The sequence below is a fragment of the Harpia harpyja genome, chromosome W (genome assembly GCF_026419915.1).
Source record: "Harpia harpyja isolate bHarHar1 chromosome W, bHarHar1 primary haplotype, whole genome shotgun sequence".
In the NCBI taxonomy this organism is placed as follows: domain Eukaryota; kingdom Metazoa; phylum Chordata; class Aves; order Accipitriformes; family Accipitridae; genus Harpia; species Harpia harpyja.
In genome coordinates, this window is record NC_068968.1 from 15,957,080 (window position 1) to 16,029,168 (window position 72,089).

Here is a 72,089-nt window from a genome sequence, read left to right on the forward strand (position 1 = left end):
GAGGATCACTCACCAATTACCATCACGGGCAAAACAGACTCAACTCGGGGAAGATTAACTCAATTTATTACCAATCAAACCAGAGCAGGGTAATGAGAAATAAAACCAAATTTTAAAACATCTTCCCCCCACCCCTCCCTTCTTCCCAGGCTCAACTTTACTCCTGAATTCTCTACCTCCTCCCCACAAGTGGCACAAGGGGACAGGGAATGGGGGTTACGGTCAGTTCATCACACGTTGTCTCTGCTGCTCCTTCCTCCTCAGGGGGAGGACTCATCACACTCTTCCCCTGCTCCAGTGTGGGGTCCCTCCCACGGGAGACAGTTCTCCACGTACTTCAATGTGAGTCCTTCCCACGGGCTGCAGTTCTTCACGAACTGCTCCAGCATGGGTCCCTTCCACGGCGTGCAGTCCTTCAGGAGCACACTGCTCCAGCGTGGGTCCCCCACGGGGTCACAAGTCCTGCCAGAAAACCTGCTCCAGCGTGGGCTCCTCTCTCCACGGGTCCTGCCAGGAGCCTGCTCCAGCGCGGGCTTCCCACGGGGTCACAGCCTCCTTCAGGTCACATCCACCTGCTCCGGCGTGGGGTCCTCCACAGGCTGCAGGTGGATATCTTCTCCCCCATGGACCTCCATGGGCTGCAGGGGGACAGCCTGCCTCACCATGGTCTTCACCACAGGCTGCAGGGGAATCTCTGCTCCGGTGCCTGGAGCACCTCCTTCTTCACTGACCTTGGTGTTTCTCTCACATGTTCTCACTCCTCTCTCTGGCTGCAGTTTCTTGTTGCGCAGCAACTTTTTTCCCCTTCTTAAATATGTTATCACAGAGGCACTACCACTGTCGCTGATTGGCTTGGCCTTGGCATTGGCTGTATCGGACATAGGGGAAGCTTCCAGCACCTTCTCACAGAAGCCACCTCTGTAGCCCCCCTGCTACCAAAACCTTGCCATGCAAACCCAATACAACTACTCTTCAGTGGGCTTTGGGTGCCCCCCCCCCCCCCCCCCCCCCCCCAAGTACACACTCGTATGATTGCTCTTTGCAACTCCACATGTTGTTCTCCTACTGGTTAGAGTATGCCATGATATAGATACTTCTGGCTACAGAACTTTTAAATGCATGCAGTTGAACAGTGTTCAGTCCATCTTGAGTAATATTAATAACCTGGAAGGTGATGAAATATCTTCAGGCATACAGTTATGAGAAGCTGTTGGGAAGTTAATGCTGAGTTTAAGGTAACAGTTATGTTGCAAATTAATGTTTCTTTTATACAGGTGAACTGCTGCTTTGCGAGGCAAGCACAGTATACAAGTACATACAAGAAGATGTGTCAAATCGTGGCACCTATGGGAAACTTGTATCCTTGACGATGACTCTGCTTCAGATGATAATGTAGGAAGACAAGTGACCAAACAGGCTCTGAAGATGTATAGTGTCTCTCTGACTAAATAATCATATTTCCCTTATATAAGGATACAGAATGAATATAGATTTATAAAAAGTTTTAATGGCTGCAGACTCATTTTAATCAGTCTGCATCTGCTTGGTCTATACAGATCCTTCCTCAAGCTCTAATGACTATTTAAGTAAAAATGGTGCAAGCCTGTATGTGGACACTTACATTAGACATAGTTTATAACTCTTCATAACTTATGAGTTGGTAATTTTGTGAAGCTTAAGTTAAAAGAATGAATTGGTTTGAAAATGAAATTGACAGTTTGTTTAAACCTGATTTCTGACTGCTTATCTAGTAGCAATTGCAAAACTGTGAATGTCAAATGTACTTCTAATGTTGTGTAACATCTGTCCGACTTTTGACTTTGGGCTACATCTGCAGAACCATTTCAGGGTTGCACAAGAGTAAGCTGTTTTTTGGTGAAAATGCTCTAGATAATTGTTTGTGTGACTCAGTAAAGCTCTGCTCAAAGTCAGGTGTTAACTGCAAAGATTTAAAAACCTGGTACTATTGAGCTGGCAAATATTTAAAAAGCTAAAAAGTCCCCGATTCTTAGAAATGAGCTGAATCTTCTTTCCTTTGTTTTAGGTGCTCAAATTGAGCTATCAAAGGGGAGCGGAAATGCCATACCTTTTTAGATGTGCTTAAGCATCTGAAAGAGTCTGGTCCGTTTAGCTGATTAAAGGAGAGCCTAGTATATGGCTCTCAAGTGCAAGGTGATCTCGACAGTGAAGAAAAATGAGAAGAATATGATTTGACAAACAGTTGTAGTTGCAAGTTTATTGGGGTAAAACTTCAAGGAGTTTAAATGTTAAAAACTAAGGCTTCTGCAGCCAAATATGGATTTTTTTGGACCTTCTGGAATTAATTGGGACAAAGCTGCAGAGCTCTTTCCACAGATCATGTGAGATTTATGCTAAAATCAGTAGTGACCTTGCTAATTTCTGTTCCATTGTTGTCCCAAAGACTTGGGTCCGTTACCTGGTATGTGTTGCCCAATTTATACAGAGTCGAGGTATTTTCTTTTATTATGTAAATGCACAGATACAAGTGCATGGCACAAACCAGCACACCATTGGTACAAACTGACAGTTGTTTATACACAAAATTTCGTCAGCTAATACATATTCATTGTTGTTCTATTAAATGATTGGTTAAAATTCTTCACCTATCATGTAAATAACTATGCATGCCCACTACGATTTTTTGAGACCTTTACTTCCTTAACCTTTTGGGTCGGTGGGTTTCTTGAGTGGGTGGTCATTGAGTCAGTGGTCACGATCTCCCCCCTGCTGGAATTACCTTTCCTCTAGTTTCACTTAAATTTGGCAACACTAAGCAGTCTTTCACAGACCTTTAACAAAGCAGACTATCATTCAATTTGGGGTTTTGTTCTTAGACAGCAATATCCTGGTTTACAATGCCAAAGTATTGTTAGGGTAAAATGAACTAAGTTAATCTTTATCAATAACAATTCCCCCCTTTGAGACTTATTGAAATTCTAATTTTTGACAAGTCTCATCTCCATTTTGCACCATCGATACATATGATCGAGTTGTCTAGTAATAAGGGTTTTTAAACATCCAAACGTGCTAAGGATGATTTTTTTTTATTATTATGATTATGAAGTTTCGCAATAGGCTTTGTAACCATCCTGTCAGTGAGAATCCTAATCCAAGTAAAATTTTATTAAGCCACCCAGTTTCCATTCCTTCTCTCAAGTCACAACTCGATTTAGCTACTTGTTGAATAACATCAAGTTGTTTTTCTAAATTCTCAGTCACATTCAGGATATGGATGCAACATTTGTCATCCTTTAGTTTTAAATATCCACAGACACCATGTTCATGTAAAAGCAAAAGATCTAAAGCTAGATGATTTTGGAGTGTCATTCTTGAAATTAAACCATAATATTCCTGTCCCATTAGCTAACATGGTGTCAAAAATTCTATTATTTAAATCAGCAGTCAAAATTCCCCAATCTAAAGAGGAAGCAGCAGATCTTGGTAATGGCAAACATGTGGTAATCTGACTAACATTGTGGATTCTCCCAAAAGATTGGACAAGTTGCAAAACCAAATTGCCATAGCAAATGTTCACACATTGATAAATCAGTAATACTAATATTATCTTCAATTTTATCATGTTTGTATTTTCCCTTCCAAAACCCAATATGAATTTTCTCAACAATTGGTGAAACTAACACACTGCTATAATTATTATTATAATCAAATTTCTAAATATAATTTGCAAACTTATAACTCAAAAATAGCAGCAATTGTCTGAATATAAAAGGAACCGTTAATTCTTTTTTGAGATCTTTAATTTCAACTCTCCCATAGACTCCAAAGTCCACTGTTTCTGCTCCGGGAGTGGTGCCTTCTTAACTCTTGTATAATGAATCCACTCCTCCTACTTTTACCACGGTGTAAGTTCTTAATAACGCAATGTATGGTCCTTTCCACTTTTCCTTTAATGGTTTGTCCTTCCAAGTCCATATGTAGACTAGGTCTCCTGGCTGAAAGGGGTGAACAGGGGTATCCAATGGTGTGAGAGACTGAAAGAGTTAATGTCTCAAATATTGTGGTGGGGCAAGTTCTGCTTAGCGATGAACTCTGCCTAGCAAGGAGCCACAGGTGAAAAGAAGCTGATCAGCACCGGACATCAGCAACAGGAGGGGGAGGGCGTGCTGGAGGGTGCACAACTCCCTGTTCTGATAATGCTGTTTTGGATATGCTGAGCAGGGCAGCTCACCGTGCATGGCGAAAGATCATGTCTGCAGGGAAGGGGAAGCTACTCCCCGAACGACCCCCAAGCCCAAAGGCTCACAAACTGATCATGACACCTAATTAGCCCAATGAGTTTGAGTGCCCGCCCAAAGGAGGGGCAAAGATGATAAAAGGACACAAACGGAAGCCCCACATGTGCAAGCCCACCGGAACTGGATTTCTCGGCTGACTGAACCAACGCTGGACCCAGGACAGGAAATCTTTCTCTTTCCCTTTTTCTCCTTCTGTCTTGTTCTCTCTTTCTCTTTCCTTTTCCACAATCCCTACACCTCATCCCTTTAGACATAAACTGTTGACCAAGTCTGGGACTAGGAGTGGATCCAGCCGCCCCTGGGCTCCTCTCTGAGAAGGAGTCTAGAAAGCAAGGGGGTCTGCTCTGAACCTCGTGACTCAACGGGAGGGCTCTCCTTATTGTCTTCCCTGAAGTGATGTATATGGTTACCACGGGTTACATGGATTACTGAGGTAGTCTCATGCCAATTCCTGTTGTGAGAAACCACACCACCTACTGTTATGCCTCCCAAATTCAGTTTGCATCTGCCATGAATAAAATGTTTAACTGATTGTTTGGTGGTGTTTCACCTTAATTTAGCCTGAGGGAATTCCAAATTCAACACGACTCCCTGGTCTGTCCAGTCTGGGTCGTGACAAATGGTAACAGTGTCCTCTGGTTTAGATATCTATGTAAAAAAGATAAAATCTGCAAAAGAGAGATTAAATACCCTTTGACTGTCTCTTGTCCTTTAATATGCATTCGATCCTCTTGTGTTGTGATTAAGTTAACAGGATATGGTTTTCCATATAGTATTTCAAAGGGACTCACTTTTTCTCTAATTCTTGGAGTTATCCTAATCCTTAATAAAGCTAGATGTAGGGCCTCTACCCATTTAAGGTGAGCTTCCTGACATAATTTTGAAATCTGTCTTTTAAGAGTCTGATTGTCATGGTTTAACCCCAGCCAGCAACTAAGCACCACGCAGCCACACACTCACTCCCCCCCCACCCAGTGGGATGGGGGAGAAAATTGGGAAAAAAAGTAAAACTTGTGGGTTGAGATAAGAACGGTTTAATAAAACAGAAAAGAAGAAACTAATAATGGTAATGATAACACTAATAAAATGACAACAGCAATAATAAAAGGATTGGAATGTACAAATGATGCACAGTGCAATTGCTCACCACCCGCCGATCGACGCCCAGTTAGTCCCCAAGCAGCAATCCCCCCACCCCCACTCCCCCCAGTTCCTATACTAGATGGGATGTCACATGGTATGGAATACCCCATTGGCCACTTTGGGTCAGGTGCCCTGGCTGTGTCCTGTGCCAACTTCTTGTGCCCCTCCAGCCTTCTTGCTGGCTGGGCATGAGAAGCTGAAAAATCCTTGACTTAGTCTAAACATTACTTAGCAACAACTGAGAACATCAGTGTGTTATCAACATTCTTCGCATACTGAACTCAAAACATAGCACTGTACCAGCTACTAGGAAGACAATTAACTCTATCCCAGCTGAAACCAGGACACTGATTCATTGGTTCTACTTTACCACTGGACTGAGGTCTCCATGGAGTATGGAGATCCCATTTTATCTTTAAAAAATTTAGATATTCCTTGTCCTACTTCTGCTATGAAATGAGATCCATTATCTGAAGGTATTCCCTCTGGAATACCAAATCTTGGAATAATTTCTTTTAGCATTACCTTAACCCCTTCTCTAGCTTTATCGGTGCGACAGGGGAAAGCTTCAGGCCAACCAGAAAAGGTATCTACTAAAACTTGTCGATATTTATATTGATTACACCTAGGCAACACTGAGAAATCCATTTGCCAATACTCTCCAGACGTTATTCCTTGTTTTATATTTCCTCCTGGTGTTGTCTTTTCAATTTTTGGATTATTCGCACAACATACTGGACGTTTCTTTACCACTCTATCTGCAAGGCTTTGCATTTTTGGTCCTATGACATATTTTTTTTGCAGCAAGAACCAACGCATCAGAGCCCATATGTGTTTCCTGGTGTAATTTCTTCAATACAGATCCCATTGTCCTTTCAGGAATTAGGAGTTATTTTAAAGGTGTCATCCACCATCCTTGTTCAATTTTGGTACAGTCTAATTGTTCAGCCAGTTGATCTTCTTTTTCTGTGTACTGTGGAGGAGTTAAATCTAGGCGTCGGTCTGGAATTAGAGCTCCTTCTATCTTTGGTTTTTTTAAAGCTGCCTCTTTGGCAGCTGCATCTGCTCTCCAATTTCCTCTGATTACTTCATTGTTTCCCTTCTGGTGTGCTTTACAATGAATTATTGCAACTTTTTCTGGCTTTAAAACAACTTGTAACAATTTTACAATTTCAGCGCCATATTTAACAGGAGTTCCTTGTGAGTTTAGATGGCCCCTTTCCTTCCAAATTGCCCCATGAGCATTGTTACAGATGCATGCACACTCAAATCCAACAGGTGTTAAAGCTCAGATTTATTCTTCAGTAGAAAAGTTAGTTAGAACTCCGGTAACAGTAGTGAACTACAGGCTCAATGGTGTAAGGGGAATTAGTACTACACAGCCGAGTGAAGAATCCTTGAGATTCAAAAGTGATGACTCAAAATGCGCATATCACTCACCTAAAAGCTGAGGGCTCTCTCCCTTGAGGGGTTACCTCGGGCGGTGCCCCGACCCAAGGGGGAGTCCCCGACTGCAGACCCGCTGCTCCGAGGAGGACTGATTCCAACATGTCCTCCGGCGGGACCCTGTTTATACCCTTGTCGAATCTGATCTGTGGTCATTTTAATCCCTATTGGCCAAGAGGGTCACCTCAGTGTACCTGGCACGTCTCGATTGGCCAGTTCAAATTTCAACCTGCGGCCTCCAGGGTTTAGGTTTTTTTTTTCCTCTTCTCCCTGCCTGGAGAAGTTTCTTTTCTGGCTGGGGGGGGAGTGTACTGCCACAAGCATGGACAACTCCAAAGGCATATTTTGAGTCGGGGTATATATATTAACTTTCTTTCCAGTACTCATTTCTAAAACTTGAATCAGAGCTATCAATTCAGCTTTCTGGGCTGAAGTATTATGAGGTAAAGGCTCAGCTTCCAGAATACGGTCTCTAGTCATTATTGCATATCCAGCACATTGCTTTCCTTCAGACATAAAACTACTCCCATCTGTATATAATTCTAAATCAAAATCTGAAAGAGGAGTATCTTGTAAATCCGGTCTGCTAGAATAAACTTGTTCAATTGTTGTCAAGCAGTCATGCTGTACTGTAACAAAGTTATATGTTCATTGTCACTTTGCCATTGTTCCAGTTCTTTTGCCAATACGTTACCAAATAACATGGGGCTATTCTTAAATCCCTGTGGCAGTAGAGTCCAACATAATTGGGTTTTCTGTCCGGTAGTCGGGTTTTCCCATTCGAAAGCAAAAATGAGTTGACTCTGTTTATCCACTGGGATGCAAAAGCAAGCATCTTTCAAATCTAGAACTGTAAAATACACATTATTTTCAGGGATAGAAGCAAGCAATGTATATGGGTTTGGTACCACAGGGTGGACATTGACTGTCCGAACGTTAGTTTCTCGCAACTCTTGCACTAATCTATATTCTTGAGAATTAGGGTTTCTTACTGGTGAGATGGGGGTATTAAATTCTGATTGGCATTCTCGTAACAATCCATTTTCTAAGAAGGAGTTAATAAGTGGTTCCAGTTTTCTCCTCACCTCCAATTTTATAGGGTATTGTTTTTTTCTTGCCGGTTGAGCTCCAAGTTTCAATTCAATTTTAATTGGAGTTTTATTCTTTGCTCATCCTGATTTTCCCAATGCCCATACCAATGGTATTACTGCATTCAATGTTTTTTTCAGGAATATCTGCATCTTCATCATTCTCACATTGAGTCAGTAAACATATCTGTGCCTTCCAAGCATTTTCTGGGGGGATATGTAACTATACAGAATTTTCAGAGAAAGTAATTTGCGCATTCAATTTACATAATAAATCTTGCCCCAACAGTGGCAGGGGAACCTCTGGCATATGGAGAACGGAATGAGTTACTGTAGTAGTTCCAATTGTGCACTCCATTGGTTGCAAAAATGATTTTAGAGTCCTTTTCCCGGTGGCACCAATTATACTAGTTTTGATTTTACTTAATGGTCCCTTACAGTCTGTAAGTACGGAATGTGTTGCCCCACTATCTATTAAAAAAAAAATCTATTGTTTCATTCCCCAGCTTCACTGGTACGAGAGGATCGGCTGGGGAAACTTTGATAGATTCCACCGGTCCCCTTCAGTCCAACCCAATCTCGGTCATGACCCCAACGACTTCCCCTGTCCCTCTTTCCTGCCTATTTGAAAGGCGTGGACATTCCTTTCTCCAATGGCCTTTTGCTTACAATATACACACTGATTAGGTCCTAAAGGGGTATCCCGCCGATTCCCCCTCAAATTTCCATGGCCACCTCCTCGGCCCCTAAATCCACTTGGTGAATTTCTTCTGCCTCTTCCTCTACCTCTCTCTTGTGTGAGAGACTGAATTGTTATCTCGAGCCGTTTGTCTCACAGGTTGTTAGGTGTGAGGGACTGGACATTCATCTCAAGAATTGTGAACTGTTTATCTCGAGCCCTTGGTCTCTGAGATGGTGTCCTGGTTTCAGCTGGGATAGAGTTAATTGTCTTCCTAGTAGCTGGTACAGTGCTATGTTTTGAGTTCAGAAAGCGAAGAATGTTGATAACACTGATCTTTTCAGTTGTTGATAAGTAGTGTTTAGACTAAAGTCAAGGATTTTTCAGCTTCTCATGCCCAGCCAGCGAGAAAGCTGGAGGGGCACAAGAAGTTGGCACAGGACACAGCCAGGGCACCTGACCCAAAGTGGCCAACGGGGTATTCCATACCATGTGACGTTCCATCTAGTTTAGGAACTGGGGAGTGGAGGCGGGGAATCGCAGCTCAGGGACTAGCTGGGTGTCGGTCGGCGGGTGGTGAGCAATTGCACTGCGCATCATTTGTACATTCCAATCCTTTCATTATTGCTGTTGTCATTTTATTAGTGTTATCATTATCATTATTAGTTTCTTCTTTTCTGTTCTATTAAACCGTTCCTATCTCAACCCACAGGTTTTGCTTCTTTTCCCGATTTTCTCCCGCATCCCACTGGGTGGGTGGGGGAGTGAGCGAGTGGCTGCGCGGTGCTTAGTTGCTGGCTGGGGTTAAACCACGACAGTCCATTTTGGCGCCCAACGTGGGGCACCAAGGGTTGAGATAATGACAAACCTGACCAGAGCTTGTTAAAACAAATTTGTTATAAGCATTCATTATATTGGTCTAATAGTCTGTGGTGGGTTGACCCTAGCTGGACGCCAGGTGCCCACCAGAGCCGTTCTATCACTCCCCCTCCTCAGCTGGACAGGGGAGAGAAAATATAACAAAGGGCTTGTGGGTCACGATAAGGACAGGAGAGATCACTCACCAATTACTGTGACAGGCAAAAGAGACTCAACTTGGGGAAAATTAACTCAATTTATTACAAATCAACCAGAGTAGGGTAATGAGAAATAAAACCAAATATCAGAACACCTTCCCTCCACCCCTCCCTTCTTCCTGGGCACAACTTCACTCCCAGATTCTCTACCAACCCCCCCAGCGGCACAGGGGGACGGGGATGGGGTTTACGGTCAGTTCATCACACGTTATTTTCTGCCGCTTCATCCTCCTCAGGGGGAGGACTCATCACACTCTTCTCCTGCTCCAGCGTGGGGTCCCTCCCACGGGAGACAGTCCTCCACGAACTTCTCCAACGTGGGTCCTTCCCACGGGCTGCAGTTCTTCACGAACTGCTCCAGCATGGGTCCTTTCCACGGCGTGCAGTCCTTCAGGAGCACACTGCTCCAGCGTGGGTCCCCCACAGGGTCACAAGTCCTGCCAGAAAATCTGCTCTGTGGGCTCCTCTCTCCACAGATCCGCAGGTCCTGCCAGGAGCCTGCTCCAGCGCGGGGTTCCCACGAGGTCACAGCCTCCTTCGGGAACCCACCTGCTCCGGCGTGGGGTCCTCCACGGGCTGCAGGTGGATATCTGCTCCACTGTGGACCTCCATGGACTGCAGGGGGACAGCCTGCCTCACCATAGTCTTCACCATGGGCTGCAGGGGAATCTCTGCTCTGGCGCCTGGAGCATCTCCTCCCCCTCCTTCTTCACTGACCTTGGTGTCTGCAGGGTTGTTTCTCTTACATGTTCTCACTCCTCTCTCCGGCTGCCATTTCTGTCCGTCCCAACTTTTTTTCCCTTCTTAAAAATGTTATCACAGAGGCGTTACCACTATCGCTAATTGGCTCGGCCTTGGCCAGCGGCGTGTCCGTCTTAGAGCCGGCTGGTATTGGCTCTCTCTCGAACACAGGGGAAGCTTCCAGCAGCTTCTTACAGAAGCCACCCCTGTAACCCCCCCCGCTACCAAAACCTTGCCACACAAAGCCAATACATAGTCGCTGGTCATTATGTTGATTTATGTGTTCTTAGAGTTGTTGCTCTGGTTTTTAAAGTTCTGTTATGTATCACCTCGCTTGCTGTATGTAGTCCCTCTTCTCCTGCTTATCATCCGTGGGAGGTGGATTAAGGTTTTCGCTTTGATGTATTGTATAACACTGGTTTATGGTATGATAAAGTCGTCGGTTGTGGGATTAATCCGGTATTTGCACTCAGCATTGTCACCTTTATACTCCGGGAGCCATCTGTGGGAAACTATTAATAATTACACCATTTACCTTTCCTCCTTGGAAAACCAGTCTATGGGTGGGGTACCTTTCTTCCCCTCTCCTTCAGTCCAGTTACAATGGTGTTTGACAATTTTGAAAAATTTGAATACTCTTGGGATGTTGAGACCAGCATGGTCCTAGCCCTACTGCTAGGAATTAGCATGCTTCTGAATGTGGTTCAGCTCTCGTTTAAGGTTAAACAACTATTTAAGAAAATCACCCAGAGATCTGCCCCAAGGCTGGATAATTATGAGTGGCAGGGTGTGTGGGGTAGTATGGGCAAGTACCTAGAAAAGTGGGCACCTCCAATGTTTTGGAAATTCACCCCTGAACAAGTGCAGAATCCAGAAGAACTAGTAAAATATTTGGAAAAGGTATGCTGTCACCCCGGCAGCTCCAGACAGATACAAATCACTGCAACGTGCTGGGGCCTGGCCCATGCCTATCGAGCCCTGTTCGACACCACTCAGTACCCTCAAGGGGAAGAGAAGGTCTCTGGACCTAACAACAAAATGATGAGCACTGCGGTCACTCAAACCTCGGCAACGGGCGCTGCGGCCCCTCCAACCCCAGCGACAAGAACTGTGGCTACCCAAACTTCAGCAACAGGCACTGCAGCCCCTCCAGCCCTGGCGACGAGCACTGCTGCTACCCAAACCTTGGTGACAGACACTGCGGTTATCCAAAACCCGGCGAGCGATACTGCAACTGAACCAGCGGACCGACCTGCACCAGTATCAGTTGCCCCTGTACAGAAAAAGAAATATACAAAAAAATCAGTTCGCTTAGCGAAGGATGAAGGTGAACCAGGGTCATCACGGGAACAGGAGGAAGAGGCAGAACCAGAGGTAATAACCCGGTCCCTATCCTTGAGTGAGCTGCGGGATATGCGAAAAGATTTTGGCTGCCATATAGGTGAGCATATTATCACCTGGCTCCTCTGATGCTGGGACAATGGGGCTAATAGCTTGGAATTAGAAGGTAGGGAAGCCAAGCAGCTGGGATCGCTTGCCAGGGAAGGTGGCATTGACAAGGCAATTGGAAAAAAGGGACACAAGCCCTCAGCCTCTGGAGGTGACTCCTGTCAAGTGTGAAGGAAAAGTACCACTTTAAGGAAGATGTCATATGTCAGTCAAGCAAGTGGACCACCATGGAAAAAGGTATCCGATATCTGAGGGAATTAGCTGTGCTAGAGACAATTCATCATGACCTGGACAATGCACAATTACCCAGAGATCCAGACGAAGTCCCATGCACACGACCCATGTGGCAGAAGTTTGTACGGAGCGTACCATCGTCCTATGCCAACTCACTGGCAATAATGACCTGGAAAGGCAAAGAGGCACCGACAGTGGATGAAGTGGCTCGCCAACTCCTGCAGTACGAAGAAAATCTCTCTTCCTCCTTACAAGCCTGCATTTCGGCTGTGGAGGAGCTGTCCGAGGATTTCCAGCAATTCAAAGAGGAGATGTCCTATTCCCCACCTGTAAGGACCAATGTCTCAGCTATTAGGAGTGAGTGCTCCTCTGCCCAAGAGAGAATATAGAAGGTACACACCATGAGGTGTCCTGTAGTTTTACCTATGTGATCATGGAGAGGACATGAGGAAATGGGATGGAAAACCTACCTCGGTCCTAAATGCACGGGTACGTGAGCTGCGAGGAAAAACCACCACAAAAGGGGATTCTACCAGGAAAAATGCCGCTCCGGTTTCCAAACAGAGTAGAAGGGCTGATCTTATTTCTGATCCTCTTGAAGGGACTCCTGAGCCAATTTTACGAGAAGTGAGTACTGGATACTCTGACCAGAATTAGAGGGGCCCTGCCTCCAGCCAGGTGGAGGAAAAGGGATAACTGGGTCTATTGGACTGTGTGGATTCGATGGCCTGGCACGTTAGACCCACAGGAATACAAGGCTCTAGTAGACACTGGTGCACAATGTACCCTAATGCCATCAAGTTATAAAGGGGCAGAACCCATCCGTATTTCTGGTGTGACAGGGGGATCCCAAGAGTTAACCGTATTGGAGGCTGAAGTAAGCCTAACTGGGAATGAATGGCAGAAACACCCCATTGTGACTGGCCCAGAGGCTCCGTGCATCCTTGGCATAGACTATCTCAGGAGAGGGTATTTCAAGGACCCAAAGGGGTATCGATGGGCTTTTGGTATAGCTGCCTTGGAGACGGAGGGCACTGAACAGCTGTCTACCCTGCCTGGTCTCTCTCAAGACCCTTCGATTGTGGGGTTGCTGAGGGTTGAAGAACAACAAGTGCCAATTGCTACCACGACGGTGCACCGGCGGCAATATCGCACCAACCGAGACTCTCTGATTCCCATCCACAAGTTGATTCGCCAACTGGAGAGCCAAGGAGTGATCAGCAAGACTCGCTCACCCTTTAATAGTCCCATATGGCCAGTGCGAAAGTCTAATGGGGAGTGGAGACTAACAGTTGACTATCGCAGCCTGAATGAAGTTACGCCACCGCTGAGTGCGGCCGTTCCAGATATGCTAGAACTTCAATACGAACTGTAGTCAAAGGCAGCCAAGTGGTATGCTACAATTGACATTGCTAATGCGTTTTTCTCAATCCCTCTGGCAGCAGAGTGTCGTCCACAATTTGCCTTTACTTGGAGGGGTGTCCAGTACACTTGGAATCGATTGCCCCAGGGGTGGAAACACAGCCCCACCATTTGCCATGGACTAATCCAGATTGCACTGGAAAAAGGTGAAGCTCCGGAACACCTGCAATACATTGATGACATCATCGTATGGGGCAACACGGCAGAAGAAGTCTTTGCGAAAGGGAAGAAAATAATCCAAATCCTTCTGAAAGCCAGTTTTGCCATAAAAGAAAGTAAGGTCAAGGGACCTGCACAGGAGATCCAGTTTTTAGGAATAAAATGGCAAGATGGACGTCGTCAGATCCCAATGGACGTGATCAACAAAATAGCAGCTGTGTTTCCACCGACTAATAAAAAGGAAACACAGGCCTTCTTAGGTGTCGTGGGGTTTTGGAGAATGCATATTCCAAATTACAGTCTGTTTGTAAGCCCTCTCTATCAAGTGACCCGGAAGAAGAATGATTTTCAATGGGGCCCTGAGCAACAACAAGCCTTTGAACAAATTAAACGGGAAATAATTCATGCAGTAGCCTTTGGACCAGTCCGGGCAGGACAAGATGTTAAAAATGTGCTCTATACTGCAGCTGGGGAGAATGGCCCTACCTGGAGCCTCTGGCAGAAAGCACCTGGGGAGATCCAAGGCCGACCCCTGGGGTTTTGGAGTCGAGGATATCGAGGATCCGAGGCTCGTTATGCTCCAACTGAAAAAGAGATATTGGCAGCATATGAAGGAGTTTGAGCCGCCTCAGAAGTGGCTGGTACTGAAACACAGCTCCTCTTAGCACCCCGACTGCCAGTGCTGGGCTGGATGTTCAAAGGGAAGGTCCCTTCTACACATCACGCGACTGATGCCACGTGGAGTAAGTGGATTGCACTGATCACACAATGGGCTCGCATAGGAAACGCCAGTTGCCCAGGAATTTTAGAAGTGATCACAGACTGGCCAGAAGGCAAAGATTTTGGAATGTCGCCAGAAGAGGCAGTGACACGTGCTGAAGAGGCCCCGCTGTATAATAAAATGTCAGAAAATGAGAGGCAATATGCCCTGTTCACTGATGGGTCCTGTTGCATTGTGGGAAAGCATCGGAGGTGGAAGGCTGCTGTATGGAGTCCTACACGACAAGTCGCAGAAACTGCTGAAGGAGAAGGTGAATCGAGTCACTTTGCAGAGGTGAAAGCCATCCAGCTAGCGTTAGACATTGCTGAAAGAGAGAAGTGGCCAGTGCTCTATCTCTATACTGACTCATGGATGGTGGCAAATGCCCTGTGGGGGTGGCTACAGCAATGGAAGAAGAGCAACTGGTAGCGCAGATGCAAACCCATTTGGGCTGCCGCACTGTGGCAAGATATTGCGTCCCGGCTAGAGAATCGGGTTGTAAAAGTACGTCATGTAGATGCTCACATGCCCAAGAGTTGGGCCACTGAAGAACATCAGAACAACCAGCAGGTGGATCAGGCTGCCAAGAGTGAAGTGTCTCAGGTGGACCTGGACTGGCAACATAAGGGTGAACTATTTGTGGCTCAGTGGGCCCATGACACCTCAGGCCATCAGGGAAGAGATGCAACATATAGATGGGCTCGTGATCGAGGGGTGGACCTGAACATGGACACTATCGCACAGGTTATCCATGAATGTGAAACATGTGCTGCAATTAAGCAAGCCAAGCGGTTAAAGCCCCTGTGGTATGGAGGGCGATGGCTGAAATATAAATATGGGGAGGCCTGGCAGATTGACTATATCACACTCCCACAAACTCGCCAAGGCAAGCGCCATGTGCTTACAATGGTGGAAGCAACTACCGGGTGGCTGGAAACATATTCTGTACCCCATGCCACCACCCGGAACACTATCCTGGGCCTCGAAAAGCAGGTCTTGTGGCGACATGGCACCCCAGAAAGAATTGAGTCAGACATTGGGACTCATTTCCGAAACAACCTCATAGACACCTGGGCCAAAGAGCATGGCATTGAGTGGGTGTATCATATCCCCTATCATGCACCAGCCTCTGGGAAAATTGAACGATACAATGGACTGTTAAAGACTACATTGAGAGCAATGGGGGGGGTGGAACCTTCAAACATTGGGATACACATTTAGCAAAAGCCACTTGGTTAGTCAACACCAGAGGATCTGCCAATCGGGGTGGCCCTGCCCAGTCAGAATTTTTACATACTGTAGAAGGGATTAAAGTCCCTGTAGTGCACATAAAAAATATGCTAGGGAAGACAGTCTGGGTTACTCCTGCCTCAGGCAAAGGTAAACCCATTCATGGGATTGCTTTTGCTCAAGGACCTGGGTGCACTTGGTGGGTGATGCGAAAAGATGGGGAAGTCCGATGTGTGCCTCAAGGGGGTTTGATTTTAGGTGAGAATAGCCAGAATTAAACTGTATGATATTAGTTGCTATATAACCCTGCTACTGTATGTTATCCTTACTATAATTGTTATATGCTATATCCATAGTACTATAGTAAGAATCACTTAGATCAAGCAAGAAAAGAACTGTGATAAAACTGAGCAAAGCGCAGTAGTGATGGAACCAGAACTGACTCCAGCATGCAACAATCCAGCGGTGCACACCATCCTCCTGCTGCGCCCAATGTCACCTGCTCGTCACACCGCACTGAAGCCCAATCCTGCTCTACCGACTGAGAGGACTTTGCACCATCCCTCCTGCCCAGAAAGGCTGGTATGACAGATGGAGCCCAGAGTCGGGAACTAAATGAACTCAACGAACATTTTATGAACGTAACCCATAAACTAAAGGAATGATATCTCTGTGTGTGTATACATATATACATATATACATATATATCTCATTGTTCATTTGTCTCAAAGGGATGGAAAAGGTGATAATGATTGACCAGGATGTAACTAAAGGTATGGGAACTGAGCATGACGTCAATGGTATAGAATAAAGGGTGGATACTGTCCTGGTTTCAGCTGGGATAGAGTTAATTGTCTTCCTAGTAGCTGGTACAGTGCTATGTTTTTGAGTTCAGTATGCGAAGAATGTTGATAACAATGATGTTTTCAGTTGTTGATAAGTAGTGTTTAGACTAAAGTCAAGGATTTTTCAGCTTCTCATGCCCAGCCAGCGAGAAAGCTAGAGGGGCACAAGAAGTTGGCACAGGACACAGCCAGGGCACCTGACCCAAAGTGGCCAACAGGGTATTCCATACCATGTGACGTCCCATCTAGTTTAGGAACTGGGGAGTGGGGGCGGGGAATCGCAGCTCGGGGACTAGCTGGGTGTTGATCGGCGGGTGGTGAGCAATTGCACTGTGCATCATTTGTACATTCCAATCCTTTTATTATTGTTGTTGTCATTTTATTAGTGTTATCATTATCATTATTAGTTTCTTCTTTTCTGTTCTATTAAACCGTTCCTATCTCAACCCACGGGTTTTGCTTCTTTTCCCGATTTTCTCCCCCATCCCACTGGGTGGGGGAGGAGTGAGTGAGTGGCTGCGTGGTGCTTAGTTGCTGGCTGGGGTTAAACCACGACAGATGGCCTGTTTAAGCAGGACACTCCTCTGTCCATAAGGACGATTACCAGGCCATTGAGGCATCCAGGAGAGGAAACAGGGCTGGAGCCGACGAAGCATGCAAGAATGTGGAGACTACCATTCTCATGGAAACTGTAGTCTTTGAGATAAGGTACTGGTTTCTGGTGTTGATCACGCGAAGGTCATGTGATAGACGAAACCTGCAGCATGTGAACAGTGCATGAACAATATGTATGTGCATACCTCATCGAAATATGCCCTATAAAAAACCGTGGAGACAAGCCGTGGTGTGCACCCACCACTGAAGAACTGAAGACTGAGGACCAACGGGACGCCGCTGGATCCATGGTGGTGACTCTCCTTGCAACTCTATCCCGACTGCTTGCTTGATTTCTGCCTTTTCTTCCATTCTATCCTATCGCTACTATTTTCTACTTTTGATACTTTTGATAATAAAAGCTCTTCTGGGTATACGGCATTTGACCTCGTTTGTGTCTTAATCTCGCTCTTGGGATCATATCGAAACCTTCCCCGACATTGGATCGGGATATCTTGTCCTTCTGCCTTTAGCTTTGTGGATTCTTTTTCTTTTTCTTCCACTTCCTCCTGATTATTATAAACTTTATATGCAATTGACATCAATTGTGAAATTGTGTCCTGGTTCCAGCTGGGATGGAGTTAATTTTCTTTCCAGTAGCTGGTATTGATACCGAAAAGCCGGTCGAAGAAACTCTCTAAGACTTGTTTTGGAGTTTTAGAAAGCAGGCATTCTTTATTGCAGCGCTGGATGCACGGGGGATAGTTCCACCTAGCGTGCATACCACAGCTGTAGCACTAACAGGTTATATAGAATAACTAATTGCATATTAATCAGGTTAGTATACATATACATAAAATCATGCGCAATGAAGGATCCATTTGAGTCGAAGGGCTGCTTTTGCGACCACCGACCCATTTGAAGTTCTTGCTGGCTGTCCTTGAAGTCTTTATTCTTGTCCTTGTTCTTTGATCTTGAAGCTTAACGCAGTTTCAATCACATGTGGTCAGTTTCAACATTGTTCTCATCTAGCGTACAGGAACATCTAGTCATAAGAGCCAAGAACTGCAAAACTTATGAATAATTGCTAGTTAATCACTTGACTAGACTTTGTAATTATCTCCCCGGTTACCCTTTGTCTATTGTTTCAACCATAATGTTAATATATGATCATTTATCAAATCTCACTTGCACAGTCACCTAGCAGCAAACCAATTTTCATAGAAGATACAAAATATTAAAACCATAAAAGTCTGAACAAACCACATGAAATGTATGGTGATATGCTATCAGTATAGTGTTATGTTTTGGGTTCAGTATGAGAAGAATGTTGATAACACACTGATGTTCTCAGTTGTTGCTAAGTAATGTTTAGACTAAGTCAAGGATTTTTCAGCTTCTCATGCCCAGCCAGCAAGAAGGCTGGAGGGGCACAAGAAGTTGGGAGGGGACACAGCTAGGACAGCTGACCCAAACTGGCCAACCGGGTATGCCATACCATGTGACGTCACGTCTAGTATATAAACTGGGGGCAATTGCTGCTCGGGAACTAACTGGTGTCGGTTGGCGGGTGGTAAGCAATTGCATTGTGCATCACTGGTTTTGTATATTCCAATTCTTTTATTATTGTTATTGTCATTTTATTATTGTTATTGTTATCATTATTATTTTCTTCCTTTCTGTTCTACTAAACTGTTCTTATCTCAGCCCACAAGTTTTACCTTTTTCCTTCTGATTCTCTCCCCCATCCCACTGGGTGGCGGGGAGTGAGTGAGCGGCTGTGTGGTGCTTAGTTGCTGGCTGGGGTTAAACCATGACAGCTTTTTGCTGTTTTATTGTCAAAGTATTATCCTAGTATAAGCATACAAGAAACCTTAAGTTTTCACAAAAAGAAGTATTGGAAACATGGATTAAATTCTCTCTGATGGTATAACATTTGTAAGAAATTGTGAGCTTCTCTGAGCTTGAAATACAGTTTTGTTTGTTTATGTGAAGCTAGCAATACTTTGCTTTCTTACCCAAAGTTTTAGGAATGGCTTAGTAGACAATGTGGTTTCTGTTCTCTACTGTAGAAGAAAGTGCTACTGATTTGTGCTGTGTAATCTCCAGTCTTGTTCAAGTGATTATGGATTTGTACAGTGTCCTGGGTTCAGCTGGGATAGAGTTAATTTTTACAGGAACCTGGGAGGTGGGGGGCATAGCCGGGGCAGCCGACCTGAACTAGCCAAGGAGCTATTCCATACCATGTGACATCATGCTCAGTATATAAATGGGGAGCGGGCCGGGGGGAGGGCTCTCGACTTTCGGTGGCGGAGCGCCGGGTTCCGGGTGGTGAGCAGTTGCACTGTGCATCACTCTTTTTGTATATTCTTTCATTAGTACCGTTGTTGTTGTTGTAACTTTTTTTTGTGTTGTCCCAGTAAACTGCCCTTATCTCAACCCTCGAGGTTCCAGGTTTTTTTTCTTTTCTCTCCTCCGTCTCCTCCCTATCCCACCGGAGGGGGGCGGGAGGAGTGAGCGAGCGGCTGCGTGGTCCTTTGTTACCGGCTGGGCTGAAACCACGACATACAGCAATACAAAGTCAGGGTTTCAGAGCCTTATTCAGGAGTGGGTAATTGGAGGACATGGCTTTTTGGATTGTTGTAACCACTTACATAAAAGTGACAAAGAAGAAGTATTTTTTTTTTTATTGCTTTCCTTACATACTATTTAAAAGCTTACTCAGCATAAGGAGGAATTTAGATGTCAGTCCAGAAGTTCTAATTACTCTGAGGATCTTTAATTTTGTTTTCTTTTATGGGTTGATGTTTTGTAGTGTCCCTATTTTTGCTGTTTAGAGTTCAGCAATGTCTTTATAACTAAAAAGAATAAATATAAAATTTCCCATTCAATCTTCGAGTCTTTTTAAAGACACGTATCTTTTATCCTTTTAAACTGTGTTAAATGGTAGTGTCCGTAGAAATCACTCAAGTGAATTGCATATTCTTGTCACATCTAGAGTTTAACTTTATACTGTCTTGCTAAATGTTGCAGTCTCACTTCTCCATTTTTGTTTGTATTTTGGGAATAGATCACATTGCTGTACAGAATGGAAATCATAAGTGTAAACTGATTAGTTCTGATCAAGAATTGCTATAAACTAGTTTTGCTTTGCCAACTTTAAAAGGCTGCATAGCAGCAACTTTCATAGAAAGTTAATGTGTGCAAATTCAGGTTAGAAAGTGTTCATCTCTTCTGTCAACAATTGGCCAAGGGTAGCTCAGATGATACTTCAGAGTTCAGCCAAAGTTATATGCAGCAGTCCTGTAGTTCACCAGATTTGCTGTCCTTAAGATTTGTATTTGGAGATGCTAATTACTATAAAATAAATAGTCAGCATTGCGGAACATATTTTTTCTGAAACTGATGCAATATTTTCTTTATTTAGGCTCCTGTTTTTCTGCTCTTGCTAAATTGTGTTTGGCAGTTGGTACAACAGTATCCTCCAGCATTTGAGTTCACAGAAACTTACTTAACTGTCTTGTCAGACAGCCTCTATGTGCCTATTTTTAGCACTTTCTTCTTCAACTCGCAACATCAAAAAGACACTAATATGGTAAGGGTTTGTTAATTTGTAGATGCAATGTGTTGGAGAACAGGTTTGACCAACAAGCAAGGAACACTCAAAAAAGCACTAGAAGCATGTTTTTTCCATGCTTATTTGAAGGGCGATACCTTGAAGGGTGAATGAGTGCAACTTTGGGTATAAGGAGTCAAGTTCAGGTCTTTGGAGTTTATGATGACAAAAGGAAAATAATTCAGGGATATATTACTTCTAATGTGTGGCTATAGGTTCATGTTTATTGCTCTTCAATGAAAATGGAGCTCCTTAATTTAAGAATATCCTGCTGTCCTGCATAATAAGTTATCTACAAAATTCTTGTATAGTATATTCTGTTTATTCCAAAATCAACATTTCCTGAATGTTGATTTACATTTGGTTCATGCTTTTCTCTAGCCTAAGAAGCTGGAAGCAATGGGAGTATCCTCTGCAAGGCTGCACAGTCTAAAAAAAATAGTGAAGATCAGTCTTGCATATAAATAAAGTGCTGATCATAAAATTTAAACTGGTAGCACTGCATAACTGCATTAACTTTTGAAGTTTGGAGAGGTTTATTCTACAATCCTGCCCCCTGCGTTTGAAGAATTCAAGTGTCTATCTACTGCCTGATTTTCAAAACTTTGGTTTTTTTCCTCAGATTATTTAATCTCATTTTCAACTGTGAAAGGCTTTTTTGGTGCTAATTGCACTGTTGAGATGAAATACTGTCTGAAGTTACAGAGAATACTATATAGATAGCCTTCATGTCTGTACTCACATCTAATAATGTTGTTCAACTATTGAATAAATAGAAATCATGAGTATCATTGCAACTCTGTGACCTCTTCTATGAAAAACCAGTTTTTTTAATTTTACCTTGACTGGGTCAGAATTCCTTTCTAGCAGTCTTAACTGTGACCTGTTTGTTTTGGCAGACTGGTGAAAGCCTCAAGACACAAAGCGGTCCTTTCAGATTTCTTACTGTGTGGGACTGGTCTGTGCAGTTTGACCCCAAGGCCCAGGATTTCCTGAACAGCCCTCTTTATGCAGAGAAGCCAAAACCAGATAAAAGTCAATGGAAAACTGCACGATTCAAAGTAAGATATATGCTGCTTAACTTGTATTTTTGAAATGATAAATATATTTTGCACAACTCAGTCATACTTCAAATGTACTTACAGTGGAAGCATTGGTGCAAAGTTTTAACTGACAAAATACATGTACACCTCAGACTCACCTGGGTGTTAAGAATGCAATTTGCACCCACCTCAGTTATAAATCACTGTTTTACAGCTACTGTGCATAGCTGTGAACTTTTTTGAAGTTTTTTTTGTTTGTGTGGGTTTTTTTTTTTTCTTCGTACTTTTGTGCAAATGTAGTAACTTCCTCATGGGACTTACCATCCAGGTGAGTTGCACTGACATGTTTGAAGTGAGTTTATTTTGTTGTTCTATGGAGTACCTAACTGAAATACGTAGCAGGCTTATAATTGCTTCCCTAATTTTGTCTTGAGTGTAATTGGGGTGTGTGCATGCATTTTTAGAATCATGGAATGGTTTGGGTTGGAAGGGACCTTTAAAGGTCATCTAGTCCAACCCCCCTGCAATGAGCAGGGATGTCTTCAACTAGGTCAGGTTGCTCAGAGCCCCGTCCAGCCTGACCTTGAATGTTTCCAGGGATGGGGCATCTACAGCCTCTCTGGGCAACCTGTTCCAGTGTTTCACCACCCTCATCATAAAAAATGTCTTCCTTTATATCTAGTCTGAATCTACCCTCTTTTAGTTTAAAACCATTACCCCTTGTCTTATTGCTACAGGCCCTACTAAAAAGTTTGTCCCCATCTTTCTCATAAGCCCCCTTTAAGTACTGGAAGGCTGCAATAAGGTCTCCTTGGAGCCTTCTCTTCTCCCGGCTGAACAACCCCAACTCTCTCAGCCTTTCCCCACAGGAGAGGTGTTCCATCCCTCTGATCATCTTCATGGCCCTCCTCTGGACCCGCTCCAACAGGTCCATGTCTTTCCTGTACTGAGGGGTGGGTGGAGGGGGAACCAACAACAAAAAACCCCCAACCTGTCCAGGGTATGGAGGATTATGAGTGGACCACCTCATTACTGGAAAGTAGCACAAATTCAGTAAGAAAAGTTTTGTTTGGGGTAACCTTTTTTGATTATAATCTCCCTGTTTTGTTGGTTAAATTCTGTTCTGTACAAAGCATTCTCAGGTGAGACACTGTCAGTATGATCTACAGCATTAATCAGGGAACTCTTATGTGGTAGAAAGTAATGAGGAACCATTGGATAAAAACTTCTAAATCAAGTGCTCCTTCACTTGTGTGGCTAGCTTAAACTAAACATGGAAATCTGTAATACTTGAATGCATGCAAAGAATTCTTCTTTTTCAAAGAAAAATACTTTATTCATCGTTACTTCATTGCTGTAGTTACAGTGCAGGGAAGGTATCTTGGAATACTAATTATGCTGTGTGAAGTATTTGGTGTATTAGCTATTGAAGAGTAACAGTTTTAGACTATATAACAAAGCAGTGGCTGTGTTTAAGTGACTTTGTTGCTTGTAAGTATTTTCTGAATACAAGTTATGTTTTTCTTCTTTTAAGATGTTTTCTAAAGTCCCATCAATATTTATCTCAGTATATTTTTCTTTTCTTTCCTCTTAAAGCATCAATGGCAACTTTCTTTACCATTGACACAAACAAAATCTTCCCTGAAGAGAGGATTTTTCAGGGAGGAAACAGATCATTTAATTAAAAACATTCTGCATAAAAGAATTGGCAAGTTCATAAATTCTTTAGATGAACCTCCTAATAGCTTCAGGGAATTTTATCATAGCTGGCATAGTAAACCTGTTGACTATCATGGTCTTTTGTTACCTTGCATCGATGGCCCTGTGTAGTGGGTTGACCCTGGCTGGATGCCAGGTGCCCACCAAAGCTGCTCTATCACTCCCCCTTCTCAGCTGGACAGGGGGGAGAAAATATAACAAAAGGCTCGTGGGTCAAGATAAGGACGGTTTAATAAAGTGAAAGCAAAGGTCGCGCGCAAAAGCAAAGAAAAACAAATGATGTTATTCTCTACTTCCCATCAGCAGGTGATGTCTAGCCACTTCCTGGGAAGCAGGGCTTCAGTACGCGTAGTGGTTGCTCCTGAAAACAAAAATGCCCCCCTTCCGTCTCCCTTTACTTAGCTTTTATAGCTGAGCTGACGTCATGTGGTATGGAATATCTGTTTGGTTAGTTTAGGTCAGCTGTCCTGGTTATGTCCCCTCCCAAGATCTCGCCCTGCCCCAGCCTGCCGTTGAGGGGGGGGCAAAAATGTTGGAGAGACAGCCTTGATGCTGTGCCAGCACTGCTCAGCAGTAGCCAAAACACTGGTGTGTTATCAACATCTTTCTAGCTACTGATGCAGAGCACAGTGCTATGAGGGCTGCTATGGGGAGAATTAACTCCATCTCAGCCAGACCCAATACAATCTCCACCCCTTATTCCATACCATTTGCGTCATGCTCAGGTCCCACATAATTTAATACAGATATCTTCTAACCACGCCACTGTATTTAATTCTCATTACCGAAATCCCTTCTTACCAACACTTACAACTGAAACTACATACTTAAACCACTTTTATACCCAACATACAGATTTATACATTCTTATTAATTACTATCCCCTGTCCTTTAAGAGATAGATATTCCATGGGCTTCTTCCACTCCTCCAGATGTTCGCACACAGGTTATGACTTGGGCCCCATCCGTCAAGATGAGTGGTCAGGACAGGAGAAGCAGTATGTTCGATCGTTGGGCACCAACACCGCCTTGGTTTGGGTCACCGATGCACTTGTCTGGTTCCTTGCGAAGTTCACTCCTCTGCAGTTCAGGTCATTCCTGCTACATTACTTCCTACAACATACAACTCACATCACAGATTATTTTTCCCTCAAGGTTAAATGTCCTTGAGGCACACACTGGGTCTCCCCATCCTTCCGCATTACCCACCAAGTACACCCAGGTCCTTGAGCAAAGACAATCCCACGAATGGGTTTGCCTTTTCCCATGGGAGGAGAAATCCACACCGCCTTCCCCAGCCACTCCCCCATGTGCACTACGGGGACCTTATCTCCTCCCACAGTATGTAGGGGTTTTGTTTGGGCAGGACCAGGACAGTTAGCAGATCCTCTGGTGTTAACTAGCCAAGTGGCTTCTGCTAAATTTGTATCCCAATGCTTCCATGTCCCACTGCCTACCACTCTCAACATAGTCTTCAACAGTCCGTTATATCTCTCAATTTTTCCAGATGTTTGCGGGTGATAGGGGATGTGGTACACCCACTCAATGCCGTGTTTCTTTGCCCAGGAGCTTATGAGGATATTTCGGAAATGAGTCCCATTGTCTGATTCAATTCTTTCCGGGGTACCATGTCGCCATAAAATTTGCCTTTCAAGGCCTAAGATGGTGTTTTGGGCAGTGGCATGGTTTACAGGATATGTTTCTAGCCAACCAGTAGTTGCTTCCACCATCGTGAGTATGTAGCGCTTGCCTTGGCGTGTTCGTGGCAGTGGTCCAATGTAGTCAATTTGCCAGGCCTCGCCATATCGAAAGCCCAGCCACCGCCCTCTGTTCCAGGGAGACTTTACTCTGGTGGCTCGTTTGATTGCAGCACATGTTTCACATTCATGAGTGACCTGTGTGATGGCCTCCATGGTCAGGTCCACCCCTCGATCACGAGCCCACCTATATGTTGCATCTCTCCCTAGATGTCCCGATGTCTCATGGGCCCAGCGAGCTACAAATAGCTCACCCTTATGCTCCCAGTCCAGGTCCACCTGAGCTACTTCTATTTTGGCAGCCTCGTCTACCTGTTCATTATTTCGATGTTCTTCAGTGGCACGGCTTTTGGGCATGTGAGCATCTACATGACGTACCTTTAAAGTCATGTGTTCTACACGGGCAGCAATGTCCTGCCACAGTGCTGCTGCCCAGATGGGTTTACCCCTGCGTTGCCAATTGGTCTTCTTCCACTGCTGTAGCCACCCCCACAGGGCATTAGCCACCATCCAGGAGTCGGTATAGAGATAGAGTACCAGCCACTTTTCTCGTTCAGCAATGTCTAGGGCTAGTTGGATGGCTTTCACTTCTGCAAACTGACTTGACTCGCCTTCTCCTTCAGTGGCCTCAACGACTTGTGGTGTGGGACTCCACACAGCAGCTTTCCACTTCCGATGGTTCCCTATCACACGACAGGATCCATCAGTAAACAAAGCATAACACCTTTCATCTTCTGATAACTCATTATATGGTGGTGCCTCTTGGGCACGAGCCACCTCCTCAGGCGATGCTCCAAAATCTCTGCCTTCTGGCCAGTCCATGATCTCTTCCAGAATTCCCAGGCGGTTAGATTTCCCCAGTCGAGCCCGTTGCGTGATCAATGCTATCCACTTCCTCCATGTAGCGCTGGTTGCATGATGTGTAGAGGGGATGTTTCCTTTGAACATCCAGTGTAGCACGGGCAATCGTGGTGCCAAGAGAAGATATGCTTCTGTACCAACAACTTCTGAAGCGGCTCAAACCCCCTCATATGCTGCTAGTATCTCTTTTTCAGTCGGGGTGTAGTGGGCTTCTGATCCTCGGTACCCCCGGCTCCAAAACCCTAATGGTCGACCTCGGGTTTCTCCTGGTGTTTTCTGCCAGAGGCTCCAGGTGAGACCATGCTCCCCAGCTGCAGTGTAGAGCACATTTTGTACATCTGGTCCTGTCCGGACAGGCCCAAGAGCTACCGCACGAGCTATTTCCTGTCTGATATGCTCAAAGGCTTGTTGTTGTTCAGGGCCCCATTCAAAATAGTTCTTTTTCCGCGTTACTCGATAGAGAGGGCTAACAAGCTGACTATAACCTGGAATATGCATTCTCCAGAACCCCACAAGGCCTAGGAAAGCTTGTGTTTCTTTCTTGTTAGCTGGTGGAGACATAGTTGCTATCTTGTTAACCACATCCATAGGCACATGATGGCGTCCATCCTGCCATTTTATTCCCAAGAACTGAATCTCCTGTGCAGGTCCCTTGACCTTGCTTTTCTTTATGGCGAAACCAGCTTTCAGAAGAATCTGAATTATTCTTTTTCCCTTCTCAAACACCTCTTCTGCCTCATTGCCCCACACGATGATGTCATCTATGTATTGTAGATGTTCAGGGGCATCGCCTTGTTCCAGTGCAGTTTGGATTAGTCCATGACAAATGGTAGGGCTGTGCTTCTACCCCTGGGGCAGTCGATTCCAGGTGTATTGGACACTTCTCCACGTGAAAGCAAACTGTGGCCTGCACTCTGCTGCCAAAGGAATGGAGAAAAACGCATTGGCAATATCAATTGTAGCATACCACGTGGCTGCCTTTGATGCCAGTTCATACTGGAGCTCTAACATGTCTGGTACAGCAGCACTCAGTGGTGGTGTCACTTCATTCAGGCCGCGATAATCTACTGTTAACCTCCACCCTCCATCAGACTTTCGCACTGGCCATATAGGACTATTAAAAGGTGAATGAGTCTTGCTGATGACTCCTTGGCTCTCTAGTTGATGGATCAGCTCATGGATGGGAGCCAGGGAGTCTCGGTTTGTCCAATATTGCTGGCGGTGCACCATCCTGGTAGCGATTGGCACCTGCTGTTCTTCAACTTGCAGCAGTCCCACAATGAAGGGATCTTCCGAGAGGCCAGGCAGGGTAGACAGCTGTTTGATCTTCTCTGCGTTTACAGTGGCTACACCAAAAGCCCATCGGTACCCCTTTGGGTCCTTGAAGTACCCTCTCTTGAGGTAGTCTATGCCAAGGATACAAGGGGCCTCTGGGCCAGTCACGATGGGGTGCTTTTCCCACTTGTCCCCTGTCAAGCTCACTTCAGCCTCCAATACAGTCAATTCCTGGCATCCCCCTGTCACTCCAGAGATCCAGATGGGTTCTGTGCCCCTGTACACTGATGGTACCAGCGTACACTGTGCACCAGTGTCTACCAAAGCCTTATACTTCTGTGGGTCTGATGTGCCAGGCCATCGAATCCACACAGTCCAGTATATCCGGTCATCCCTTTCCTCCTCCTGGCCAAAGGCAGGGACCCTCTATTGCTGTTCCTCATCAGAGTATTCACTGTCTGACCCTTGCGGTGCCAGACCAGAAGTCCCCTCACCAGAGTCAAGAGAGGTTGTTTCAGTTCTTCTATGCCTGGAGGAACGCTGATTGCTTTCTTGGGCCTCTACAGCAACGACACTGACAGCCTTCTTCTTGGGTGACCCCTTCTTAAGAGCTGTCTTCCCTCTCAGTTCACGTACGCAGGCTTCCAGCTTAAAGGTGGGTTCACCATCCCACTTCCTCATGTCCTCCCCTTTGTCACGCAGGAAGAACCAGAGTGTACCACGTGGCATACGCCTTGGGCTCCCTTTCCCTCTGACTGGGGCAGGAGAGGACTGATTTCTTGGAGCGTCCCTAAGAGCCAAGGCACTGTCCTGTAGGGATGAGGAGACACAGAGATTTTCTTCAAAGTTTTGGAGCCAAGACGACACTTTCTCCAGAGTTGGTGTTTCCATATCTGGGCAATACATTGCTGCCAAGCTGCTAGAATATGACACTGGGGCACCTTGAATCACCTTTCTCCACATGGCCCGTGTGCACAGGACATCCTCTGGATCTTTTGAGACTTCCTCATCATCTAGATCACTGTAGATGACTTCCAGCACTGCTAACTCCCTCAGGTACTGGATGCCTTCATCTGCGGTAGTCCACTTTTCTGAGGAATTCACAAGATCTTCCTTGAATGGATATCTTGCCCTCACACTTGAAAGGAGCCGTCTCCAGAGACTGCAAATTGCTGCCTCTTTTCCAATTCCTCTTTCAATTCCCCGGTTTCTAGCAAGGGATCCCAGCTGTTGGGCTTCCTTGCCTTCCAATTGCTGACTGTCGGCCCCGTTATCCCAGCATCGGAGCAGCCAGGCAGCAATCCGCTCACCTGGCTGGCGGCTGTAGTCTTTCCGCAAGTCCCGAAGTTCTGAGGACGTCAGGGACCGGGTAGTTTCCGCTTCCTGTTTTAAATTCTCTCACTCCTTCCCCCAATTTCTTTGTCGAAGGACCAGCTTCTAGATTAAGCCTTTCCTCCTCTTCTTCTTCTTCCCTCACTAATCGATGGTATGGACCTGTTGATCTCCTTGTCCACTGTTTCTTTTTCACTACTGGGGCAATTACTGTAGTTGTTGTTGTTGTTTGGGTCCCTGCCTCGAGCATGGTGTCCTCAGATGCAGTCTGGGTCCCTGCCTCAACCGTGGTCCTCTGAGAGTGTTGAACTATGGCTCGGTAGGCATAGGCCAGGCCCCAGTACAGTGCGAGAAGCTGCTGGTTTTCATTGGGATAGGCAAGGCACCCTTCTATCAGGTGGCGCGTCAGTTTGCCAGGGTTACTTGCCTGTTCAGGTGTAAAGTCCCAGATTATGGGAGGTGATAACCGTCCTAGGAATCTGCCCAAATCCTTCCATATACCCTGCCACCCAGGGACCGGTCGCTTGAGGGCACATTTCAGTATTGCCTCACCCAAAACATGTCTTCTCTTATACCAGGACGAGACCAGATTCCACAATACCCCTAATATACCACCAGTATCAATTATTAGTACTGAACAACTCACATAAGGGTGAACAAGGACCTCAGGAGCCTGCATAATAAAACCATTCACATCAGTGCCCGGTAGGGAGAGGGAGATGTGTTCCCTCATCTCCTCCACAAGATAGCTCCCACAACACAGCAAAGCCATCAGTGCCAGGACAAAGCACATAGATATTATTTGTATTAGCATGTTCCTGAGTTCCTTCATTCTCCCCACAAGATAGCTCCCGCAGCACAACAAAGCCATCAGTGCCAGGGCAAAGCACACAGCCATTATTTGCGTTACCATGTTCCCAAACTCAGCAAGGTAGAGATAAGCAAGCAGCCAACAAGCTCCGTGACCTGCACAGGAGCTTGCCACTTAATAACTAGCTATGGCACGTTTAATGCAAAACTGCCGTTGTCTTGTCCCTGTTCGGGCGCCAAAAAGGACTGTAGTGGGTTGACCCTGGCTGGATGCCAGGTGCCCACCAAAGCTGCTCTATCACTCCCCCTTCTCAGCTGGACAGGGGGGAGAAAATATAACAAAAGGCTCGTGGGTCAAGATAAGGACAGTTTAATAAAGTGAAAGCCAAGGTCGCGCGCGAAAGCAAAGAAAAACAAATGATATTATTCTCTACTTCCCATCAGCAGGCGATGTCTAGCCACTTCCTGGGAAGCAGGGCTTCAGTACGCGTAGTGGTTGCTCCGGAAGACAAAAATGCCCCCCTTCCGTCTCCCTTTACTTAGCTTTTATAGCTGAGCTGACGTCATGTGGTATGGAATATCTGTTTGGTTAGTTTAGGTCAGCTGTCCTGGTTATGTCCCCTCCTGAGATCTCGCCCTGCCCCAGCCCGCCGTTGAGGGGGGGGCAAAAATGTTGGAGAGACAGCCTTGATGCTGTGCCAGCACTGCTCAGCAGTAGCCAAAACACTGGTGTGTTATCAACACCTTTCTAGCTACTGATGCAGAGCACAGTGCTATGAGGGCTGCTATGGGGAGTATTAACTCCATCTCAGCCAGACCCAATACACCCTGAAATCAAAGTCTGGGCACAACGGTATTTACGATGGATTCCTGAGGCCCAGCTTCATGGTGATGGTACAATAGTCACAGCTGCCAAGATTTTGGACTTGATGGAGAAAGTGCAAAGCTTGCAGGTGAAAATGAATGAAGAACATAGTCAAGCTATTTCCGGAGACATACATGCTGTTCCAATGCTGAGAAATTCTGCCTGTTTGTCATCCTTGTTTCCATTTGCTTTACTTCAGAGACAGTCTATCAAACCAGCTTTACACACTAGCACCTGGAAAGACTTGGAAGATGAAGATGACTTGGTCAAGAGGGATGATGAATTTGTTGATCTAAGTGGTGATATGTCATAAAGTGTATATAAATTAAAGTATGAATTGTATGTGGCTAAGCTGAGTTTTAAATGTTGTGCTGTATCCTAATATAAGGAACTCGATCAAGCATCTGCAGCCTGTTTAATGGGTTTGTTAGGTTAAAAAAAGAAACTTGGTTGGAAAGAACTATTTGCCATGATTAACTGAGCATATTTTGAACTTCCATTTCACTCTTAACAGTATTTATTGCAGAAACACATTTTTAGCATAGGTGTAATAAAAACAGAAGTCTAGGCTGGAGTAGCCATATGGAAACTTTGTTAAAAAAAAAAAAAAACACCACATTCTTTTCTGATGTAAAGGTGGAATACTAAATACATACAGCAACAATCACTATTTTAACATAAACTCTCTTCCCCTTATGTTAAGAATACTAAGATTGGAAGTACTGTGACTAGGAACTGTTAATGCATCTGCATTCTCCCCCCATGTAAAATAAACAGGGGAAGGTGCAACTAAATGTGCATTTAAAAATAAGCTTTTTACAGCTGAGGAATAAACTTGTGGTCACCAGGGGTTTTCTGTCTACTGTGGCATCAACTGAAGTCATGTGCTTGTCAACCTCATCTTTTCTGACAGTGTTAATCTTTTGGCTTGCAGAACTTCACCCTGCATGGTATCATAATAGCAGCTTGGCTGCTCTAAGCCTGTGCATGTGCTTATCTTAAGGATCAGATGCAAGAGCTTAACCACATATTTCAAGTCTTATTGTGTGGCTGCTGTGCTACATGCCCTTGCTGCCTTGGAATATTAAGTCCTAAATGTTTGCTGTTAATTGTAAGAAATGGCCTGACTGTGAGACTCTAATTTGCCATGAGTATTTTTTTCTCCTTTTAATAGAGTGAGATTTTCATTCTGACTTCCCCATTTATGCCAGTTGCCTTTGAAGCTTTCTGTAGCTTGCACTGAAACCCTCCACATAGAAGGGAAGACTTTTTTTCTGTAATCCTACAGTGAAGCTGGATTTGCAGTCTGTTGCCACTTGTCATGAGTTGGTGGTACAGCTTATGAATGTGACGTTCATACCATATGAACACTTGCATCCTGTTGCTGGATGTTATAACAGTACCTCAGTGAAAAAAGCCATCAAAAAATGCCTGTTGACTTCGATCTACTGTATGTATAAACATACACAAAGTATTTTTACTGCAAATAATCATCCTTTGTAAAGTTGAATATTATTTGACTGTCAAATCTATTTTGAACCCTTAAATTCTAGAATACCCCAAGAATGGATGCAAGTCATAAGATCGGTTACAGTGAGAGGGTGGACACTGAATATTTTCTCTATTTTCATACCAATTTAGAAATCCATGCTGGAAAATTCAGATGGTGGAGAAACTGGTGCTTAAATTGGATCAGCTCAGTGTAGTCAGGTATATTAAAATGGGTCACTTCACACTGAATTGTAGTTAATATGTATAGCAAAAATTTATCAGCAGACCTCAAAATAAATTAATATGTTAAAATAAATGTATTAATGGGGCAAGGGGGAGAGCTTAATGCAACTCTGCCAAACTGAAGCTTCTTGACTCTTGATTGCCTTAAGTCTTAGTAGTGTGAGGACAATACTTGAGTTTGTAGCATTTTATTTAAAAATGCACTGGTACTTACGCTTTCTTCTGTGATACATATGATCTTACAGCTAGCACTTGCTAGAATGGGCTGTCCATACATGTCCTTCAGACTTTATTATTGTAATTCAAGTGACTCATGTATGCAATAATACTTTGCATGTTGAATGAGCGATGCATTTTTATGGGGAAGAGATGCCTATCATTCTATCATTCAAGGGTTTTTTAAACACTTCCATTAGAAAAAATATTAAAATATTAAATTGATTTCTCTATATTTTTGATCAAACTGTTGTGTTGTTTCAGTCATGAAGATTACATATTTATATTAAAGAACAGATGTTGGACATCTTATTTGTACCTAAGTTATCAGAAGTTTATATAGAGGAGAAACATATATATGGAATTGAACATGGGAACACTTCTAATGTAGAGTAAATACCATTGTTATTGGTTTTCTGCTCTGTGGGATTGGAAATGTACTTAAACAGAAGCTTGGAGTAAAAATATTATATCTCCGAGTTTTTACACTGAATGCAAGCTAGAAGCTTTAATGGTTGTTGGTTTGTTGTTTTTTTGTTGGTTTTTTTTGTTAATACTGTTATTTCTCTCTAGTGGGCTGTTTGGAGAGTGTCAATAAAATATACTTTGACATATTTGTACTGAAATGAGAATGTATGTTTAAGCTCATATTTTGCAAATGATGCTTTAAATCATAGCAAACTTGATAATCTGTGGTGACAAGGCTTTTCTAGTTATACACTGGGTATTTACAGACTGTAATGGGGAGGAAACTGTGCAGTTTTGACCTGGCTATGCTTATTGGAGAGGTGCTATCAGTTCAGGAAAGAGGAAAGTTCAGCGTGATGTAGTAGGATGACTATGGGAAGTTACTAAGGTGGTCTAGAAAGTGTCTGCTGAATGTCAGTGTTTGGGGGTTTATTAAACACTGTTTATTTCAGTCTTAGCAATGTACTTGTCTTTCCCCCATTTCAAGGGGGAGCATTGTTCTTAAACTAATCAACTTCTTGAAATTACTGCAGCGGAGTATTTCTCAAACCAAATGTGTATTGAGCATGGATTGGGAGATTGTCACAGTAAACCGTAGAGTACAAATGAAAAACATAATTTTTTTTCCAGAGATTACAAGTTACTAGCATCTTCATGAAAACAGCACTAGCACAAATCACACCTTCAAAAATTATGCCACTTTGGATATTTCCGAAAGAGAATGCTACAAGACTCTGACAGACTTGGTCTTGAAGTCTCATATAGTAATAGCTTATGCAGCAGCTGTGAAGTGCCGGGTCATGTTGTAACACAAGGTGTGCCTCTGCCTCACCCACATCTTCTAAAGATCAGTGAGTGTACTTTGACTGCTTGGCTTTGATTTAAGACTGCATTCACTGTAGTGAAAATGTTCAGCCATTGATGTGTACCATATTGGAATGCAAACGTGTACTTTATAAAGGTACTTACAGCCAACTTGGCCTCCTGATCTCTCGCTCCAGCTAAAGCTTTTTCTATTCATGCTCAAAGCATGGAAGCATAACTTCTTCAGCAGGTAGTAGTATACTTTCTGTAGTGGATGTCTTACGATAGGTTACTTTTGTCACACCAGAGATTACCTTTATTCTAGTCTTTAGCTGGAAACTTCATATGCATTATTTACTGTGCAGTATGCACTTGAAAAGTTGAGCTGGAGAAACAATTTTCTGGGGAGGGCACCTCCACATTGAATACAAAGGGAATAGAAATGAGGCTGTTCAGGCTGTGTTAGAAGAATGTGGTAGAGTCTGCAAACAGTTCTGAGTCCCAGAGAGGCTTGCTTGGGAGGTAAGTTTGACTTTAAAGTGTCAGTTTTAAACTTGTTACAGAAGCTGAGAAGAGGTTAATAGAGGACTGCAAGTGTTTGTATGGGCAAGGGATGCTTGATGCTGCCATTTTTTGAACTACTGTGAAGCCTTGTCCTCTTGTGGAAACCCTGTGGAACAGTAAAATGCTGTTGCTCGCTTGCGGCCTGTTACTCCACTTCCAGTGGGCATTTGGTTTCTCAGGTTTTTTTCATTTCAGTAATCCAGTAAAATGAACTAGGTATTTCCCTTAATGTTTTGCCTGGATGCTTAAAGCAGGCAGATAACATTTACCTAGGAAGTGCATTTGTTAATTTATTTTGTGAACAGCAGAACTATGACAACTGATTTCCCATGATGATGTCTTGTCCAGCCATACCACAGTTCCCTCAACTTCGTCCTTTCTTCTGGCATTTCCTACCCTCGCTCATACCATAGCATCTTCGGTCTTCCCTCCCTCCATCTCCTTTCTGTTCTTAAGTCATGTGCTGTATCAGCAGTTAATAGATTTGTCATTGCTACTAACTTGCTGGACAAGCCAAATTTAGTATCTCGGTTCCTGGGGGACCAAGTAAATGGACATGACTATGCTCAGCCAGGCCATATAGTCTCCAGACTGCCTGTTGGAATCTAATAACTTTTGAAATCTATTTCTGTCAAATATGATCAAAATCATCTACTGGTTACCAAAGCTTTAGTGCAGGTGGGTGGAGAGGAAACTGATTAGCTGTCCCATGTGGTTACTAAGGAAATAAGGGTGAGAGAATGAAACTAAAACCCCTGTACCTGCAGCTCAGGCATGATTCAAATCTGCAGTTTTCAGGCTAAAAGCAATGCATCTCCCAAATAGGAAAATCTGCTCATTTACAGTCAGATCAGGCATCCCAGTTTTCTCTTAATGCAAAAAAAAAAAAATATTTTTCTTTATCTTGATTAATGTCTATTTTTGTGTTCTGAAATATGCTTTTAATTATACTATAGGAGCCAAAATTCAGGCTTAGGAACTGTTGAGTTTCCTGGAAACCAGCTGGCATTTGTATGACTTCTGAAAGGTCACTTATAATCCTTATTGCTAATTTTATTTCCATTTTGAAGAAAAATTCCAATTAACAGCTAACAGCTAGTATTAGTGTACAGTTTTGCTGATTAAGAATGTAAATCTTCAAGTATTTCATAAATACTATTAAGCTTTTAAATGCCAGAGGGCTTTGTGGGCTAGTGAGCTAGCTCACTTTGCAGTCAGTGGGATTCACTTCCTTTTTGTGTTTCTACAGGCACTGATTTTTAAAGTATGTTTACGCATGAATGCGATGATAGAGAAGCAAATTTTATGCAGAGAGTGTGAGTGCTCATTGCTTCATGTTTTGGTGATGATGCAAGAAGACACTTCAATTTTCACTATGACCCCACTTCACAAATCAAAACAGGATGCTTCTTACCAAGCTCCTTAAGTTCTTGGTATAGATGAACCCAGTTTGTTTCCTATAAGCCAATTCCTGCGTTTTCCAGTTTCCCAGCCTGGACTTTCCACTGTGGGCTCACTCTTAAAAAGTCTTTCTTGACATGCTTTTCTGATGCCTGTTCGTTTAAGTTTGAAAAAAGATTGGTTTTATACCTGCCATCTATACTTAGTTTTTCCTGTTGCATTCTCCTGAGGTGATGGGAATATCTGAAAGCCAGACAAGAAGTACTACAGGTGACTTAACTGGTAACAATTAACATCCAGTTTTTTCAGAGTACAAGGTCCCTCACTTCCCTGTCAATATGGAGCATTGCAGCTCTGGTAGTTGTCATGTAATAATAAAATAAGTTATTTAGAATAAATAAAATCTTATTGTGCAGCATTTTTCATGAATGACACCTGCATCAAAGAAAAAGCAGGGTGATAATCCCAAACTGTGTTTTCTAATGCAACATATCTCCTGTAGCTTTCAGTACTCTGCTGTACTGATGCCTGCACTGAAGAGTCATGAGCAACTGAAGAATGATGGTCTGTTCTCCCAGCAGGGTTTGGGTTTGGGTTACACCCCATGTGGGGCAACTGCAGACAGCTGCCAAAGGGGGTCCTGCTGTACACTGCCCAGCAGTACACTCCCACCACCTTTGCTGTTAGTCTCATGTAGCTGCCAGCTGATTTTACGGAAATACATAATTTTGCTTTTGTGGATTAGTTTTCTATCAGATCAGCTTGTTGATCCAAATCACCCCATGGGGGTGCAAGGGAAACAACAGGAGCAGATTGTTTGAGGATGCCCTTTTCAATAGGCAACCCCCAGTTATAGCAGACAAGGTGAAAGGTGGAACCATAACTGCAGTAAATCTAGCTCTGGAGTTGCCGTGTTGTTGAAAAAAAGATAAATCCTGGGAACCACATCTAATGTGCGGCTAACTGAAATGTTGTAAATAACATGCACAGCTAATTCTAGCTATTTAACACTTTTAAGGAAAAAAAACCAAACCCCAGACGAAGAAAAAACCACAAACCAAAACAGCTTTAGTTTGAGGTTGCCTATAGAAGCCTTACAGGGTGATTAAAGAATAGTTGCATTGGAACTGACCTGTTTGCTACAGTAAGAAGGTAAGGTAAACAAAAATAGCTAATCCAATCTATAGGCATCAAACACACTTTGATGCTCTTCAAGCCTGCTGTTTTTTAAGCTGTGCTTTAGTTTGGACTGGCAGAATTTTTAAATACCATCATGCTGCCTGGGCTGTGATTAAGCAGTGATTGAGTGTGGCTGTTGAAAAACAAAAATCATGTTCTGACTTGTAATCTGAAAACAACCATTGCTTGGAAAGTGATTTTTGGATTCCTGATGCATTCCTGCTTTTCTCTTCTATGCTTCAGCCACACATTGCAAAGCTGTTTGGTTACTTTTTTTTTTCCTTTTTAACACATTCTACTTATTTACTACTCTCTTTTAATGTGGGTGATGTACTTTGTCCATATGCAGCCCATTATCTCTCAGGTGTAGGATGGAGCGCTCTCCATTCTGATTGAAAGACCCTAATTTTCCTGGGATATTTATCTACCTAGTGCTGTTCTGAAGGCAGTGGCCCTTTTTATGATATAAATTGCAGCTGAATAGCTATCTGGCAGAGAGGATGATAAAAAGGGCTAGTTACTGAAATGAAATACAGTAATAGTAAAACCATTACTTAATGTCTTGGTATTAAGTAGAGACTGCATGAATATGCAAAGCCTCTGGAGTTTTGCAGGTAATAATGGATGCTGGAAACAGCTGAAATACAATTACCAGGGACCCAGAATCACTTAGGCAGCAGGAAATGACCAAACATAAATGTTCCTTCATAATCTTTGGATCGTATTAAAGTAATAATAGCCCTACTGGTGGTTGGCTGTTGACATTAATATTCTGTCTAGGCTGGTAGACATCCTTCCCTTTTTGAATGTTTTCCCTCTCAGTTGTTAATACACAACCAGCTGCCTACCAGCTCTACCCTCACAAGGCAAATTTCTCTCCAGCTGAAATGTGCACTCAGAGGGAAAAGTTGACTTACGTCTTTGCATTTGTCGGAAGAGTGTTGTATATGGCTGTTCCCCCTGCCAAGAAATTTGTTTTGAAAAGTTATATTAAGTTAGTTAAATAACTTCTGAGCATACCAAACTGGAGTTGAAAAAATAAATTTAATCACAGAACTGAAAAGGAATTATTTTAATACACCTGAACTCTTTTAAGTGAAGAAAGGAGGATTAGCTCTTCTTTCCATGGACATGTGGGGGAAAAGAAACACTTAAATAGTTGCACCCTTTAACAGCATCTGTTCAGCTGTGTGAGTTTATGGAAAGCTTTTATGGTGGGATTTTCAATCCTTAGTGAAGGACTACAAACTGGTAGGAGAAGCCTCGCAAAAGGGCTTGTGGGTCAGGTGCTGGCCGAAAGAACTGTATTTAAAGAAACTGTCTCCAGCTGTTTGATTTATACCGTGCTCAAAGAAGCAGGGCTGTACAATTTTGTAAATAAACCAAACTGCATCGAAGATGCTTTATTCCTAACTGGAGTAACCTATCAGGCTCCGAGCTGGCCAACTGCCCAAATCAAGAACAATCCTTTCCTGTGGAAGGGAAACTGGAAGATGGAGCAGAATTATGAATTTTGATTTTTTTAAAATTTTTTGTCAGCTGTGCTAGAGAGACATAGTAAAAAAGTCTACTTTGAAGTAGTTTTATCTATCTATGCATTTTCAAATTTGAAAATTACCTCTGTGCTACAGTATTTTTCCAATATGGTCTTGCTAATGGAAGGTGGTAAAAATGGCATCTTTTTTCTTAGACTGTTTTGGTCCTCCTGTATATTCCATGCCATATTTCCTGATGTTAATGGAAAAATTAAGTCCCTGCTACTGTCAGCTGTGAGTACACCATCATAAAAATTATTTGCTGAAGTTTTTAGTTCAGTTGCAGTGGTATAGCTGAGAGCAATGTGGCCTTGTGAAGCATCAGAAATAGCTTCTGTCAGAAAACAGGATGTTAGAAACACTTTAGCACCTTGTATTAACCTTATATTAACAATGATTAGTGAACACATATTCAAACATGACATTTATAGTTGAGGCCAATTTATGATCCTGGGGTTGTGCAGATGTAAGTAACGCTTTGGTTTTGGCTGTAGGATGTTTATGACTGATGGTGAAGTGCCAAGTTGGTTCTCCAGTTCCAGGCTGAGTTTGCAGCTAGGAAAACAGAGCCCATTTGATTTAAAGAAGAGGGAAAGTCCTAAGTTTGTTTTTTACAGAGCTGTGTTTCAGAATGGGACTATGCTTCCAGGATAGGGAGTGCTTTCTTTGCTTTGGCTTAGTGCCTGGTCCTGCTCTCCTACTGTAAGCAGTAAGAGATGACCTTGCTGGATTTCAGCCACAGGTACATTTTGATGCTTAAGGCTAGTAAAAGCTTAAGCGTCATCTGCTCATGCGTTTGTTCTGCAAAAGCACAAGAGTTGTATTTGCTGCTCCACAATGTAGGATATGAACAATGAGACTAGTTTTAGTTTTGGGGGATTTATTTAAGGATTATTATTTTTTTTTAATTTCTCTGTGAAGGAGTTACTATGTAGTAAATAGCTATTAAGTAAAATCATTGTTTTATCCTTTGGCAAAGAGAATCAAGCTGGTGCCTAAGTAAACATTAGGGAAAACATTTAGTGAGAAAAGACCATGCCTACCAAAGTAGGACACCCTGATACAGATGGCCAACTCATCAGTGTGACATATTCCGTGTTAAATACGGAAAGCTCAGATGTCATTTGTTGCATCTCAGCAAGAGCAGAAAGATATTTATTTTATCTTCCAAAGATGACTTATAAACCAGACAGTTCTTGACTTACTGTCTATGCATGTGAAAATATTGATGTGGTGTGCAGCTTCTCTCATTCCTTGCTGCAGCCAATGGCCTCCCTTGCAGATGCATCAGCGTTGTTTGGAGATTCCTGGACCATGCCAGGGCCACCCTCTTACACTGCTGGATGTATTTCTACTACCAGTCATCAGCTGAGTTTCCACACTAAGTTTTTGTTTCTAACTTCCATTTTAATTTGCGAATGGCATTACTTTAGCTGCTAATCCCTTTTTCTCTCTCCTCCCTGGGGAAGTCATTGGAGTCCTGAAGGTCTAATCCTGGTTTCAGTGACATAGCTTATCACTGTGAGCATCAGACCGCCTCTGGCAGCTGCGGGAGGCAGATTTTTGGGAGGCCCAAAAGGTAGGCTGTGTTTTGTAGCTAGTCCCGCAACTACCTGCATCAGCATGGGAAAGCAATCTGATGGTCATTTGCCACACGTTGCTGTTAGTATACTAGCATGAGGCTTTGAGGCGGACAGGTATCAATGTCCTGGCTTGAAGTTATAGTTTAACTAACGGTAGATGGATTCAAGAGGAAAGGAAAGCTTCTTCTGCCCTGTTCAAAGCTAACTTGCAACAATTTAGTACATTTAAAAAGAAAGATAATTATGCAAAAGTAAGTGGCCATCAGCAAGACAGCAGTTCATATAATTGAACAAGCAATACAAGCACTCTTTTACACTTTCTTTCCTTTTCCTCCCAGGTATAAAAAAGTATTTTGGGGAACTTTTCTCAAGCCAAGTTTTTCGATGCTATTTTTATCAGGCTCACTGGCTCTCTCCTAGTGCTGCTGGGGTAATCCTGGTTACACATACAAATTGGGGGACGAGATGCTGGAGAGCAGCCCTGTGGAAAGAGAGCTGGGGGTTTGGGTTGATGGCAAGTTGAACATGAGTCACCAGTGTGCCCTGGCAGCCACAAGGGCCAACTGTGTCCTGGGGTGCATCAAGCACAGCATAGCTAGCCAGTTGAGGGAGGTCATTGTCCCACTCCACACTGCACTGGTGTGGTCCCACCTAGAGTACTGTGTGCCGTTTTGGGCGGCTCAATATAAGAAGGACATCAAACTATTTAGAGTGTGTCCAGAGGAGGGCAACCAAGATGGTGAAAGGTCTCAAGGGCAAGACTTATGAAGAGCGGCCGAGGTCACTTGATTTGTTCAGCTTGGAGAAGAGAAGGCTGAGGGGTGACCTCATCGCAGTCTACAACTTCCTCAAGGGGGGCAGCAGAGGGGGAGGTGCTGATCTCTTCTCTCTGGTGACCAGCGATAGGATACGAGGAAATGGAATGAAGCTGCATCAGGGGAAGTTCAGATTGGACCTTAGGAAAAGGTTCTTCACTGAGAGGGTGGTTGGTCACTGGAACAGGCTCCCCAGGGAAGTGGTCGTGGCACCAAGCCTGTCAGAGTTCAAGGAGTGTCTGGATGATGCTCTTAGTCATATGGTTTAGTGTTAGGTAGCCCTGTGAGGAGCAGGGAGTTGGGCTTGATGATCCTTATGGGTCCCTTCCAACTCGAGATATTCTATGATTCTATGTCTGAGCATGCAGAGAAATGTACTCAGCTGCTGGTTCACTCTGGAGTCAGTGAGGCTTTTGTCTAGTGAGTCCCCTATCCCCGTTCTAGGATCCCTAGGAAAAAAGCCATATAACCTTTCCAGCTATACTGTGTATTTATTTCTGGTGCTGTTTTTTAGCTTTTTTTGGCTTCATGAATGAAGCCCCAAATCCTCTTTCTTCTTCCTCAATCTAGTTTTCAGGGGAAAAAAAAAGCCACTAAAAGGCAAAAACATGAGCACGCTGTAGATGTACAAGGCTGATTGTACAATTATTGCTTTACTGTGTTTTCAGATAGTTCCTGATTACTAGTCAGGTTTCTGCTCTGTCTGAATCCACTGTGACTGCTACAAATACTAGTATTAAAAAAAACTGGAGACACTCTATAGTCACGCATCCTTGTGTCTCATGGTTAGATATTGTACATCTTTACTTAGTCGTGTGCAGGTAGTCTTGTGCTTGGTGCTAAACAAGTACATAGCAGGAGTTCTTACATATTTATAGCTCATTAATGAACTCCTAACAATGCAATTGGTACTTATGAAAATATACTTATTCAACTGGACAGCAACATGTTTTTAAATAACTGGCTAGCCTCAGAGACTATGTTGTGTTTGATGCTCAAATGTTCGTCAATCTATACTATGCAGGTAATGTCCTAAGTGTCCTTTGTCCCAACAATTCAAATTATTACTTTAATTTGAACTAAGAATGTCACATGCAGTGTAGATTTCATTCAAAAATTCCTTGCAAATCCCCTGTGAGGAGATTTCTGTTTGAATAGCAGCTCTTTAGCATCAAATGTATTAATAAATGTTTGCATGGATGGTAAAGTGATAGCCAGTGAGATCTCTTTAAAAGCCCTCACATAGAAATGATTTAGTGATTATCATTTTACAATACTGAAGATAAATGGTGTTGCACAGATATAATCCAGTGCAGAATTAACCCAAAGAAAATCAGTCCACATTTGGCTTGTTTTAACCCTATGGGAAAATGTTCACAGGACAATATTCTCAAGCTTTCTGCTTTGCAGTCAAAGGAGGCACCTGGAATACAGGTCAAAACAGAAAAATGGCAGTGCCTGGAGGAGTGCTCTGTTGCTGAGTAAGCAGTCTCTGCTGGTTTTGGCTGGGATAGAGTTAATTTTCTTCATAGTAGCTAGTATGGGGCTATGTTTTGGATTTGTGCTGAAAACAGTGTTGATAATGCAGAGATGTTTTAGTTACTGCTGAGCAGTGCTTACACAGAGTCAAGGCCTTTTCTGCCTCTCACCCCACCCCACCAGCGAGTAGGCTGGGGGCGCACAAGAAGTTGGGAGGGCACACAGCCAGGACAGCTGACCCCAACTGACCAAAGGGATATTTCAGACCATATGACATCATGCTCAGTATATAAAGCTGGGAGAAGAAGGAAGGGGGAGTGTCGTGGTTTCAGCCCAGCCGGTAACAAAGCACCACGCAGCTGCTCACTCACTCCTCCCCGCCCCCCTCCAGTGGGATGGGGAGGAGAATCAGAAAAGAGAAAAGAAAAAAACCCGGAACCTTGTGGGTTGAGATAAGGACAATTTACTGAGACAACACAAAAAGAGAAGTTACAACAACAACAATGGTACTAATAAAAGAATATACAAAACGAGTGATGCAGAGTGCAACTGCTCACCACCCGGAACCCGATGCTCCGCCACTTCCCCCACCAAAAGCCGAGCGATTCCCACCAGCCCGCTCCCCATTTATATACTGAACATGATGTCACATGGTATGGAATAGTTCCTTGGCTAGTTCAGGTCAGCTGTCCTGGCTGTGCCCCCTCCCAGGTTCCTGTGAAAATTAACTCTATCCCAGCTGAACCCAGGACATTTTCTACCCCTTATTCTATACCATTTACATCATGCCCAGAGCCTACATTTTCCAATTAATCACCACCACCTTCCTTGTCTTTGAGAGATATGTATACGTATATGGACACACCCTGCCACAAATAGCATTCCTTTAGTCTATGGGCCATCCCTCCAATGTGTCCATCAATTTTATTTAGTCCATGACTTTGGGGTTCCATCTGTTGTAACAGTCCTTCAGGATAGGAGAGATGGTGTGAGGTGTTGGATTGTTGCATGCTGCCTCTGGAGCTTGTGGCTGGTATATTTGGTGCAACCCATGCCCTTGGTCTGCAGGCTGAAGATGTTAATCTTGAGGAAACTGCTGGGCGCCAGTTCAAGTTCCATCACTGTTGCACTCGGCTCGGTTTCAAAGTCCATCCTTCAGTCATTTGGGTAATTCTTACTGAAATACCCTTGATATGGCATATAGACACTATAGATACAATGACATACATTGGCAGGTTATTTAGCAGTTAACATCATACAGCCTAATTCACTGGCTATTCTCTCCCAAAATCAAATCTCCTTGAGGTACACATCGAACTTCCCCATCCTTCTGCATCACCCACCAAGTGCACCCAGGTCCTTGAGCAAAAGCAATCCCTTGGATGGGTTTGTCTCTGCTTGAGGGGGGACTAACCCAGACTGTCTTTCCTAACGTACTCTTCGTGCGCACTACAGGGACTTTATCCCCTTCTACAGTATGTAAAAATTCTGACTGGGCAGGGCCACCCCGATTGGCAGATCCTCTAGTATTAACCAACCAGGTGGCTTTTGCTAAATGTGTATCCCAATGTTTGAAAGTCCCACCCCCCATTGCTCTCAATGTAGTCTTTAACAGTCCATTGTATCGCTCAATTTTCCCAGAGGCTGGTGCGTGATAAGGGATGTGATATACCCACTCAATGCCATGTTCTTTGGCCCAGGTGTCTATGAGGTTGTTTCAGAAATGAGTCCCGTTGTCCGACTCGATTCTTTCTGGGGTGCTGTGTCGCCATAAGACTTGCTTTTCAAGGCCCAGGATAGTGTTCCGGGTGGTGGCATGGGGTACAGAATATGTTTCCAGCCACCCAGTGGTCGCTTCCACCATTGTAAGCACATGGCGCTTGCCTTGGCGGGTTTGCGGGAGTGTGATATAGTCAATCTGCCAGGCCTCCCCATATTTATATTTCAGCCATCGCCCTCCATACCACAGGGGCTTTAACCGCTTGGCTTGCTTAATTGCAGCACATGTTTCACATTCATAGATAACCTGTGCAATAGTATCCATGGTCAAGTCCACCCCTCGATCCCAAGCCCATCTATATGTTGCATCTCTTCCCTGATGGCCTGAGGTGTCATGGGCCCACTGAGCCATAAATAGCTCACCCTTATGTTGCCAGTCCAGGTCCACCTGAGACACTTCAATCTTGGCAGCCTGATCCACCTGTTGGTTGTTTTGATGTTCTTCAGTGGCCCGACTCTTGGGTACATGAGCATCTACATGACGTACTTTTACAACCAGCTTCTCTAGCCGAACAGCAATATCTTGCCACAGTGCGGCAGTCCAAATGGGTTTACCTCTGCGCTGCCAGTTGCTCTTCTTCCATTGCTGTAACCACCTCCACAGGGCATTTGCCACCATCCATGAGTCAGTATAGAGATAGAGCACTGGCCACTTCTCTCTTTCAGCAATATCTAACGCTAGCTGGATGGCTTTCACCTCTGCAAAGTGACTCGATTCACCTTCTCCTTCAGCAGTTTCTGTGACTTGTCGTGTAGGACTCCATACAGCAGCCTTCCACCTCCGATGTTTTCCCACAATGCGACAGGACCCGTCAGTGAACAGTGTTATAGACGCTCGTGACAAATTGGAGGAGCCAATTTGTATTAGATGACAAGATCGAATTTATTAGCAAGCGATAAGAGAGCAAAACAGCGCTGGGCGGCCGGGGAGACAGTGCTCTGCCAAAGGCTCGCGCCGAAAATGGGGAAGAGTCCCTTTATTTATACAGTTTCTAGTTTCTGTCTACGTGACGGCTGGTATCTTCTGCATTGCGTGTGCGTTTGTGTCGTCAGTTGCTAGGTGGTCGTAATCTGCCTTCAGGTGGCGGCTGGTATCTTCTGCATTGTGTGTGTGTTTGTGCCGTCATTTGTTTGTTAGGTGGACCGTCTTTCGTTAATCATCGGTACTTAACTGGATACTGTGGTTTTAGATAAGCGAGGAATGTCTCTACCCCCACATGCGATTTCATGAACAAAGTTAACCAGTTCATTACAATCCCCCCTTTTCTATTTTATCCTGATTTTGTTCATTAAATCGATCCAATGCTTCTTTAGCCCACCCGAGGATAGGAGTAATTCCTCCGTCCCTGATTTGTTTGTATTGCTTCCGGAGCAGCATTAAGTGTGTAGTTTCTAAGCGCCCTTTAACAATAGCGATTAACCTGATAACTGGCTTGAAGTATATCTCACAATGGGTTGACTTCGGGTGTAAGAGTCGAGGGTTTGATTTTTTTTTTTTTTTTTTTTTTTTTGTTGATACGCCCAGGGTGTTATTTCCAGTGACGTTTATGTTAGGAGAGATTGTAACAGTATGTACAATACTGTTACTATCATCTTCTTCTGCTATGACTAGATTTGGTCCGATCGCTGAAGGAGGAGAAAATTTGGCTGTTTCTTTTCTTATTTGAAATAGGCCACCCCTATCAAATCCATGTTCCTAGACTCTTACCCCCCAAGTTTTCCCAATTGTCCACACAGCTTGGTCCTGGTTCAATACTGTTAGGTGTAATAGGTTACAATTCCTGTCGTTATCATAGTTCCGTCTAAAGAATGCGTCAGCTGAGTGCACCCGGAGGGTCCCCCATTGTACAGAAAGATATTTATCTGGATTCTTAACAGTCCAATATCCTGTAGTTATTGTCTCACAGCCCCAATATCCACAATAAAAGTGACCAGGGTAATTGCAATACTCTCGTCCAGGGTTAGAGCTTGGGTACCAGTAGACTGTTCTTTGGTTAGGTTTTCCCCAATTGTTGTTACAGGTATCTGTCATATAGATTCTTAATAAATCACAAACCGTTACTTCAAACCTCGGGGGACCCGCCGTGATGTTTTCTTTTATTATGTTTGAATCATCTACTCTGGTCAAGGTTCACCTATAGGGCTGATGGGGGTTCTCGTCCCCACAGGCAGGTTTCGCCAGCATCGGTAACAGACTTATTATCCACATACCTAGATATAAGATTGAGAAAAGTGGTGTGGTTTTGTCCTTTCTATAAGCATTTCCAAATTTTTGACATTTAATTTGGTTTGTGGTTTTATTCCCCGAGGGAGATAAGAAACTTCGGGGTGGCCCTGAGGTTATCGGATTTGGGAGTTGTGAGTCAAGGGGCCTCGTGTGCCATTTCTGGAGGTGGTTCATCAACCTCAATCCCCACAGCAGTACGTCTCTGCCTTCTCCTCCGCCTACTCTGTTGTTTAGAGTAGCGAGGTGTATCATCTTCTCGGCAGCAGTCGTATTTTTCAGGGGAACCTCCTTTGTCATATTTAGTCAACCTTGACTTATAGCTCTCTCAGCTCTTATCTTTCACCTCCTAAACTCCACACCTCACTCTGGCCACGGTCCGTCTGCAGGTTACATGTATGATTTCGGCCTTTGTTGGACAGGGCTCATTTGTATGGAAACAACACTTCTCAGGGTTTATGCCTTTGGTAAAGATATCCCACCACTTTTCTCTACAGAGTTTACACCTGTAACATACAAAAGGATAACATATACAGTTAGGATCTTTACAAAAGATAGTCTCACTCATCCGTTTTTCTTCGGAACTTAATTTTCAAGTTATCAGGGTCTCTGGTCGCCTCCCAGTGAGAACTCTGAATTGGTTCTTTGATTCTGCTTGCATGAGACCACCTTCTTTCGGTAGTCCGGACTGCAGTATCTGTAGTAAACAAAACAAGAAAGGGCCCCTCCCACCTAGGAGTGAGAGAGGATTCTTTCCAGGCTCTGATTAATACCATATCACCTGGTTTCACCGAATGTATAGATATATTTAGGGGTGGCCTCTGTACCACCATTCCCTTCTTTCCTAAATATTTCACCTCCTCTTCCACAAACTGTAGTTTCGACCGTGATACTTTGAGGCTTTGAAGGCTCAAGGAATTTAACAACCGTATGCTTTCTTTTCTGACTGCCTCCTGATTTTCTCCTGCTAACAATAAGTCATCCACATACTGTATTAACACGACCCCATCTTGTAGTCGGTATTCCCGTAGAATCCGTTCTAGGGCTTGTCTAAATAAGTTTGGGGATTCCGTAAACCCTTGGGGGAGTACAGTCCACCTTAACTGCTGTCTCCTATGAGTGTCTGGGTCTTTCCACTCAAAGGCAAAATAATCTCTACATTCCTCCTTTAGAGGGCATGACCAGAATGCATCCTTAAGATCTATTACACTATACCATTGGTTCTCGGGCCTCAATTGACTCAGGGTGTGTGGGTTTGCCATTACTGGGAACCGGCTGACAGTCCGTTTATTGATTTCCCTTAAGTCATGCACCAACCGATAGCTACCATCGGATTTTTTTACTGGTAAAATCGGGGTATTGTAAGGGGACATGCAGGGTTCGAGTAATCCCTTTCCCAATAGTCTCTCGATCTCAGGTTTTAGTCCCTTTCTCCCCTCATTAGAAAGGGGATATTGTTTAATTCTCACTGGAATCTCGGGGTTCTTAATAACCACTTCAAATGGTTCAATATCCAGTTTTCCAACTGTTTCGGGAGTATACCACACTTAGGGGTTAATTTGCTTCTCGTCAACCTCTGTAAGGGGACGAAGCCTGATTTTTAACTCTTCCTTTTCCACGTCCACCCGAATCCCCATTTCTACGATTAAATCCCTACCTAATAGGTTATATTCCGCTTCAGGTACTAACAACAGCGTCCCAGTTCCGTACCTGCAACTTGATTCCACCGCCACATCTTTTACAACGGGGACCTTAAAAGGTTCCCCTTTTGCTCCAATTACATTAACTTTATCTCCAGAGATTTTACATCCCGGAGGTAATGATTGTACAGTAGACCTTTCGGCTCCAGTATCCACAAGAAAGGTCACCTCCTGGTGCTGAGGACCTACTTTTAAAGTTATCAAGGGCTCTTTCTTACCAGGGGTCCTCAGCACATAGAGCCCCTGACCCCGTTAATCCTCCCGGAACGTTTTTTCATCTTGAATCCTTTTTCTACATTCTTTCTTCATGTGTCCCTTTTTCCCGTAATAGAAACATTCTACAGCTTTATCTCCTCTCCTCTCGATTCTTTCCTTATCTCCCCCACCAGACCTACCGGGTCTCCTTATCACACCCTTCTGTCCTTCTCTTACCGCTGCAACCAGCAGCCTAGTCTGCCGCTTTTCAGTTTCCTCTTCTCGCCTTACATACACCTTCTGAGTCTAAGTAATTCATCCAACCCCCGCTCCTGCCAGTCCTCAATCTTTTCCAATTTCTTCCTAATATCTCCCCAAGATTTTGCCACAAACTGAGTTTTCAGCAACACCTGTCCCACAGGGGTAGCAGGGTCCACCCCAGAGTATAACTGGAAACTTTTTCTTAGCCTTTCAAGCCATTCTGTCGGGGTTTCATCTTTCTTCTGTTGTTCACTAAAGGCTTTATTAATATTCTGACCTCGGGGAACAGATTCTCGTATCCCCTGAATTATAGTTGTTCTCAGATCCGACATATTATTCCTATGAGTCGGATCCTGGTTATTTCAGTCTGGCCGATTTAAAGGCCACTTCTGATCCACAGCCGGGCCAGCTTGATGTTGCTGATCCCACACTCTCATTCCAGCCCTTCTAATCATGTCCCTCTCTTCCACGGTAAATAGTATGCCCAGGATAGACTGTAATTCATCCCACGTGTACAAATTCGGTCCCAAGAATTGATCCAGCCTCTCGGCTACCCCCAGGGGATCATCTAACAAACTCCCCATTTCCTTCTTAAATTCCCTTACATCCCCCGTATTAAGGGGAACTGCCACATACCCCGTTCCCGGTCCCCCCCGTCCATCCCCACCAGGCACTAACATTTCCCGAAGAGGAAACAATCTCTCCTCTCCTCGCCTTATTCTATTACGTGCAGACCTTCTGGGAGGGGGTGCCGGTGTCGGGGAATCAGGTTCCGAATCTGACCCTTCCTGGGCCTGGGCTATTTCCTGGCCTTGGGGTGGGTCCTGAGGCGGAGGGGCCTGAGGGGCATAGGGAGGGGGTCAAAGGGGGTCCTCATCATCTTTTTGAGGTTTTTCCGGTCTTTTTTTTTCCTTAAGGCAAAGTGGAATGACGGTTCCCAGGATTGGGGGATCCATAAGGCAGCATATTCACTCTCCTCTGGGCCGGCTGGTGGTCTCCTATTGTTTACCCATATATTTAATTGTTGACACACCCAATCCTCAGAGGACCCGAACACGGGCCAGAGTACATGAGGATTGTTGAGGGGTTTCCCACCCCAAATCTCAATACAATAATTAATCATCTTTTCCTTAGACTTATCCTTTCTCCTTGGGGAACTGTTCCAATATCTTATCATCAGGTCTAGGGGACTATCTGGGGGTATATCTGGTCTTCCCCGTCCCCATGGGTCCAGAGGGCTTGCTTTTCCTCTGCCCCATCTTCCGAGGTGCCTTTATCCACACACACACACTTCCCCTCGGTTGTGACTCGCTCCCTCGCGGGCTACGAGAACTGCACTACTGGAGGGTCCGCACTCGCATGATCTCAGAGAGACCTCTCACACAGTCGCACCTCGGGATAACCACCCCAACCAAACGGCTCACAGTTTATATACTCACCCGCTTCTGGGGTCTTCGTTTGGTCTTCGTGTACAAAATTTAAGGGGTCCTGCAGGTTCTTTTGCTCAATTATCATAATTTAAAGGGAGTTCGTGGGTCCAGGGTATGGTGGCGGCACCTCCTCAAGACGGGGCTATCCGGGGATAGGGCGCCTCCCCGCTTGCGAGGGTCCGCACCAAAGAACCTGGATCCGAGTCACGGCACCAACTTTGTTATAGACGCTCGTGACAAATTGGAGGAGCCAATTTGTATTAAATGACAAGGTCGAATTTATTAGCAAGCGATAAGAGAGCAAAACAGCGCTGGGCGGCCGGGGAGACAGTGCTCCGCCAAAGGCTCGCGCCGAAAATGGGGAAGAGTCCCTTTATTTATACAGTTTCTAGTTTCTGTCTACGTGACGGCTGGTATCTTCTGCATTGCGTGTGCGTTTGTGCCGTCAGTTGTTAGGTGGTCGTAATCTGCCTTCAGGTGGCGGCTGGTATCTTCTGCATTGTGTGTGTGTTTGTGGCCGTCATTTGTTTGTTAGGTGGACCGCCTTTTGTTAATCATCGGTACTTAACTGGATACTGTGGTTTTAGATAAGCGAGGAATGTCTCTACCCCCACATGCGATTTCATGAACAAAGTTAACCAGTTTATTACAAACAGGGCATATTGCCTCTCATTTTCTACACAGTTTATTATATAGCGGGGCCTCTTCAGCACACGTCACCTCCTCCTCTGGCAACATTCCAAAATCTTTGCCTTCTGGCCAGTCCGTGATCACTTCTAAAATTCCTGGGCGACTGGCGTTTCCTATGCGAGCCCGTTGTGTGATCAGTGCAATCCACTTGCTCCATGTGGCATCAGTCACGTGATGTGTAGAGGAGACCTTCCCTTTGAACATCCAGCCCAGCACTGGCAGTCGGGGTGCTAAGAGGAGCTGTGTTTCAGTACCAGCCACTTCTGAGGCAGCTCAAACTCCTTCATATGCTGCCAATATCTCTTTTTCATTTGGAGTATAGCGAGCCTTGGAGCCTCGATATCCCCAACTCCAAAACCCCAGGGGTCAGCCTTGGGTCTCCCCAGGTGCTTTTGGCCAGAGGCTCCAGGTAGGGCCATTCTCTCCGGCTGTGTTGTAGAGCACATTTTTAACATATTGTCCTGCCCGGACTGGCCCAAGATCTACTGCATGAACAATATCTCCCGTTTAATTTGTTCAAAGGCTTGTTGTTGCTCAGGGCCCCATGTAAAATCATTCTTCTTCCAAGTCACTTGATAGAGAGGGCTTACAATCTGTGAGAGACTGAATAGTTATCTTGAGCTATTTGTCTCAAAGATTGTTTGTTGTGAGAGACTGGACTGTCATCTCAAGCCATTCATCTCAAGGATTGTTTGCTGTGACGAGCCACTTATCCCAGAGATGGCTTGTTTAAGCAGGGCATTCCTCTGTCCAAAAGGACGATTACGAGGCCATTGAGGCATCCAGGGGAGGAGACAGGCCGGAGCCAGCAAAGAATGTGGAGACTACCATTCTCATGGAAACTGTAGTCTTTGAGATAAGGTACTGGTTTCTGGTGTTGATCACGCGAAGATCATGTGATAGACGATACCTGCAGCACGTGAACAGTGCATGAACAATATGTATGTGCATACCTCATCGAACTATGCCCTGTAAAAAACCGTGGAGACAAGCCATGGTGTGCACCCACCACTGAAGAACTGAAGACTGAGGACCAACGGGACGCCGCTGGATCCATGGTGGTGACTCTCCTTGCAACTCTATCCCGACTGCTTGCTTGATTTCTGCCTTTTCTTCCATTCTATCCTATCGCTACTATTTTCTACTTTTGATACTTTTGATAATAAAAGCTCTTCTGGGTATACGGCATTTGACCTCGTTTGTGTCTTAATCTCGCTCTTGGGATCATATCGAAACCTTCCCCGACATTGGATCAGGACAACTGGAGGGCCCTCCAAGTAAAAGCAAACTGTGGCCGGCACTCTGCTGCCAGATGGATTGAAAAAAATGCATTAGCAATGTCCTTTGTGGCATACCACTTGGCTGCCTTTGACTCCAGTTCGTATTAAAGTTCTAGCATATCCGGCATGGCAGTGTTATAGACGCTCGTGACAAATTGGAGGAGCCAATTTGTATTAAATGACAAGATCGAATTTATTAGCAAGCGATAAGAGAGCAAAACAGCGCTGGGCGGCCGGGGAGACAGTGCTCCGTCAAAGGCTCGTGCCGAAAATGGGGAAGAGTCCCTTTATTTATACAGTTTCTAGATTCTGTCTACGTGACGGCTGGTATCTTCTGCATTGTGTGTGTGTTTGTGCCGTCAGTTGTTAGGTGGTCGTAATCTGCCTTCAGGTGGCGGCTGGTATCTTCTGCATTGTGTGTGTGTTTGCGCCGTTATTTGTTTGTTAGGTGGACCGTCTTTCGTTAATCATCGGTACTTAACTGGATACTGTGGTTTTAGATAAGCGAGGAATGTCTCTACCCCCACATGCGATTTCATGAACAAAGTTAACCAGTTCATTACAGCAGCACTCAGCGGCGGCGTGACTTCATTCAGGCCACGATAGTCAACTGTTAGTCTCCACTCTCCATTAGACTTTCGCACTGGCCATATGGGACTATTAAAGGGTGAGCGAGTCTTGCTGATCACTCCTTGGCTCTCCAGTCAACGAATCAGCTTATGGATGGGAATCAGGGAGTCTCAGTTGGTGCGATATTGCCGCCGGTGCACCGTCATGGTAGCAACTGGCACCTGTTGTTCTTCAACCCTCAGCAACCCCACAATCGAAGGGTCTTGAGAGAGACCAGGCAGGGTAGACAGCTGCTTAATTCCCTCCATCTCCAAGGCAGCTATACCAAAAGCCCATCGATACCCCTTTGGGTCCTTGAAATACCCCCTCCTGAGGTAGTCTATGCCAAGGATGCACGGAGCCTCTGGGCCAGTCACAATGGGGTGTTTCTGCCATTCATTCCCAGTTAGGCTTACTTCAGCTTCCAATACAGTTCACTGTTGGGATCACCCTGTCACACCAGAAATACGGATGGGTTCTGCCCCTTTATAACTTGATGGCATTAGGGTACATTGTGCGCCGGTGTCTACTAGAGCCTTGTACTCCTGTGGGTCTAACATGCCAGGCCATCGAATCCACACAGTCCAAAAGACCCAGTTATCCCTTTTCCTCCACCTGGCTGGAGGCAGGGCCCCTCTAATTCTGGTCAGAGTATCCAGTACTCACTTCTCGTAAAATTGACTTAGAAGTCCCTTCAAGAGGATCAGAAATGAGATCAGCCCTTCTACTCTGTTTGGAAACTGGAACGGCATTTTTCCTGGAAGAATCCCCTTTTGTGGTTGTGGTGGGTTGACCCTGGCTGGGCGCCAGGTGCCCACCAAAGCCTCTCTATCACTCCCCCTCCTCAGCTGGACAGGGGGGAGAAAATATAACAAAAGGCTCGTGGGTCAAGATAAGGACAGTTTAATAAAGTGAAAGCAAAGGTCGCGCGCGAAAGCAAAGAAAAACAAATGATGTTATTCTCTACTTCCCATCAGCAGGCGATGTCTAGCCACTTCCTGGGAAGCAGGGCTTCAGTACGCGTAGTGGTTGCTCCGGAAGACAAAAATGCCCCCCTTCCGTCTCCCTTTACTTAGCTTTTATAGCTGAGCTGACATCATATGGTATGGAATATCTGTTTGGTTAGTTTAGGTCAGCTGTCCTGGTTATGTCCCCTCCCAAGATCTTGCCCAGCCCCAGCCTGCCGTGTGGGGGGGGGGCAAAAATGTTGGAGAGACAGCCTTGATGCTGTGCCAGCACTGCTCAGCAGTAGCCAAAACACTGGTGTGTTATCAACACCTTTCTAGCTACCGATGCAGAGCACAGCGCTATGAGGGCTGCTATGGGGAGAATTAACTCCATCTCAGCCAGACCCAATACAATCTCCACCCCTTATTCCATACCATTTGTGTCACACTCAGGTCCCACATAATTTAATACACATATCTTCTAACCACGCCACTGTATTTAATTCTCATTACCGAAATCCCTTCTTACCAACACTTACAACTGAAACTACATACTTAAACCACCTTTATACCCAACATAGAGATTTATACATTCTTATTAATTACTATCCCCTGTCCTTTAACAGATGGATATTCCATGGGCTGCTTCCACTCCTCCAGATGTTCACACACAGGTTATGACTTGGGCCCCATCCGTCAAGATGAGTGGTCAGGACAGGAGAAGCAGTATGTTCAATTGTTGGGCACCAACACCGGCTTGGTGTGGATCACCGATGCACTTGTCTGGTTCCTTGCGAAGTTCACTCCTCTGCAGTTCAGGTCATTCCTGCTACATTACTTCCTACAACATACAACTCACATCGCAGATTATTTTTCCCCCAAGGTTAAATGTCCTTGAGGCACACACTGGGTCTCCCCATCCTTCCGCATTACCCACCAAGTACACCCAGGTCCCTGAGCAAAGACAATCCCACGAATGGGTTTGCCTTTTCCCATGGGAGGAGAAATCCACACCGCCTTCCCCAGCCACTTCCCCATGTGCACTACGGGGACCTTATCTCCTCCCACAGTATGTAGGGGTTTTGTTTGGGCAGGACTAGGACGGTTAGCAGATCCTCTGGTGTTAACTAGCCAAGTGGCTTCTGCTAAACATGTATCCCAATGCTTCCATGCCCCATTGCCTAGCACTCTCAACATAGTCGTTAACAGTCTATTATATCTCTCAATTTTTCCAGATGCTTGCGGGTGATAGGGGATGTGGTACACCCACTCAATGCCGTGTTTCTTTGCCCAGGAGCTTATGAGGATATTTCGGAAATGAGTCCCATTGTCTGATTCAATTCTTTCTGGGGTACCATGTCACCACAAAATTTGCCTTTCAAGGCCTAAGATGGTGTTTTGGGCAGTGGCATGGTTTACAGGATATGTTTCTAGCCAACCAGTAGTTGCTTCCACCATCGTGAGTATGTAGCGCTTGCCTTGGCGTGTTCGTGGCAGTGGTCCAATGTAGTCAATTTGCCAGGCCTCGCCATATCGAAAACCCAGCCACCGCCCTCTGTTCCAGGGAGACTTGAGTTTGGTGGCTCGCTTGATTGCAGCACGTGTTTCACATTCATGAGCGACCTGTGTGATGGCCTCCATGGGTCAGGTCCACCCCTCGATCACGAGCCCATCTATATGTTGCATCTCTCCCTAGATGTCCCGATGTCTCATGGGCCCATCGAGCTACAAATAGCTCACCCTTACGCTCCCAGTCCAGGTCCACCTGAGCTACTTCTATTTTGGCAGCCTCGTCTACCTGTTCATTATTTCGATGTTCTTCAGTGGCACGGCTTTTGGGCATGTGAGCATCTACATGACGTACCTTTAAAGTCATGTGTTCTATACGGGCAGCAATGTCCTGCCACAATGCAGCTGCCCACATGGGTTTACCCCTGCGTTGCCAATTGGTCTTCTTCCACTGCTGTAGCCACCCCCACAGGGCATTAGCCACCATCCAGGAGTCGGTATAGAGATAGAGTACCAGCCACTTTTCTCGTTCAGCAATGTCTAGGGCTAGTTGGATGGCTTTCACTTCTGCAAACTGACTTGACTCGCCTTCTCCTTCAGTGGCCTCAACGACTTGTGGTGTGGGACTCCACACAGCAGCTTTCCACTTCCGATGGTTCCCTACCACACGACAGGATCCATCAGTAAACAAAGCATAACGCCTTTCGTCTTCTGATAACTCATTATATGGCGGTGCCTCTTGGGCACGAGCCACCTCCTCAGGCGATGCTCCAACATCTCTGCCTTCTGGCCAGTCCATGATCTCTTCCAGGTTTCCTGGGTGGTTGGATTTCCCCAGTCGAGCTCGTTGCGTGATCAATGCTATCCACTTCCTCCATGTAGCGCTGGTTGCATGATGTGTAGAGGGGATGTTTCCTTTGAACATCCAGTGTAGCATGGGCAATCGTGGTGCCGAGAGGAGATATGCTTCTGTACCAACAACTTCTGAAGCGGCTCAAACCCCCTCATATGCTGCTAGTATCTCTTTTTCAGTCGGGGTGTAGTGGGCTTCTGATCCTCGGTACCCCCGGCTCCAAAACCCTAATGGTCGACCTCGGGTTTCTCCTGGTGTTTTCTGCCAGAGGCTCCAGGTGAGACCATGCTCCCCAGCTGCAGTGTAGAGTATGTTTTGTACATCTGGTCCTGTCCAGACAGGCCCAAGAGCTACTGCACGAGCTATTTCCTGTCGGATATGCTCAAAGGCTTGTTGTTGCTCAGGGCCCCACTCAAAATAGTTCTTTTTCCGGGTTACTTGATAGAGAGGGCTCACAAGCTGTCTATAACCTGGAATATGCATTCTCCAGAACCCCACAAGGCCTAGGAAAGCTTGTGTTTCTTTCTTGTTAGCTGGTGGAGACATAGTTGCTATCTTGTTAACCACATCCATAGGCACATGATGGCGTCCATCCTGCCATTTTATTCCCAAGAACTGAATCTCCTGTGCAGGTCCCTTGACCTTGCTTTTCTTTATGGCGAAACCAGCTTTCAGAAGAATCTGAATTATTCTTTTTCCCTTCTCAAACACCTCTTCTGCCTCATTGCCCCACACGATGATGTCATCTATGTATTGTAGATGTTCAGGGGCATCGCCTTGTTCCAGTGCAGTTTGGATTAGTCCATGACAAATGGTAGGGCTGTGCTTCCACCCCTGGGGCAGTCGATTCCAGGTGTATTGGACACCTCTCCACGTGAAAGCAAACTGTGGCCTGCACTCTGCTGCCAAAGGAATGGAGAAAAACGCATTGGCAATATCAATTGTAGCATACCACGTGGCTGCCTTTGATGCCAGTTCATACTGGAGCTCTAACATGTCTGGTACAGCAGCACTCAGTGGTGGCGTCACTTTGTTCAGGCCGCGATAATCTACTGTTAACCTCCACCCTCCATCAGACTTTTGCACTGGCCATATAGGACTATTAAAAGGTGAATGAGTCTTGCTGATGACTCCTTGGCTCTCCAGTTAATGAATCAGCTCATGGATGGGAGCCAGGGAGTCTCAGTTTGTGCGATATGGCCGCCGGTGCACCATCCGGGTAGCGATTGGCACCTGCTGTTCTTCAACTTGCAGCAATCCTACAATGAAGGGATCTTCCGAGAGGCCAGTGTATTGGCTTTGTGTGGCAAGGTTTTGGTAGCGGGGGGGTTACAGGGGTGGCTTCTGTAAGAAGCTGCTGGAAGCTTCCCCTGTGTCCGACAGAGCCAATACCAGCCAGCTCTGAGGCGGACCCGCCGCCGGCCAAGGCCGAGCCAATCAGCGATAGTGGTAACGCCTCTGTGATAACATTTTTAAGAAGGAAAAAAAAGTTGGGACAGACGGAAACGGCAGCCGGAGAGAGGAGTGAGAACATGTAAGAGAAACAACCCTGCAGACACCAAGGTCAGTGAAGAAGGAGGGGGAGGAGATGCTCCAGGCGCCGGAGCAGAGATTCCCCTGCAGCCCGTGGTGAAGACCATGGTGAGGCAGGCTGTCCCCCTGCAGTCCATGGAGGTCCACGGTGGAGCAGATATCCACCTGCAGCCCGTGGAGGACCCCACGCCGGAGCAGGTGGGTTCCCGAAGGAGGCTGTGACCCCGTGGGAACCCCGCGCTGGAGCAGGCTCCTGGCAGGACCTGCGGATCTGTGGAGAGAGGAGCCCACAGAGCAGGTTTTCTGGCAGGACTTGTGACCCCGTGGGGGACCCACACTGGAGCAGTGTGCTCCTGAAGGACTGCACGCCGTGGAAAGGACCCATGCTGGAGCAGTTTGTGAAGAACTGCAGCCCATGGGAAGGACCCACGTTGGAGAAGTTCGTGGAGGACTGTCTCCCGTGGGAGGGACCCCACGCTGGAGCAGGGGAAGAGTGTGATGAGTCCTCCCCCTGAGGAGGATGAAGCGGCAGAAAATAACGTGTGATGAACTGACCGTAAACCGCATTCCCCGTCCCCCTGTGCCGCTGGGGGGGTTGGTAGAGAATCCGGGAGTGAAGTTGTGCCCGGGAAGAAGGGAGGGGTGGAGGGAAGGTGTTCTGAGATTTGGTTTTATTTCTCATTACCCTACTCTGGTTGATTTGTAATAAATTGAGTTAATTTTCCCCAAGCTGAGTCTGTTTTGCCTGTGATGGTAATTGGTGAGTGATCCTCTCCCTGTCCTTATCTCGACCCACAAGCTCTTTGTTATATTTTCTCTCCCCTGTCCAGCTGAGGAGGGGGAGTGATAGAACGGCTCTGGTGGGCACCTGGCGTCCAGCCAGGGTCAACCCACCACAGCCAGGCAGGGTAGATATAGCTGTTTGATCTTCTCTGTGTTCACAATGGCTACACCAAAAGCCCATCGGTACCCCTTTGGGTCCTTGAAGTACCCTCTCCTGAGGTTGTCTATGCCAAGGATACAAGGGGCCTCTGGGCCGGTCCCAATGGGGTGCTTTTCCCACTTGTCCCCTGTTAAGCTCACCTCAGCCTCCAATACAGACAATTCTTGGCATTCCCCCGTCACTCCAGAGATCCAGATGGGTTCTGTGCCCCTGTACCCTGGTGGCACCAGCGTCTACCAAAGCCTTATACTTCTGTGGGTCTGATGTGCCAGGCCATCGAATCCACACAGTCCAGTATATCCGGTCATCCCTTTCCTCCTCCTGGCCGAAGGCCGGGACCCTCTATTGCTGTTCCTCATCAGAGTATTCACTGTCTGACCCTTGCGGTGCCAGACCAGAAGTCCCCTCACCAGAATCAAGGGAGGTGGTTTCAGTTCTTCTATGCCTGGAGAGTCACCGATTGCTTTCTTGGGCCTCTACAGCAACTACGCTGACAGCCTTCTTCTTGGGTGACCCCTTCTTAAGAGCTGTCTTCCCTCTCAGTTCACATACATGGGCTTCCAGCTTAAAGGTGGGTTCACCATCCCACTTCCTCATGTCCTCCCCTTGGTCACGCAGGAAGAACCAGAGTGCACCACGTGGTATATGCCTCGGGCTCCCTTTCCCTCTGACCGGGGCAGGAGAGGACTGATTTCTTGGAGCATCCCTAACAGCCAAGGCACTGTCCTGTAGTGATGAGGAGACACAGAGATTTTCTTCAAAGTTTTGGAGCCAAGACGACACTTTCTCCACAGTTGGTGTTTCCATATCTGGGCAATACGTTGCTGCCAAGCTGTTAGAATACGATGCTGGGGCACCTTAAATCACCTTTCTCCACATGGCCTGTGTGCACAGGACATCCTCTGGATCTTTGGAGACCTCCTCATCATCTAGATCACTGTAGATGACTTCCAGCACTGCTAACTCCCTCAGGTACTGGATGCCTTCATCTGCGGTAGTCCACTTTCCTGGGGAGTTCACAAGATCTTCCTTGAATGGATATCTTGCCCTCACACTTGAAAGGAGCCGTCTCCAGAGACTGCAAATTGCTGCCTCTTTTCCAATTCCTCTTTCAGTTCCCCGGTTTCTAGCGAGGGATCCCAGCTGTTGGGCTTCCTTGCCTTCCAATTGCTGACTGTCGGCCCCGTTATCCCAGCATCGGAGCAGCCAGGCAGCAATCCGCTCACCTGGCTGGCAGCTGTACTCTTTCCGCATGTCCCAAAGTTCTGAGGAGGTCAGGGACCGGGTAGTTTCCGCTTCCTGTTTAAGTTCTCTCACTCCTTCCCCCAATTTCTTTGTCGAAGGACCAGCTTCTAGATTAAACCTTTCCTCTTCTTCTTCTTCCCTTACTAATCGATGATATGGACCCATTGATCTCCTTGTCCACTGTTTCTTTTTCACTACTGGGGCAATTACTGTAGTTGTTGTTGTTGTTTGGGTCCCTATCTCGAGCATGGTGTCCTCAGATGCAGTCTGGGTCCCTGCCTCGACCGTGGTCCTCTGAGAGTGTTGAACTATGGCTCGGTAGGCATAGGCCAGGCCCCAGTACAGTGCGAGAAGCTGCTGGTTTTCATTGGGATAGGCAAGGCACCCCTCTATCAGGTGGCGCGTCAGTTTGCCAGGGTTGCTTGCCTGTTCGGGTGTAAAGTCCCAGATTATGGGAGGTGATAACCGTCCTAGGAATCTGCCCAAATCCTTCCATCCACCCTGCCACCCAGGGACCGGTCGCTTGAGGGCACATTTCAGTATTGCCTCACCCGAAACTTGTCTTCTCTTATACCAGGACGAGACCAGATTCCACAATACCCCTAATATACCACCAGTATTAATTAGTAGTATTGAACAGCTCACATAAGGGTGGACAAGGACCTCGGGAGCCTGCATAATAAAACCACTCACATCAATGCCCGGTAGGGAGAGGGAGATGTATTCCCTCATCTCCTCCACAAGATAGCTCCCACAACACAGCAAAGCCATCAGTGCCAGGACAAAGCACATAGACATTATTTGCATTACCATGTTCCCAAACCCAGCAACATAGAGATAAGCAAGCAGCCAACAAGCTCCGTGACCTGCACAGGAGCTTGCCACTTAATAACTAGCTATGGCACGCTTAATGCAAAACTGCCATTGTCGAGCCCCACGTTGGGCGCCAAAAAGGACTGTGGTGGGTTGACCCTGGCTGGGCGCCAGGTGCCCACCAAAGCTGCTCTATCACTCCCCCTCCTCAGCTGGACAGGGGGGAGAAAATATAACAAAAGGCTCGTGGGTCAAGATAAGGACAGTTTAATAAAGTGAAAGTAAAGGTCGCGCGTGAAAGCAAAGAAAAACAAATGATGTTATTCTCTACTTCCCATCAGCAGGCGATGTCTAGCCACTTCCTGGGAAGCAGGAAGTGGTTGCTCTGGAAGGCAAAAATGCCCCCCTTCCGTCTCCCTTTACTTAGCTTTTATAGCTGAGCTGACGTCATATGGTATGGAATATCTGTTTGGTTAGTTTAGGTCAGCTGTCCTGGTTATGTCCCCTCCCAAGATCTTGCCCAGCCCCAGCCTGCCGTTGAGGGGGTGTTTTAGGGTGGTTTCGAGGATTCCCGAGAAGGCAAACACAAAAAAAACCATCCATTTTCTGTGCTCACTGCGTTTTTCTCGGCTATCTACTTCTCGCCCAGTGCTCATCCACGGACCAAAATCCCATCTTTTAACCCCTCCGTATACATGCCACCACGTGGTCCGTGGATGGAACACGACAATATTCTACCATTTGTATGACATGTTGTTGCAGCAGAGTATCCATCATTTGTCATATTAGTTGAATAATACAGGGGACAAAACACATGATACATAAAAATACAAGACATACAAGAGCAAAACCTAAGATGCGTTGTTGCAGCCACGGCCACCCCCATGTCCACCCTGCAAAGGGGGTTCCAACCTGTCTGCACGACAAGTTGGTGACTTAGCCTTTGTAGCTCCTGTATTTGTGCATGAACGGATGTGGAGTGGTCGCTCAAGTTCATGCAACAGAGTCCATCTGCTGCACTTTCTCCTCTGCGACAATCTAGGGAAAAGGACGCATCGCCAGGGACTCGCCCTGGGGAGAAAACGGACTAACACAGATACTGTGGATCAAACGGTTTCTCCGTTTATTAACTGCGCAACACTCGGTTATATATGTTTCTAATATCTACTCACACATAAGCCATTTGTTGATTGGTTAACATGTGCCGTTCACGTGCTTAAACAATAGTCTAATTGGATAAAGTCTTCTGATCACGCGAAGTTTCCTCCACCTGCATGCTGTCTTGCACCCTGTCTTCGGTCACGTTGCCCTCCTGTTATCAGTCACGTATGCCCGACCTTGTTCTACTTTTTGTGCTTACTTCAGCAAACTTATAACAAAGAACAGTAGTGTCTTGTGCTAGCAAACAGAGAATAACAGTTGTGCCTTACGCAGTTTCCCTCGTTCTCCCACAAGTTCTCCCACACCATCAAAGTCTTGGCAGCCATGTCCATGAGCAAGTAATAGAAAGTCAATTGCAGCTCTATTTTGTAAGGTTGCATGTCTAATACTATCTACATCTAATAGTAAATAAGTTAATTCTACACCAATCTGCATTCAGGGACCCCTGAATTTGTGATTCCTGGGGTGGCAATGAGGGTGAATGCCCGATCCGTGGAAACCAGGTATTCCAATCCGTCAAGTCTACGGCCTGCCGCACGGGGGTCTCCGTCAATAGGTTCTTAAAGTTCGTCGATGCCAGCGGAACCCCTATTAAACATGTGGAAAAGGGATTGTTCGGTGGTGTTGTACTGAGGCATAAGGAATCTTGTCTGGTCACGTTAGCCAGGGTCATCCAGATGTTTTCTTTGGGTTGCGGCGGTATCCATGACTACGTCCATCTGTGAACACAAGAGGGGAGGGGAAACATAACCCATACCCTACTCCCGTCGCGTTAGGTGCTGTGCTGGCACGCGCCGCCATGCAGGTTCTCCCTGCACCACGATAGTTACAGCTCGCGAGTCATCAGCGGCTATAACTTCAGCCGCAACCGGTTGTCCTAACGGGGGCTGATACCATACCTGCATCCCAGCGAACCACCGCGTGCTCTCTGTAGTTGGTGGTGCATTCAGGACATGATATACCAAAACCCATGGGGCGGCAGGTAGGATCACTGCCCACGAGGAGGTCTTTTTGATTCCAAATGTGAGTGGTCTTTTTCCAGATTCCCGAGTTGGATTCAGTAACACTAGGCCCCGGGCCAAGAGCCCTGGGGTCAAACACAATAAACGTAGACAGCTGTCGGTGGCTGGATACAGCGTGACATCGGTGCGGAACCACCGCGTCTCTTGGCTAGCCATGGTTATATCTGTAGTGCTTTGCACGGCATATCCGCTGCCTTGGGTTGTAGCCGTGAAGGCCGTCCCTTGTAGGACGGATATTCCTGGATTTGCAACCTTTGTGGTTCTGATCTGCTCTTGCTTCATGCGTAGGATGGGGGTCGAGCTCTGGCCAATGATACGGTTATTCAAGATGCGTACTGCTTCAGTTAGATGGTCTACCCACCCAGTGAATGTACCACCCCCCAAGCGCTTCAGCTGCTCTTTCAATAATCCATTAGTGCGCTCTACTATTCAAATTTTTCATTTTTCTCAAATGCCATTGTAATTATTCTGGAGGAGAAGGGAAAGGGGAAGAAAGGTGTCTCGCCCATAAATTGGCTCATAAAGAGCCCATAAATCGACATTGTGTCCAGCGACTATTAAACCAATATAATGAATGCATGTAACAAAATTGTTTTAACACGCTCTGGTCAGGTCTGTCATTATCTCAACCCATCGAGCCCCACATTGGGCGCCAAAATGGACTTGTCGTGGTTTAACCCCAGCCAGCAACTAAGCACCACGCAGCCGCTCACTGACTCGCCCCCCCCCCGCCACCCAGTGGGATGGGGGAGAGAATCGGAAGGAAAAAAGTAAAACTCGTGTGTTGAGATAAGAACAGTTTAACAGGACAGAAAGGTAGAAACTAATAAGGATAATAATAGCAACAATAAAATGACAATAATAATAATAAAAAGTTGGAATATACAAAACAAGCGATGCACAAAGCAATTGCTCACCACCTGCCGACCGACACCCAGTTAGTTCCCAAGTGGCGATCCCCCCCCCAGCCAACTCCCCCCAGTTTATATACTAGGCATGACATCACATGGTATGGAATATTCCTTTGGGCAGTTTGGGTCAGCTGCCCTGGCTGTGTCCTGTGCCAACTTCTTGTGTCCCTCCAGCCTTCTTGCTGGCTGGGCATGAGAAGCTGAAAAATCCTTGACTTAGTCTAAACACTGCTTAGCAACAACTGAAAACATCAGTGTGTTATCAACATTCTTCTCATACTGAACCCAAAACATAACACTATACCAGCTACTAGGAAGAAAATTAACTCTATCCCAGCCGAAACCAGGACAGTTTTGAGGCCTGCCAGTTATTCACATTCACTTATTGTGTGGCATTCTAATTTTTTATCTTTTAGTTTTGTTAACTAAAATGTTTTGCTGTACCAGGTCAAATGCCAAACCAAAGGTTAAGGATATAACATCATTGTTCATTTATCCAATAAGTAATTTGCATGAAGAAGAGATACCACAATAGCATTACAAGATCTGGTTTCTGAAAATGTCTTTTCTGAGTAGTAATTATACTCAAATATTTATTAATTAGTCCTATATTGATACCGAAAAGCCGGTCGAAGAAACTCTCTAAGACTCGTTTTGGAGTTTTAGAAAGCAGGCATTCTTTATTGCAGCGCTGGATGCACGGGGGATAGTTCCACCTAGCGTGCATGCTACAGCTTTAGCACAAACAGGTTATATGGAGTAACAATTACATATTAATCAGATTAGTATACGTATAAATAGAAATTATTGTAACTGATTATCATGGTACTGCCTACAGCCGATCATGCGCAATGAAGAATTCAAGTCGAAGGGCTGCTTTTATGACCACCGACCCATTTGAGATTCTGTTGGCTGTCCTTGAAGTCTTTATTCTTGTCCTTGTTCTTTGATCTTGAAGCTTAACGCAGCTTCAGTCACATGTGGTCAGTTTCAACATTGTTCTCATCTAGCGTACAGGAACATCTAGTCATAAGAGCCAAGAACTGCAAAACTTAGGAGTAACTACCTCTACTAGTTAATTGCTTGGCTATACTTTTGTCTATTGTTTCAATCATAGTGTTAGTATAAGATTTCTAATAATTATTTACCAAATCTCACCTTTACAGTCATCCAGCAGCAAACCAGTTTCCACGGCTGGTACAAAATATTAAAACCATCAAAATATTTAGACATACCATACAGAATGTATGGAAATATGCTATCAATATGAGCCACTCGGATATTTTTCTGAGGATTACAATCAAGATGACAGGCATGTAATTAACCTGGTGTCGTGGTTTAACCCCAGCCGGCAACTAAGCACCACACAGCCGCTTGCTCACTCCCCTCACAGTGGGATGGGGGAGAGAATCAGAAGGGTAAAAGTGAGAAAACTCATGGGTTGAGATAAAGACAGTTTAATAAGTAAATCAAAAGCCGCATGCGAAAGCAAAACAGACTAAGGAATTTGTTCACTACTTCCCATCGGCAGGCAGGTGTTCAGCACCATTTCCAGGAAAGCAGGGCTCCATCACTCGCCATCACTTACCCATGGCTGCAGTCCTTCCAGGGGAGTACGTGCTCTGTCATGGGCTTATCCATGGCCACACGCTTTGAGGTGCTCCAGCATGACCTCATGCACAGCCACTGATGCTTCAAGGTGTACCTGCTGCAGCATGGACTTATCCACAGCCACAGATTCTTTGGGGCATACTTTCTCCAGCATGGACTTATCCTTGGGCCACAATCCCTTCAGAGGTATACCTGCTGCGGCACAGACGTAACCACGGCCACAGATGCTTTGAGATGTACCTGCTCTGGCATGGGCTTATCCACGGCCACAGACGCTTTGGGGTGTCCTGCTCCTGCATGGACTCATCCACAGGTCACAGTCCCTTTGACTCAAGTTCATGCTGGAGTTCCAGCCTGTCCAGAACAGAAGCACAGAAAGAGCAGCGATACCCTGGCCATGTGCCAGCCCAGGCGCATCGCCATTGCTGTTATCGAAATGTTCCCAGGCACAGCAGAGTAAGATGATAAGCAGTACAGCAAGCAGCAAAAGCAAAAAGCAGCCACTAATGAGCACTGCACTCTAATATACAGCAACGCAAGCAAGCCCCATGGCAAGCACAGAAGCCTGCCCATTAATAGCTAAACAGGAATAACAGGTATAACTTCAATCTAGCACATTCCAATCAAACCTGTTGTTATGTTGAATCCTGCATGCCTCACGTTGAGCGCCATAAAGGACTGTCGTGGTTTAACCCCGGCCAGCAACTAAGCACCACACAGCCACTCACTCACTCACCTCAGGTGGGATAGGGGAGAGAATCAGAAGGGTAAAAGTTGTTGTTGCAGTTGCCATGATTCACATCACTCGGTGATGCCAACAGAAAAAGTGATTAACAAACTGTCCTGGTTTCAGCTGGGATAGAGTTAATTTAACTTCTAGTAGCTGTTATAGCGTTATGTTTTGGGTTCAGTATGAGAAGAACGTTGATAACACACTGAAGAGAGTGAGCAGCTGCGTGGTGCTTAGTTGCTGGCTGGGGTTAAACCACGACAGTCCTTTCTGGCGCCCAACGCGGGGCTCGATGGGTTGAGATAATGACAGACCTGACCAGAGATTGTTAAAAAAAATTTGTTACAAGCATTCATTATATTGGTTTAATAGTCACTGGTCACAATGTCGATTTATGGGCTCTTAGAGTTGTGGCGCTCGTTTTTAGAGTTCTGTTATGTATCACCTCACTTGCTGTATGTAGTCCCTGTGCTGCTGCTTATCATCTGTGGGAGGTGGATTTAGGATTTCGCTTTGATGTACTGCGTAATACTGGCTTATGGTATGATAAAGTTATCGGTCGTGGGACTAATCTGGTATTTGCACTCAGCATTGTCATCACCTCTATACTTTGGGTGCCATCTGTGGGAAACTATTAATAATTACACCCTTTACCTTTCCTCCTCGGAGATCCAATCTATGGGCGAGACACCTTTCTTCCCCTTTCCCTTCTCCTCCAGTCTGATTACAATGGCATTTGAGAAAAATGAAAAATTTTAATACCCTTGCAATGTTGAAACCAGCATGGTCCTATTGCTAGGAACTAGCGTGTTCCTGAATGTGGTTCTGTATTGGTTTTGTGTGGCAAGGTTTTGGTAGCGGGGGGGGTTACAGGGGTGGCTTCTGTAAGAAGCTGCTGGAAGCTTCCCCTGTGTTTGACAGAGCCCATACCAGCCGGCTCTAAGACAGACCCGCCGCCGGCCAAGGCCGAGCCAATCAGCGATAGTGGTAACGCCTCTGTGATAACATTTTTAAGAAGGAAAAAAGTTGGGACGGCGGTATTCGGCAGCCAGAGAGAGGAGTGAGAACATGTAAGAGAAACAACCCTGCGGACACCAAGGTCAGTGAAGAAGGAGGGGGAGGAGATGCTCCAGGCGCCGGAGCAGAGATTCCCCTGCAGCCCGTGGTGAAGACCATGGTGAGGCAGGCTGTCCCCCTGCAGTCCATGGAGGTCCACGGTGGAGCAGATATCCACCTGCAGCCCGTGGAGGACCCCACGCCGGAGCAGGTGGGTTCCCGAAGGAGGCTGTGACCCCGTGGGAACCCCGCGCTGGAGCAGGCTCCTGGCAGGACCTGCGGATCTGTGGAGAGAGGAGCCCACAGAGCAGGTTTTCTGGCAGGACTTGTGACCCCATGGGGGGCCCACGCTGGAGCAGTCTGTGCCTGAAGGACTGCACACCGTGGAAAGGACCCATGCTGGAGCAGTTCGTGAAGAACTGCAGCCCGTGGGAAGGACCCACGTTGGAGAAGTTCGTGGAGGACTGTCTCCCGTGGGTGGGACCCCACGCTGGAGCAGGGGAAGAGTGTGATGAGTCCTCCCCCTGAGGAGGATGAAGCGGCAGAAAATAACGTGTGATGAACTGACCGTAAACCCCATCCCCGTCCCCCTGTGCCGCTGGGGGGGTGGTAGAGAATCCGGGAGTGAAGTTGTGCCTGGGAAGAAGGGAGGGGTGGAGGGAAGGTGTTCTGAGATTTGGTTTTATTTCTCATTACCCTACTCCAGTTGATTTGTAATAAATCAAGTTAATTTTTCCCCAAACTGAGTCTGTTTTGCCCGTGACGGTAATTGGTGAGTGATCTCTCCTGTCCTTATCTCGACCCACAAGCTCTTTGTTATATTTTCTCTCCCCTGTCCAGTTGAGAAGGAGGGGGAGTGATAGAACAGCTCTGGTGGGCACCTGGCATCCAGCCAGGGTTAACCCATCACAGGTTCAGGTCTTGTTTAGGGTTAAACAACTATTTAAGAAGATCACCCAGAGATCTGCCCCAAGGCTGGATAATGATGAGTGGCAGGGTGTGTGGGGTAGCATGGGCAAATGCCTAGGGCAGTGGGCACCTCCAGTGTTTTGGAACTTCACCCTTGAACAAGTGCAGAATCCTGAAAAACTAGTACAACATTTGGAAAAAGTATGCTGTCACCCCGACAATTCCAGGGAGACACAAATCACTGCAATGTGCTGGGGCCTGGCCCATGCCTATTGAGCCCTGTTCAACACTACTCAGTACCCTCAAGGGGAAGAGAAGGTCCCTGCGTTTAAGAACAAGGAGACAGGCACTGCGGCCACTCTGACCCCGGCGACAGGCACTGCGGCCACTCCAACCCCCGCGACAGGCACTGCAGCTGAACCAGCGAACCAACCTGTGCCAGTATCAGTTGCCCCATACAGAAGAAGAAATATAAAAAAAATCAGTTTGCTTAGCGAAGGATGGAGATGAACCAGGGTCATCACGGGAACAGGAGGAAGAGGCAGAACCAGAGGTAATCACCCGATCCCTATCCCTGAGTGACCTGAGGGATATACGAAAAGATTCCGGCTGGCTGCTGATTATCACCTGGCTGCTCTGATGCTGGGACAATGGGGCTAGTAGCCTGGAATTAGAAGGTGGGGAAGCCAAGCAGCTGGGATCACTTGCCAGGGAAGGTGGCATTGACAAGGCAATTGGAAAAGGGACATAAGCCCTCAGCCTCTGGAGGCGACTCCTGTCAAGCGTGAAGGAAAGGTACCCCTTTAAGGAAGATGTTATATGTCAATCAAGCAAGTGGACCACCATGGAGAGAGGTATCCAATATCTGAGGGAATTAGCCATGCTAGAGACAATTTATTATGACCCGGACAACCCACAATTACCCAAAGATCCAGACGAAGTCCAGTGCGCACGACCCATGTGGCGGAAGTTTGTACGGAGCGCACCATCGTCCTATGCCAACTCACTGGCAGTACTGACCTGGAAAGACGAAGAGGCACCGACGGTGGATGAAATGGCTCGCCAACTCCTGCAATACGAAGAAAATCTCTCCTCCTCCCTACAAGCCTGCATTTCGTCTGTGGAGAAGCTGTCTGAGGATTTCCAGCAATTCAAAGAGGAGATGTCCTATTCCCCACTTGTAAGGACCAATGTCTCAGCTATTAGGAGTGAGCGTTCCTCTGCCCAAGAGAGAGGATATAGAAGGTACACACCACGAGGTGCCCTGTGGTTTTACCTGCATGACCACGGCGATGACACGAGGAAGTTGGATGGAAAACCTACCTTGGCCCTAGATACACGGGTACATGAGTTGCTAGGAAAAACCACCACTGTATTGGGTCTAGCTGAGATGGAGTTAATTCTCCCCATAGCAGCCCTCGTAGTGCTGTGCTCTGCATCAGTAGCTAGAAAGGTGTTGATAACAAACCAGTGTTTTGGCTACTGCTGAGCAGTGCTGGCACAGCATCAAGGCTGTCTCTCCAACATTTTTGCCCCCCTGTATACGGAGGGGTTAAAAGATGGGATTTTGGTCCATGGATGAGCACTGGGCGAGAAGTAGATAGCCGAGAAAAACGCAGTGAGCACAGAAAATGGATGGTTTGTTGCCCGTTGCTTGGAATGCTGACCACGGAGATAAGAGAGTTGAGCAATACTGGGGGAGGACGGGCAGCAGGCTGTTGCACAGCACAGCTGTGAGCATGATCGGCATGTGACTACTGGATTATGACAATATGCCTCGTGTACAAAGCCCATGAACCAATAGACAGGGTGGCTATGGCTCGTGCAGCATGCCTGGCCAGCGAGCGCATGCGTCATAGGCTCCCTATGTTACAACGGAGGCGTGTTTTGGCACCCACTGGCCACGTGTGCCGAAACCCGTTCCTCTGCAAATGTATAAATACCGGGATTTTTCCAAAGAGCATCGGGCTGGTGTATGGCGAGGCCACCATTGCCTCCGTGGGGACGCCCACGTAAAGCTGGCACCTACCGATTGCTGGGCTGAGCTCGCGGCGCAAGACAGCACAAGAATGTACGCATGGTCCATCTTCCTCACGGTCCTCGGGTCGGTACGTTAATTTGCTTTACAAGATACCCTTAGCATAATGCACATCTGTAGTTAATAAATGCTTGCTTTTTCCCCTTATAGTCAGTGTGTGTGTGTTCGCCTTCTCGGGAATCCTTGAAACCACCCTAAACCATAATTGGCGATGAGGATGGGATTCCCATAAAGAAGGAAGCACACAGACACAAGTGGGTGGGACACGGATAGTGGAGCTGGTAGCTATCTGTCGGTGCGCCACTCGGTTGTGGAGGGGGTTAATGGGAGGCTCTCCACATGAAGGATTAGAGAGGAATCCGATAACAAGGTCTACCGCGGGACGGAGTCCTTGCTGCTTATGTAGGAGTTGTTCATGTTCTGTTATATAGATTGTGGTTGGGGTGGGCGGCACATCTTACCCACCGATTTACTGCTGAATAAATCTTTAGAGTTCTTTTGTATCCGTTGCGGGTGTACTGGACTTTTGACACACGGTGGAGTAGTTTTTTCTCTTTTTCCTTTCCTTCTTCGTTTTGTGTGTGTAAGATATAGGAAAGAGGTTTTTGCTTACTCGATATAATGGCTCTAAAAATGCTCTGGAAATCTGGGACGGGTACCAGTGGGTCGGCACCCCCAATTGAGAGACCAGGTTGGACCCTGGAAGCCTGGAATACCCTTTGGGACAAGTGGGAAGCCTGTACTCGGGTATGCCCAGAACCATGGACTAATAAATCCCCTATGGAGGTTTTAAAATACTGGGAGGGGTTCGTAGAAACATCACATATGAAGGGGAAGGACTGCCTTAAGCACGCTGGGCGGATGGGGGGTGCCCTCCTATGTGCTTATAAAGTACAATGGGGGCGAACACAGGAGTTGGAGGCAAAAGTTGAGCAGCTGGAGGATCAGTTGCGGGAGCTCAAGGCGACTACAATCTTACAACAACAAGCCCTCCTTAGTGAAACAAAACAGCGGGAGGAGTTGGTGCAGAAATGTGCCGATCTCGCTACCCATTTTGCAGTGCAAGCAGCACGCTGGAGGCAAAAGGGCTCCCGAAAGCCGAAGGGCGGCCATCACATCCGGACAATTGTTACTGACCCCGGGTGGGATCCTGAGACATGGGATGGTAATATATGGGAAAGTGGTGATGATGATTCCTCCGAGACGGAGGGGGAGGAGGCAGCACCCCTGACCTCTGCAGTGCCTGAGTCAGGGAAGCGAGCCGCTCCCATAGTAAAGCAAAAAGCGGTGCAGGATCCCAACGGCGTATTTGTCCGACAGGACCAGATGGAAGATTATTCCCCTGAGGACATTAAAAACCTTTTAGCAAAATATAGCCAAAAACCAGGGGAAAAGCCACAGCATTGGCTGGTACGGCTTATGGAAGAAGGAGGGGATACAGTGTTGATAGATAGTGTAGACGCTAGTAAATTCCTGGGACTTACAACAGACCCATATGTTCATTCAGCTTTGCAGCGGATGACTCCGGGTGTAAACTGCACCTTAGTTGCCATAATAGCCGAAGGACTCGGGGATCGACATACAAATGACGGGGCGTGGCCGCCGGGTGCAAAAAGTTGGGCTACTTTACAGCAGGCTATCGCCCTCCTGAAGGCAGAGGGTATGAAGTTAGCAGTGGGTATGGGAGATCCCAGCCTTTATCTTGACCAGCCACTCCTCCCTGGGAGTCGTAACCTGCTCCTTGAGGGCTGTCCAGCAGGTTGGAGACCATATTTGATTCCCCTTTTTATGGTGGAGCAGGGGAACCCCATATCTCAGGTAATTGAAAAGCTAGGTCAGATCGGAGACCTCCCAGGCATCATGACAACAGAGAATAGTACTCCCCGACCCCAACCAATGAAAGAACCGCGCCCTGAACCAGGGCCACCAGGAGAGCGCGGCCGCTTGTTTAAACAATTACTGGAACAGGGCGTCCCCAAAACAGAGATAGATGGGCAGCCCCTATCGGTGCTGCGCTGTTTAGCCCAACAGGGGAACAAGAATCAAGTTCGTAAGATTCAAAGTGAGGCCCCGGGTTTCGCTCCCGTGTCTCATTCCGGTTTTGAGCCTCATCCGGAAATCCCACAGTACCCTTGGAAGGAACTAGACAAGACCGTGGCCCAGTTTCACCCGAAAGCCGAATGAGGGTCAGACCAAGCCCCAGGTCTGAGTTGCCGTGTACAGCGGCATGACCCGCGTCCCTTTGTAGCCTGCACAATTTGGTGGTCTCCTACAAACAAACAGTCAGTGCGGGCTCTAGTGGACACCGGGGCGGAGGTCACAATTATACACGGCAATCCAGCCAAACATAAAGGGGAGACAAGCCCCGTATGGGGCTTAGGGGACCAACCAGTTATCGGCCGCCTAACGCACGTAACATTGCAAATTGGGGAATGGCCCCC

General features: G+C 45.8%; 1 protein-coding gene across 1 annotated transcript; it reads left to right on the forward strand.

The window, feature by feature from the left end:
- Positions 1-19,190: 19,190 nt before the first annotated feature.
- LOC128136064 (myotubularin-related protein 12-like) lies at positions 19,191-30,763 on the forward strand. The gene is made up of 6 exons (XM_052775149.1): positions 19,191-19,275; positions 19,708-19,817; positions 20,571-20,738; positions 21,659-21,820; positions 23,399-23,626; positions 30,369-30,763. The coding sequence occupies exons 1-6, from the start codon at positions 19,191-19,193 to the stop codon at positions 30,732-30,734; spliced, it is 1,119 nt and encodes a 372-aa protein (XP_052631109.1). The 3' UTR covers positions 30,735-30,763.
- The last annotated feature ends 41,326 nt before the right edge of the window (positions 30,764-72,089 follow it).

Bases quoted from the DNA above. Each gene is read 5' to 3' on its own strand.
- LOC128136064 (XM_052775149.1), top strand. From the start codon at position 19,191: ATGTGGTTTCTGTTCTCTACTGTAGAAGAAAGTGCTACTGATTTGTGC. The intron at 20,739-21,658 runs GTAAGGGTTTGT...TTGTTTTGGCAG, and splicing joins ATCAAAAAGACACTAATATG to ACTGGTGAAAGCCTCAAGAC. The intron at 23,627-30,368 runs GTGTAGTGGGTT...ACTCCATCTCAG, and splicing joins TACCTTGCATCGATGGCCCT to CCAGACCCAATACACCCTGA.